Here is a 67,705-nt window from a genome sequence, read left to right as displayed (position 1 = left end):
ATGGGTTAGGGTTAGTGTTAGTGTTAGTTTTAGGGTTAGGGTTAGGGTTTGGTTAGAGTTAGGGTTCCGGTTATGGTTAGAGGTTAGCATTAGGTTTAGGGTTAGGGTTAGGGTTTGGGATAGAGTTAAAGATTATGGTTAGGTTTAGTGTTACGGTTAGAGTTTAGGGTTAGTGTTAGGGTAAAGGTTAGGTTTAGGGTTTGGGTTAGGTTTAGGCTTAAAGTTTAGGGTTATAGTTCGGCTTAGAGTTAGGGTTAGTGTTAGCGTTAGGGTTATTGTTACACTTAGTGTTAGGGTTATGATTAAGGTTAGTGTTAGGAGTTAGGTGTTAAGGAGAGGGTTAGGGTTAGGCTTTGTGTTTCGGTTAAGGTTAAGGTTACATTAGGTTTAGGTTTAGATTTAGGGTTAGGGTTAGGATTAGGGTTAGGTTAGGTTAGTTTTAGAGTTAGGGTTAGGGGTTAGTTGTTAGCGATAGGTTTAGTGTTAGGGTTATTTTTAGGGTTCGGTTTAGGTTTAGGGTTAGTGTTAGGTATAGTGTTAGGGTTAGGGTTAGGGTTTAGGGTTAGGGTTAGGGTTAGTGTTATGTGTAGGTTTAGGGTTAGGGTGAGGGATATGGTAAGGGTTAGGATAGGGTTAGTCATCAGTTTTAGGGTTAGGGTTACTATTAGGGCTAGGGTAAGTTTTAGATTTTAGGGTTAGTGTTAGTGTGAGGATTAGGGTTAGGTTTAGAGTTAGGTTTTGTGTTAGGTTAGGCTTAGCATTATGGTTTTTGTTAGGGTTACAATTAGGTTAGCGTTAGAGTTAGGGTTTGGGTTAGGGTTAGGGTTAGCATTAGGTTTATGGGTTAGGTGTTAGCGATAGGGTTATGGGTTAGGGTTAGTGTTAGTGTTAGGGTTAGTGTTACGATTAGAGTTAGGATTCCAGTTACGGTTAGAGGTTAGCGTTAGATTTAGGGTTAGGGTTAGGATTTGGGCTAGAGTTAAAAGTTATGGTTAGCTTTAGTGTTACGGTTAGAGTTTAGGGTTAGTTTTAGGATAAAGTGTAGGTTTAGGGTTTAGGTTAGGTTTAGGCTTAAAGTTTAAGGTTATATTCCGGTTTATGGTTAGGGTTAGGGTTAGTGTTAGTGTTAGGGATATGGTTACGCTTAGTGTTAGGCTTATGATTAAAATTAGGGTTAGGAGTTAGGTGTTAGGGAGATGGTTAGGGTTAAGCTTTGTGTTTCGGTTAGGGTTAGGGTTACCATTAGCTTTAGGTTTCGAGTTATGGTTAGGGTTAGATTTAGGGTTAGTTTTAGAGTTATGTTTAGGGGTTAGGTGTTAGCGATAGGGTTAGTGTTAGTGTTAGGTTTAGAGTTAGGTTTAGGGTTAGGGTTAGGAATAGTCTAAGGGTTAGGGTTAAGTTTATGTTTAGGGATAGGGTAAGTGTTAGGTTTAGAAGATATGTTTAGTGTTAGACTTAGGGTTAGGTTTAGGGTTATGTTTAGAGGTTAGCTTTTGGTTTAGGGTTAGAGTTAGGGTTAGGTTTAGGGTTAGGTTAGGCTTACAGGTTATGGTTAGTGTTAGGGTAAGTGTTAGGGTTAAAGTTTAGGTTTAGGTTTACGTTTAGGGTTATGGTTAGGGTTACAGTTAGAGTTTAGAATTAGGTTTAAGATTATGGTTAGTGTTAGGTTTATGGTTAGAGTTTAGCTTTTGGTTTAGGGTTAGAGTTAGGGTTAGTGTTAAGTTTAGTGTTAGGCTTAGAGGTTATGGTTAGTGTTAGGTTTAGGGTTAGGGTTAGGGTTAAAGCTTAGGTTCAGAGTTAGTGTTAGATTAGGTTAGGGTTAGGGATACGGTAAGGGTAAGGATAGGGTTAGTCGTCAGTTTTAGGGTTAGTTTTATGATTAGGGTTAGTGTAAGGTTTAGATGTTAGTGTTAGTGTTAAGGTTTGTGTTGGTGTGAGGGTTACGGTTAGGTTTAGAGTTAGGGTTAGGTTTAGGGTTAGGTTTAGCGTTATGGTTTGTGTTAGGGTTACAGTTAGGTTAGCGTTATGGTTAGGGTTAGTGTTAGTGTTAGGGTTAGGGTTTGTCTTACATTTAGTGTTAGGTTTAGTGTAAGGGTTAGCATTAGGTTTAGGCCTTAGGTGTTAGGGATAGTGTTATGGCTTAGGGTTAGTGTTAGTGTTAGTGTTAGTGTTAGTGTTAGTGTTAGTGTTAGTGTTAGTGTTAGGGTTAGGGTTATGGTTAGGTTTAGTGTTAGGGTTAGAGTTTAGAGTTAGGGTTAGGGTTTATGTTGGTGTTATGGTTTGGGTTAGGGTTAGGTTGAGGTTTAGGGTGTGGGTTATGGTTAGAAGTTAGGCTGAGTGTTAGGTTTATGGTTAGGGTTAGGGATAGGTTTAGGGTTTGGGTTAGTGTTAGGGGTTAGGGTTAGGGTTAGGTTTAGGGTTAGGTTTAGGGTTAGGATTTGGGTTATGGTTAGATGTATGGGTTAGGGTTAGTGTTAGGATTAGGGTTAGAGTTAGTTTTATGGTTATCCTAGGGTTAGGGTTAGTTTTATGGTTAGGTATTAGAGTCAGGCATAGGGTTAGTTTGAGGGTTAGGGTTAGGGTTAGGGTTAGGGTTAGGGATTAATATTAGTTCTGGGTAGGGTTATGGTTATGGTTAGGGTTAGGATTAGATGTTACGGTTAGTTGTAGGGTTAGAGAAAGTGTTAGGTTTACGATTAGGGTTAGTGTTAGGGTTAGGGTTAGGCGTTAGGTGTTAGGGCGAGTGTTAAGGTTAGGCTTCGGTTTACGGTTAAGGTTAGTTTTATGATTAGGTTTAGGCTTAGGGTTATTTATAGGGTTAGGGTTAGGTTTAGTGTTAGTTTTGGGTTTCGGTTCAGTGTTAGGGTTAGGGGTTAGTTATTATGGATAGGTTTAGGGTTAGGGTTAGCGTTCGGTTTATGGTTATGGTTGGGGTTAGGTATAGTGTTAGGTTCAGGGTTAGGGTTTAGGGTTAGTGTTAGTTTTAGTGTTAGGGTTAGGGTTATGGTTAGGCTTCGGGTTATGGTTAGGGTTAGAGTTAGGTTTAGCTTTGTGTTAGACTTAGGTTTATGGTTAGGTTTAGGTTTAGGGTTACATGTTAGTGATAGGTTTAGGTTCAGGGTTAGTGTTACGGTTAGAGTTTTAGGTTAGCATTAGGGTTAGCAGTTAGCGTTAGGTTTGGGTTAGGGTTAGGGTTAAATGTTAGGGTTAGTGTTAGGGTTAGGGCAAGTGTTAGGCTTATGGTTAGAGGTTAGCGTTAGGTTTAGTGATAGATTTTGGGGTTAGGGTGAGGGTTAGGGTGATGCTTAGAAGTTATCATTAGGTTTAGGGTTAGGCTTAGGGTTAAAGCTCAGGTTTAGGGTTAGGTTTAGCGTTTAGATAAGGGTTAGGATTAGGTTTAGTCATTAGGTGTAGGGTTAGGTTTACGGTTAGGGTTAGGTTTAGGTTTAGAGGTTATTGTTAGTGTTAGGGCTAGGGTTAGGGTTAGTGTTAGGGTTAGGTTTAGGTTTAGAGTTAGGTTTAGGTTTAGGGTTAGGGTTAGCTATAGGGTTATGGCTAGGCTTGGGGTTACTGTAAGGCTTAGGGTTACAATTAGGTTTAGCGTTAAGTTTAGGCTGGGTTTAGGGTTAGTGTTAGGTTTAGTGTTAGTTTTAGGGTTAGGTTTAGCGTTAGGGTTAGGGGTTATGTGTTAGGGATAGGGTTAGGGTTAGGGTAGGGTTAGGGTTAGGTTTACAGTTAGGGTTAGGGTTAGGATTAGTGTTAGGGCTTAATGTGAGGTGTTAGGATTATGGTTAGGGATATGGTTACGGTTGCGGTTAGAGTTAGTGTTAGGTTTATGGTTAGAGGTTAGCGTTAGTGTTATTGATAGATTTTGTGGTTAGGGTTGCGTTAGGGTGAGGCTTAGATGTTATTTTTAGGGTTATGGTTAGGGTTAGGGTTAAAGCTTAGGTTTAGGGATTAGGGTTAGCTTTAGGGTTAGTGACAGGTTTAGTCTTATGGGTAGAGCTAGTCTAGGGTTATGGTTAGGGTTAGGATTACATTTAGGTTAGTGTTAGAGTTAGGATTACAATTTAGGGTTAGTGTTACGTTTATGGTTCGGTTTAGGGTTAGGGTTAGGGTTAGGACTAGAATTTCTTTCTTAGGGTTAGGTTTAGGGTTAGGTTTAGCTGTTAGGTGTTAGGGATAGGGTAAGTGTTATGGTTAGGTTTAGGGTTATGTTAGGGTTAGGGTTAGTGTTAGGTTTAGAGTTATGGTTAGTGTTATGGTTAGGGTTAGAATTAGAATTTAGGGTTAGGGTTAGTTTTATGGGTTAGGGTTAGGGATACTTTTACTGTTTGAGATTAGCATTAACCTTATGGTTAGGGTTAGGGTTAGGGTTAAGGTTTGGGCTAGAGTTAAAGTTTAGGGTTAGGGTTACGGTTAGAGTTTAGGGTTAGTGTTAAGGTTAATGTTAGGTAAGTGTTAGGTTTAGGGATAGGGTTAGGATTAGATTTAGAGTTTAGGGTTATTGTTCAGTTTAGGTTTAGGGCTATTGTTAGGGTTAGGTTTACGCTTAGTGTTAGGGTTATGATTAAGTTTAGGTTTAGGAGTTAGGTGTTAGGGAGGGGGTAAAGGTTAGGCTTTGTGTTATGGTTAGGGTTTGTGTTACGATTAGGTTTAGGGTTATGATTAAGGTTAGGTTTAGGTTTAGGGTTAGTTTTAGAGTTATGGTTAGTGTTAGGTTTAGGTGTTAGGTGTTAGTTATAAGGTTATGGTTAGGGTTACGTTTAGGGTTCGGTTTAGGGTTAGGGTTAGAGTTAGGGTTAGGGATATTGTTAGGATTAGGATTAGCATTTAGGGTTAGGGTTATGGTTTGGGTTAGGATTAGGTTTAGGGTTAGGCTTAGTGTTAGGGTTAAAAGTGAGGTTTAGTGTTACGGTTACAGCTAGGGTTAGGGTTAAGGTTAGAGGTTAGCGTTTGGTTTAGGGTTAGGGTTAGGGTTAGGCTTAGAGGTTATGGTTATGCTTAGCGTTAAAGCTTAGGTTCAGGGTTAGGTTTATGGGTAGGTTTCGGTTAGGGATATGACAAGTGTTAGGATTAGGGTTAATGGTTAATTTTAGGGTTAGGGTTACCCTTAGGGTTAGGGTTAGGTTTACAGGTAAGTGTGAGCATTAGGGTTAGGTTTAGGGCTAGTGTGAGCATTAGGGTTAGGGTTAGAGTTAGGGTTATGGTTAGTGTTAGGCTTAGGGTTACGGTTAGGTTTAGGGTTACAATTAGGTTAGCATTAGGGTTAGGGTTAGTCTTTAGGTTAGACTTAGTGTTAGTGTTAGGCTTAGGGTTAGGTCTCGGCGTTAGGAGTCAGGGATAGGGATATGGGTTAGGGTTAGTGTTAGAGTTAGGGTTAGGGTTACAGTTAGAGTTAGGGTTACTGTTATGGTTAGAGGTTAGCGTTAGCTTTAGGATTAGGGTTAGTTTTAGTGTTTGGTTTAGAGTTAAAGGTTAGGGTTTTGTTTAGCTTTACGGTTAGAGTTTAGGGTTAGTGTTAGGGTAAAGGTTAGGTATAGGGTTAGGTTTAGGTTTAGGGTTATAGTTTAGGGTTATGGCTCGGTTTAGGGTTAGGGTTAGTGTTAGGGTTAGGGTTAGGGTTAGGGTTACGCTTAGTGTTAGGGCTATGTTTAAGGTTTGGGTTAGGAGTTCGGTGTTCGAAAATTGGTTAGGGTTAGGCTTTGAGTTAGGGATAGGGTAGGGTTTAGGATTAAGGTTAGTCATTATGTTTATGGTTAAGGTTATGGTTAGAGTTACTATTAGATGTTAGTGTTAGGTTAGGGTTAGGTTTAAAGTTAGGTTTACATTTAGGGATAGGGTTACAGTTAGGCTTTGGGTTATGGTTAGGGTTATAGTTATGATTAGGTTATGGTTAGGGTTAGGGTTAGCATTAGGGTTTGGTTTGCTTTTAGGGTTAGGGATTGGATTAGGATTAGGGTTAGGATTATGGTTTGGTTTAGGGATTAGGTGTCAGGCATAGGATTAGGGTTAGGCTTTGAGTTACGGTTAGGGTTAGGGTTACGATTACTTTAGGGTTAGAGTTAGGGTTACGGTTAGTGTTAGTGATTGCGATTGCATTATATTTAGGGTTAGTTTTAGGGTTAGGCTTGGCATTAAGTTTAGTGGTTATGTGTTAGGGATAGGGTTATGGTTATGGTTAGGGTTAGGGTTAGGTTTAGCATTAGGGTTTGGATTATGGTTGGGATTAGCATTTAGGGTTACAGTTAGGGTTTGTGTTTGGTATTACAGTCCGGTTTAGGGTTAGTTTAAGGGGTAGGGGTAGTGTTAGTATTAGGGATTATTGTTAGGTTTAGGGTTATGGTTAGTTTTAGGGTTATGGTAGGTTTGGTGTTAAGGATTAGGTTAGAGTTTCGGTTTAGAGTTAGGGTTAGCCTTAGGGTTTTGGTTAGGGTTAGAGTTGGGGGTCAGGGTTAGGGTTAGTGTTAGGGTTAGGATTTAAGCTCCGATTCATGTTAGGGTTGTGGTTAGGTTTAGGGTTAGGCTTAGTGTTAGGGATAGTGTTCAGTTTAGAGGTTAGCATTGGGGTTAGGTTTAGCTTTACGGTTAAGGTTAGAGTTTAGGGTTAGGATTAGGTTAGGAACTTATGGTTAGAGTTAGGGGTTAGGGTTATTGTTAGGCTTAGGTTTAGTGTTAGGTTCAAGGTAAAGGTTAGTGTTTGGGTTAGGGTTAAGTTTAGCGTTAGGTTTAGGGTTAGTGTTAGGATTAGGGTTCAGTGTTAAGGGTTAGGGTTATGGTTATTGTTAGCCTTAGGGTTAGTGTTACGGTTAGGTTTAGGGTTATGGTGAGGGTTACGGTTAGGGTTAGCGTTAGAGTTTAGGGCAGCAATTTCGGTTACGGTTAGGGTTAGGTTTAGGGTTATGGTTATGTTTACAATTACAGTTAGGGGTTAGGGATCAGGTTAGGATTAAGGTTACTGTTAGTGTTAGGGTTGGGGTTAGAGTTAGGGTTAAGGTTAGCTTTAGGGTTAGAATTACAGTTAGGGTTAGTCTTAGAGGGTTAGGGTTATGGTTAGGGTTAGGGTTACCGTTAGGGTTAGTGTTAGGGTTACCGTTAGGGTTAGGGTTACCATTAGGGTTAGGGTTAGGTTTAGGGTTAACGTTAGGTTGAGGGTTAGAGTTAGGGTTAGAGATTTGGTTTAGTGTTAAGTTTAGGGTTAGGGATAGGGTTATGCAAGTGTTAGTGTTTGGGTTAGTGATATTGTTAGGGTTAGGTTTATGGGTAGGGTTAGAGTTCCGGATTAGGTTTAGGGTTAGGTTTAGAGTTAGGGATAGAGTTAGTGTAAGGTTTAGGTTTAAGGATTAGGTTTAGGGTGAAGGTTATTGTTAGGGTTAGGGTTAGGCTTAAGGTTAGCGTTAGGGATAGGGTTAGGTATAGTTTTAGGGTTAGAGTTTGCGGTTGGGTTAGAGTAGGGTTAGGCTTAGTGGTTAGGTTTAGGGTTAGGGTTAGGGTTAAGGTTAAGGTAAAAGCTTAGGTTTAGGGTTAGGGTTAGGGTTACTGTTAGGGTTAGAAGTTGGTTTAGGGTTAGGGCTAGTTTTAGGTTCAGATTTATGGTTAGGGTTAAGGTTTAAGTGATAGGGATAGTGTTAGGCTTAGGGTTAGGGTTAGTGATATATGTTAGTGTTAGGTTTAGGGTTATTTTAGGGTTAGTGTTAGGGTTAGTATTAGGGTTATGGTTAGAGTTTAGCCTTAGGTTTAGTGATAGAGTTTGGGGTTATGGTTAGGGATAGTGTTGGGCTTAGAAGTTATGGTTAGATTTAAGGATAGGGTTAGGTCTAAAGCTTAGGTTTATGGTTAAGGTTAGGGTTAGCACTAGGTATAGGTTAAAGGTTAGGATTAGGGTTAGTCATCAGGCTTAAGGTTAGGTTTAGGGTTAGGGTTAGAGGTTAGTGTTAATGTTAGATTTAGGGTTAATATTACGTTTAGAATTAGGATTTGTGTTAGGTTAGGGTTAGGGTTAGGGTTTGGTTAGTGTTATGTTTAGGGTTAGCGTTTAGTGTTAGGGTTAGTGTTATGGTTAGGGGTAGGTTTAGGTTGAGGTTTAGTGTTAGGGGTTGGGTTAGGTTTAGAAGTTAGGTTTAGTGTTAGGTTTGGGTTAGTGTTAGTGATAGGTTTAGGGTTAGGGTTAGTGTTAGATTTTTATGGTTAGTGTTAGGGTTAGGGTTAGTATTATGGTTAGAGGTATGGTTTAGGTTTAGTGTTAGGAATAGGGTTAGGTATAGGGTTATGCAAGGGTTAGGGTTAGTGTTAGGGTTAGGTATTACAGTCAATGTTAGGGTTTGTTTAAGGGATAGGGTTATGGTTGGTGTTAGGGAGTAATGTTAGGTTTGGGGTTATGGTTATGGTTAGGGTTAGGGTTAGGATTCGGGTTAGGTTTGGGATTAGAAATTATGGTTAGGGTTAGGTTTAGTGTTAGTTTTAGGGTTAGGTTTGGGTTTAGGTGTTAGGGATAGGCTTAGTGTTAGTGTTAGGGTTAGGTTTTTGGTTAGCTTTATGGTTAGGTATAGTTTTAGGTTTAGGGTTAGGTTTAGGGTTAGTGTTAATGTTAGGGTTAGGGTTTGGTTTAGATTTAGGGCTAGGGTTAGTGTTAGGATTAGAAGTAGTTTTAGTGTTAGGGTTAGTGTTAGGGTTAGAGTTAGAGTTAGAATTAGAGTTAGAGTTAGAGTTAGGGTTAGGGTTAGGTTTAAGGTTAGAGTTAGGGTTAAGGTTAGTGTTAGGGTTAGGGTTAAAACTTAGGTTTAGGGTTAGGGTTAGTGTTAGGGTTAGGTTTAGGGTTAGGGTTAGTGTTAGTGTTAGTGTTAGTGTTAGTGTTAGTGCTAGGGTTAGGTGTTAGGTGTTACGGAGAGGATTAGGGTTAGGCTTTGGGTTATGGTTGGGTTTAGGGTTACAATTAGGTTTAGGCTTAAGGTTACGGTTAAGTTTAGGGTTAGGTTTAGGTTTAGAGTTAGGGTTATGTTTAGCATTAGTGTTACGGGTACTGTTTAGGGTAAGGGTTAGGTTTAGGGTTAGGTTTATGGTTAGTTTTAGGGTTAGGATTAGGATTGGTTTAGGGTTAGGTTAAGAGTCAGTGTTAGGTCGAGGCTTAGGTTTAGGTTTAGGGTTAGGGTTAGAAGTTAGGTTTAGGGTTAGTGTTAGGATTAGGGTTAGGGTTAGGATTAGGGTTAGGGTTAGATGTTAGTGTTAGTTTTAGTGTTAGGGTTAGGTTTTGTGTTGTGGTTAGGGGTTAGTTGTTAGGGAGATGGTTATAGTTAGGCTTCGGCTTATGGTTAGTTTTAGGGTTACGATTATCTTTAGGGTTAGGTTTATGGTTATGGTTAGGGTTTGTTTTACGGTAAGGGTTACGACTATTTTTAGGTGTTAGTTGTTAGGGATAGAGTTAGCATTAGGCTTAGGGTTAAGATTAGTGTTAGGGTTAGGTTTAGGGTTAGGGATAGTGATACGTTTAAGGTTAGCATCAGGGTTAAGAATAGGTTTCGGGTTAGTCTTAGTGTTAGGGTTTAGGGTTACGGTAAGCGTTATTATTAGGGTTAGGTTTAGTTTGAGGTTTAGGTTTGGGTTTAGGGTTAGGGTTAGGGTTAGGGTAAGGTTTCAACTCAGGTTTAGGGTTAGGGTTAGAGTTTAGCATTACTTTTAGGGTTAGGGTTAGTGTTAGGTTTAGGGTTAGATATTAGGGTTAGTGTTGTTTTAGGGTTAGAGTTAGTCTTAGTTTTAGTGTTAGTGTTAGTGTTGGGGTTAGGGATTAAGTTAGGTTTGTGTTAGAGTTATGATGAGGGTTAGGGTTAGGTTTTATGTTAAGGTTAGGGTTAGGACTAGAGTTTAGGATTAGGGTTAGAGTTTAGTGTTAGGGTTAGGGTTAGGATTAGGGTTAGAGTTAGGGTTAGATTTAGGGTTAGTGTTAGGATTAGGATTAGAAGTTAAGGTTAAGGGTAGAGTTAGGGTTATGATTACTGGTTGGTTTAGGGTTAGTGTTAGGGTTAGGGTTAGGTGTTATGTGTTAGGGAGAGGGTTATTCTTAGGCTTCGGGTTACGGTTGGTGTTATCGTTACAATTATGTTTGTGGTTATGGTTCGGGTTATGGTTAGGCTTAGGTTTTCGGTTAGTTTCAGAGTTAGGTTTAGGGGTTAGGTGTTAGGGATAGGGTTAGGGTTAGATTTAGGGTTAGTGTTAGGGTTAGGTTTAGAGATACGGATAGTGTTAGGGTTATGCTTAGGGTTAGTGTTAGGGTTAGGGTTAGGGTTAGGGTTAGGGTTAGGATTAGTGTTAGGTTTACGGTTAGAGGTTAGCGTTAATTTTATTGATAGAGTTTGGGGTTAGTGTTGGGGTTACTGTTAGGCATACAGGTTATGGTTAGGTTTAGTGTTAGGGTTAGCCTTAAAGCTTAGGTTTAGGGTTAGTGTTACAGTTAAGTTAGATTTAGAGGGTACTGTTAGGGTTAGGTTAGTGTTAGGATTATGGTTAGAGTTAGGTTTAGCTTTAGTGTTAGTGTTAGGGTTAGGGTTAGGGTTAGGGTTACAGTTAAGTTTAGCATTAGGGTTAGAAGTTAGGGTTTGGCTTATGGTTAACATTGGGGTTAGGTTTTAGGGGTTAGGGTTATGTTTATAGTTCGTGTTCGTGTTAGGGGTACAGTTAGGGTTAGCATTACGGTTGGGTTTACAGCTAGGTTTAGGGTTAGTGTTAGGGTTAGATGGTTTTGGGATAGGGTTATGCTTAGGTTTAGGGTTTGTTTTACTTTTAGGTTTATGATAGGTTTAGGGTTAAGGTTAAGGTTAGAGGTTCGGTTTAGAGTTAGGTTTAGCCTTAGGGTTTTGGTTAGGGTTAGTGTTGGGGGTCAGGCTTTGGGTTAGTGTTAGGGTTAGGATTAAGGTTAAAGTTATTGTTAGGGTTGTGGATAGGTGTAGGTTTAAGGTTAGGGTTAGGGATATTGTTCAGTTTAGAGGTTAGTGTTAGAGTTAGCATTAGCTTTATGGTTAGGGTTAGAGTTTAGGGTTAGGGTTAGGGTTAAGATTAGGGTAGGAGCTTATGGTTAGTTGTTAACGTTAAGGTTAGGGGTTAGGGTTAGGGGTTAGGGTTATTATTTGGCTTAGGTTAAGTGTTAGGTTTAAGGTAACGGTTTGTGTTTGGGTTAGTATTAAGTTTAGTGTAAGGATTAGGGGTGAGGGTTAAGGTTTAAGGGTTAGGGTTATGTTAGGGTTAGCCTTAGGTTTAGTGTTAAGATTACGTTTAAGGTTTAGGGTTATTGTGAGGGTTACGGTAAGGGTTATCATTACAGTTAGGTTTAGGAATTTCGGTTAGGGTTAGGGTTAGTTTTAGGGTTATGGTTAGGTTTATGGTTACAGTTAGGGGTTAGGGTTCAGGTTAGGATTAGGGTTAGTGTTAGTGTTAGGATTAGGGGTTAGTGTTAGGGTTAAGTTTAGGTTTAGTGTTAGAGTTAGTGTAAGGGTTATTGTTAGAGGGTTAGGGTTATTGTTAGGGTTAGGGTTAACGTTAAGGTTAGGGTTACCGTTAGGGTTAAGGTTAGGGTTAGAGTTAGGGTTTGGGATTTGGTTTACAGTTAAGTTTAGGGTTATGGATAGGTTTAGGGGTTTGGGTTAGTCATATTGTTAGTGTTAGGTTTATGGATAGGGTTAGGGTTAGGGTGAGGGTTAGTGTTAGGTTAAGGTTTATGGTTAGGTTTAGTTTTACTGATAGTATTAGTGTTATGCTTAGCGTTTGGGTTAGGGTTAGGGTTAAGTTTAGGGTTAGGGTTAGGACTAATGTTAGGGTTAAGGTTAGAGGTTAGCGTTAATTTTAGTGTTAGAGTTTGGGGTTATTGTTAGGTTTAGAGGTTAGTCTTAGAGTTAAGTTAGGGTTAGTATTAGGGTTAGAGTTAGGTTGAAGTTTGGGGTTAGTTTTAGGGTTAGGCTTAGCTGTAGGGTTAGGGTTAAGGTTAGGGATAGTGTTATGGTTAGGCTTTGGGTTATGGTTAGAGTTAGGGTTAGGGTTATGGTTAGTGTTAGGGTTAGGTTGAGGTTTATTGTTAGGTTAGGTTTAGGGTTAGGGTTTGAAGTTAAGTTTAGTGTTAGGTTTTGGGTTATGTTTATGGATAGGTTAGTGTTAGGGTTAGGGTTAGAGTTTAGTGTTAAGTTTAGGGTTAGTGTTAGCGTTAGGGTTATGGTTAGGGTTAGAGTTAAAGGTTAGTGTTAGTGTTAGGTTTAGGTTCAGGTTTAGAGTTTAGGGTTAGGTTTAGAGTTAGAGTTAGTGTTAGGATATGAAGTTACTGTTAGTGGTAGGGTTATGGTTATGGTTACGGTTAGGGTTAGGGTTAGTGTAAGGGTTAGGTTTAGGGGTTAGGTGTTAGGGAGAGGGTTAGGGTTAGGCTGCGGTTACGTTTAGTGTTAGGGTTTACGGTTAGTTTTATGGTTAGGGTTAGGGTTAGGGTGAGAAGTTAGGTTTAATTTTAGGTTTAGGGTTAGGGTTAGGGATAGGTTTAGGGTTAGGCTTAGTGTTAGAGGTTAGGGTTAGTGATAGGGATAGGGTTAGGGTTAGGGTTAGGGTTAGTTTAAGAGGCATGGATAGGTTTTGCTTTAGGGTTAGTGTTAGTCTTAGGTTTATGTTTAGAGGTTAGCTTTAGGTTTAGGGTTAGAGTTTGGGGTTGTGTTAATGTTAGGGTTAGGCTTAGAGGTTAGGGTTAGGGTTAGGGTTATAGTTAACGCTTAGTTTTAGTGTTAGGGTTAGGGTTAGTGTTAGGGTTAGAAGTTGGTTTAGTGTTAGGCTTAGTTTTAGGGTTAATTTTAGGGTTAAGTTTATTGTTAGGGTTAGGGTTTAGGTGTTAGAGATAGTGTTAGGCTTTGGGTTAAGGTTAGGGTTAGGTTTATGGTTAGGGTTATGGATAGTGTTAGCGTTAGGGTTAGGGTTATGTTAGGGTTAGCTTTAGCATTAGTTTTAGGGTTAGTGTCAGGGTTATCGTTACAGTTTAGCGTTAGGTTTAGTGATAGAGTTTGGGATTAGGGTTAGTGTTAGTGTTAGGCTTAGAGGTTATGGTTAGACTTAAGGTTATGGTTAGGTTGAAAGCTTAGGTTTAGGAATAGGGTTAAGGTTAGTGTTAGGGTAGGTTAAGGGTTAGGATTAGGTTTAGTCATTATGTTTATTTTTAGGGTTAGTGTTAGGTTTAGAGGTTAGTGTTAGTTTTAGAGTTACGATAAGTATTAGGGTTAGGGTTAGGTTTAGAATTAGGTTTAGTGTTATGTTAGGCTTAGGGTTAGTGTTAGGGTTAGGGTAGTGTTATGTTTAGGGTTGGCCTTTAGTGTTAGTGTTAGTGTTATGGTTAGGTTAGGGTTAGGGTTAGGGTTAGGGTTAGGGTTAGGGTTAGGGTTAGACAGGGTTAGGGTTAGGGTTAGGGTTAGGGTTAGGGTTAGGGATACGTTTAGGGTTAGGGTTAGTGTTAGATTTTATGGTTAGTGTTAGGGTTAGGGTTAGTATTATGGTTAGAGGTATGGGGTAAGGTTAGGATTTGGATTAGGGTTAGGGTAATGGTTATTCTAGGGTTAGGGTTAGCGTTAGGGTTCGGTATTACAGTCAGTGTTAGGGTTAGTTTAAGGGTTAGGGTTAGGGTTAGGTTTAGGGTTAGGGTTGGGGAGTAATGTTAGATTTAGGGTTATGGTTAGGGTTAGGGTTAGGATTCGAGTTAGGGTTAGGATTAGAGGTTATGGTTAGGGTTAGGGTTAGGTTTAGTGTTAGTTTTAGGGTTAGGTTTATTGTTAGGATTTTGGTTAGGTGTTAGGGATAGGGTTAGGGTTAGTGTTAGTGTTAGTGTTAGGTTTTCGGTTAGGTTTATGGTTAGGAATAGTGTTAGGTTTAGGGTTAGGTTTTAGTGTTAAGGTTAGGATTAGTTTTAGGGTTAGGGTTAGTGTTAGGGTTAGTGTTAGGGTTAGGGTTAGGGTTAGGTTTAGGTTTAGGGTTAGAGTTAGGGTTAGTGTTAGGGTTAGAATTTTGTTTAGTCTTAGGGTAAGGGTTAGGTTTAGAGTTTAGGGTTAGGGTTAGGGTTAGTGTTAGTTTTAGGGTTAGGGTTAGATTTATCGTTACAATTTAGGGTTAGGATTATGTTTAAGGTTAGGATTGGGCTTAGGCTTATGGTAGGGTTAGGGTTAGGTATTACGATCAATGTTAAAGTTAGTTTTAATGTTAGGGTTAGGTCTAGACTTTAGGGTTAGAATTAGTTTTAGGTTCAGGGTTAGGGTTAGGGTTAGTGTTAGGATTAGGATTAGGATTAGAAGTTCGGGTTAGGGGTAGAGTTAGGGTTATGATTACTGGTAGGGTTAAGTTTAGTGTTAGGTTTAGGGATAGGTGTTAGTTGTTGGGGAGAGTGTTATGTTTAGGCTTCAGGTTATGGTTAGTGTTAGTGTTACGATTAGGTTTAAGTTTAGGTTTAGTGTTATTGTTAGGTTTAGGTTTAGGGTTAGGTTTAGTGTTAGGGTTAGAAGTTGGTTTATTCTTAGGGTTAGTGTTAGGGTTAGAGTTAGAATTATAGTTAGGTTTAGGGTTAGATATTAGGGTTAGGGTTAGTGTTACAGTTAGAGTTTAAGGTCAGTGTTATAGTTAGTGTTAGGGTTAAGGTTACTCTTAGGGTTAGGGTTAGGCTTAAAACTTAGGTTTAGGGTTAGGGTTAGGGTTAGGCTTAAAACTTAGGTTTAGGTTTAGGGTTAGGGTTAGCCTTAAAACTTAGGTTTAGGATTAGTGTTAGGGTTAGGGTGAGTGTTAGTGTTAGTGTTCGGGTTAGGGTTAGGTGTTAAGTGTTAGGGAGAGGGTTAGGTTTAGGCTTTGTGTTACTTTTAGGTTTAGGGTTATGATTAGGTTTAGGCTTAAGGTTACCATTAGGTTCAGCATTAGGTTGAGTTTTAGGGTTATGGTTATGGTTATGGTTAGTGTTAGGTTTAGGGGTACTGATTAGGGTAAGTGTTAGGTTTAGGGTTAGGTTTACTGTTAGTTTTAGGGTTAGGGTTAGGTTTGGGTTTGGGTTAGGTTAAGAGTTAGGGTTAGGTCGAGGTTTAGGGTTAGGGTTAGGGTTAGAAGTTAGGTTTTGGTTAGTATTAGGGTTAGGGTTAGAGGTTAGTGTTAGTTTTAGGGTTTGGGTTATGTTTAGTGTTTGAGTTGGGGGTTACTTGTTAGGGATATGGTTATAGTTAGGCTTCAGGTTACGGTTAGTTTTAGGGTTGCGATTATGTTTAGAGTTATGGTTTGGGTTTGTTTTACCGTTAGGGTTAGTGTTAAGGTTAGGGCTAGGGTTAGGTGTTAGGTGTTAGGTGTTAGGGATAGAGTTAGTATTAGGGTTAGGGTTAGGATTAGTGTTAGGGTTAGGTTTAGTGTTAGGGATAGTGTTAAGTTTAGACTTAGTGTTAGGGTTAGGGATAGGGTTTGGGTTAGGCTTAGGGTTAGGCTTAGGTTTAGGGTTAGGGTTAAGGTTAGGGTTATTATTAGTGTTAGGGTTAGGTTGTGGTTTAGGTTTAGGTTTAGGGTTAGGGTTAAGGTTTCGGGTCAGAGTTAGGGTTAGGGTTAGAGTTTAGGGTTAGGTTTAGGGTTAGGGTTAGTGTTAGAGTTAGTGTTAGGCTTAGCGTTACATATTAGGGTTAGGTTTAGGGTTAGTGTTATTGTTAGGGTTAGTTTTCAGATTAGAATTTAGGGTTAGGGTTCAGGTTAGTGTTAGGTATTACGGTCAGGGTTAGGATTAGCTTTAGGCTTAGGGTTAGGGTTAGGTTTAGGGATTAATTTTAGATTTGGGTTAGGGTTATGGTGAGGGTTAGGGTTAGGTTTTGGGTTAGGGTTAGGGTTAAGGTTAGAGTTTAAGGTTAGTGTAAGTGTTAGTGTTAGTGTTAGGATTAGGGTTACGTTTAGCATTAGAATTTAGGGTTAGAATTACGTTCAGTTTTAGGATGAGCGTTAGCCTTATGGTAGGGTTAGGATTAGGGTTAGGTATTACGGTCAGGGTTAAAGTTAGTTTTAGGGATAGGATTAGGGTTAGAGTTTACGGTTAGAATTAGGTTTAGGGTTAGGGTTAAGGTTAGTGTTAGGATTAGGATTAGAAGTTAGGGTTAGGGGTAAGGTTATGGTTATGATTACTGGTAGGCTTAGGGTTAGTGTTAGGGTTAGCATTAGGTGTTAGGTGTTAGGGAGAGGGTTATGTTTAGGCTTTGGGTTATGCTTAGTGTTAGTGTTACGATTAGGTTTAGGGTTAGGCTTATATTTAGGTTTAGGGTTATGCTTAGGATTACGCTTACGGTTAGTTTCAGGCTTAGGTTTAGGGTTAGGGTTAGGAGTTGGTGGTTAGGGATAGGGTTAGGGTTAGGGTTAGTGTTAGGGTTAGTGTTAGTTTTAGGTTTATGGTTAGGTTTAGGGTTATGGATAGTGTTGGGGTTATACTTAGGGTTAGGGTTAGGGTTACAGTTAGGTTTACGGTTAGGTTTAGGGTATGGATAGTGTCAGGTTTATGCTTATGGTTAGGGTTAATGTTAGGGTTAGGTTAGGGTTAGGTTTAGAGTTATGTTTAGGTTTAGGGTTAGTGTTAGGGTTAAGGATAGAATTAGGGTTAGGGACAGGTTTAGGGTTAGGGTTAGTGTTAGATGTTAGGGTTAGGGTTAGCGTTAGGGTTAACGTAAGGGTTAGGTGTAGAGGTATGGGTTATGGGTAGGTTTAGTGGTAGGGTTAGTTTTAGGGTTAGGTTTAGGGTTAGGGTTATGGGTTATGTTTTAGGGAGCATGTTAGGATTAGTCTTCGTGTTACGGTTAGGGTTAAGGTTAAGATTAGGTTTAGGGTTAATGTTAGGGTTAAGGGTAGAGTGTAGAATTAGGGTTAGGGGTAGCATTAGTGTTTTGGTTACGGTTAGAGTTTAGGTTTAGTGTTTGGTTTAGTGTTAGGGTTAGTGTTAGGGTTAGGGTTATGGTTAGAGATTAGTGTTAGGTTTAGGGGTAGGGGTAGGTTTAGTGTTAGGGTTAAGGTTAGGTTTATGCTTGCCATTATGGAAGTGTTAGTGTTAGGGTTAGGTATTACTGTCAGGTTTAGGGTTTGTTTAAGGGGTAGGGTTAGGGTTAGGGTTAGGGATTAATGTTAGGTTTAGGGTTAGTGTTATGTATAGGGTTAGGGTTATGTTTAGTGTTACGGTTAGGGTTAGGTTTTGGGTTAGATTTTAGTTTTAGGGTTAGGTTTAGGGTTAGGGTTAGGATTAGGATTAGAATTTAGGGTTAGGGTTATCTTTAGGATTAGAGTGTCTGTTAGTGTTAGGGTTAGGATTTGGCTTACAGTTTATGCTTAGAGTTAGGGTTAGGTTTAGGGTTAGTGTTAGGGTTAGTCTTTGGTTTAGGGTTAGAGGTATGTGTTAAGGTTATGGTTAGGGTTAGGGTTGGGATTAGGGTTAGGTTTAGGGTTATGCTATGATTACGATTAGGGTTAGGTTTAGTTATTACTGTCAGGTTTAGTGTTAGTTTAAGGGTTGGGTTAGTGTTAGGTTTTGGGATTAATGTTAAGTTTAGGGTTATGGTTATGGTTAGTCTTAGGGTTAGGGTTAGTGTTAGGGTTAGAATTTGATGTTAGGGTTAGTGGTACGGTTAGGGTTATGGTTACCTTTAGGTTTAGGGTTAGGGTTAGGTTTAGGATTAGGGGTTAGTTGTTAAGGAGAGGGTTAAGATTCGTCTTCGGGTTACGGTTAGCGTTAGGGTTATGATTAAGTTTAGGGTTAGGCTTAGGATTAGGGTTGGGTTTAGGTTTAGTGTTAGTTTTAGGGTTTGGATTGGGGTTAGGTTTTAGGAATAGGGATAGGGTTAGGGTTAGGATTAGGGTTAGGTTTAGGCTAAGGGTTAGGTTTATGGTTAGGTTTAGTTTTAGGAATAGAGTTAGGTTTACGGTTAGGGTTAGGGTTAAGTTTAGGGTGAGGGTTAGGTTTAGGTTTAGGGTTAGGGTTATTATTAGGTTTCGAAGTTGGTTTAGTGTTAGTGTTAGGGTTAGGGTTTGAGTTATGATAGGGTTAGATGTTAGGGCTAATGTTAAAGTTAGGATTAGGTTTAGTGTTACAGTTAGAGTTTATGGTTAGGGTTAGTGTTAGAGTTGTGTTAAGGTTAGGGTTAGGGTTAGGGATCACGGTTGGTGTTAGTTTTAGGGTTAGAGTTTGTGTTTAGTGTTAGGTTTAGGGTTAGTCTTAGAGGTTATGGTTAAGGTTAGGGTTAGGGTTACTGTTAAAACTTAGGTTTAGGGTTAGAGTTAGGGTTATGATTAGAATTTAGGTTTAGGGTTTCGTTTAGGGTTAAGGTTACGGTTTCATTTTGGGTTATTTTTAAGGTTAGGGTTAAGCTTTAGGTGTTAGGAAGGGGATTTTGGATAGGCTTCAGATTACGGTTATGTTTTGGGTTACGATTAGGTTTAGGGTTAGGTTTAGGATTAGGGTTAGTGTTAAGGTTAGGGTTAGTTTTAGGGTTAGGGTTAGGGCTTAGTTGTTAGGGATAGGGTTAGGTTTAAGTTTATCGTTAGTAGTAGGTTTAGGGTTAGGTTTAGGGTTAGGGATAGTGTTAGGTTTAGGGTTAGCGTTTAGGGTTAGGGTAAGGGTTAGGTTTATTGTTAGCATTAGGGTTAGGTTGAGGTTTAGTGTTTGGGTTAGGGTTAGTTTTAGGGTTAGGTTTCGGATTAGGATTAGGGTTCGGGTTAGAGTTTAGTGTTAGGGTTAGGGTTTGTGTTAGGGTTAGGCTCAGGGTTAGATATTATGCTTAGTGTTAGGTATAGGTTAAGGGTTAGGGTTATGTTTATGATTAGAATTTAGGGTTATGGTTAGGGTTATGGTTACGGTCAAGGTTAGGGTTAGTGTTAGGGCTAGGTTTAGGTTTAGCGTTAGGGATTAGGTGTTAGGGAAATGGTTAAGTTTTGGCTTCAGGTTATGGTTAGGTTTAGGGTTATGATTAGGTTTAGGCTTAGGGTTTGCTTAGGGTTTTGGTTAGGGTTAGCATTAGGTTTACGGTTATTTTCATGCTTAGGTTTAGGATTCGGGTTAGGGGTTAGTTGTTAGGTATAGGGTTAGGGTTAGGGTTAGGGTTAGTGTTAGTGTTAGCATTATGGTTAGGTTTAGGGTTATGGACAGTGTTAGGGGTAGGCTTAGAGTTAGGGATAGGGCTAGGGTTATGGTTAGCGTTAGGGTTTGGCTTAGAGTTAGGGTTATGTTTAGGCTTAGAGTTTATGGTTAGGGTTAAAGCTTAGGGTTATGGTTAGGGTTACGCTTAGGGTTATGTTTAGGTTGAGGTTAGTGTTTGGTGTTAGTGTTAGGGTTAGGATTAGGCTTAGAGGTTATGGTTATGGTTATGGTTAAAGCTTAGCTTTATTGTTAGGGTTAGGTTTAGGTTTAGGGTTAGGATTAAGGTTAATGATAGGGTTAGGGACAGGGTTATGGTTAGGCTTTGGGTTATGGTTAGTGTTAGGGTTAGGGTTATGTTTAGGGTTTGGGTTAAGTTGCGGTTTAGTGATAGGGTTAGGGTTAGGTTTAGGGTTAGGTTTCGAAGTTAGGATTAGTGTTAGGTTTAGGGTTAGGGTTAGGGATAGTTTAGTGTTAGGATTAGGGTTAGGGATAGAGGTTAAGGTTAGGGTTAGGGATAGGGTTAGAGTTAGGGTTACAGTTCGCGTTAGGGTTAGTTGTAGTGTTAGAGTTATGGTTATGGGTTAGGTGTTAGGGTGAGGGTTATGTTTAAGCTTCAGGTTACTGTTCGTTTTAGGATTACGATTATATTTAGTGTTAGGGCTTAGGGTTATGGTTAGTGTTAGGGTGAGAGTTAGGTTTATGGTTATATTTAGGGTTATGTTTAGTGTTAGGGTTATGGGTTAGGTCTTAGGGATAGGGTCAGGGTTAGGTTTACGGTTAGATTTAGTGTTAGATTTGGGTTTAGGGTTAGGGGTTAGGTGTTAGGCATAGGGTTATGTTTAGGGGTAGAGTTAGGGTTAGGGTTAGGTTTACAGTTAGTTTTAGAGTTACAGATAGATTTTGTGTTAGGGTTAGAGTTTAGGGTAAGGGTTAGGGTTAGGGTTTGGTTTAGGATTATGTATAGGCTTATGGTTAGAGGGTAGCATTAGGTTTAGTGTTAGAGTTTGGATTTAGGTTTAGTGTTAGGTTTAGGCATAGACGTTATTGTTAGAGTTAGTGTTAAGATTAGGGTTAAAGCTTAGGTTTTGGGTTTGGGTTATGGTTATGGTTAGGGTTAGGTTTAGAGTTTAGTTTTACGGTTAGTTTTAGTGTTAGTGTTAATGTTACAGTTAGGGTTAGGTTTAGAGTTAGGTTTAGTTTTAGGGTTAGGGTTAGTGTTAGGTTTATGGCTAGGGTTATGTTTTGGGTTAAGGATAGGGTTTCGGTTAGGATTTTCTTACGGTTAGGGTTATGGTTAGGGTTGTTTATAGGTATTATTGGTTATGGTTAGTGTTAGCGTTAGGGTTAGGTTTAGGGTTATGCTACAGTTAGGTTTAGGGTTAGGGTTAGGAATTAAAGTCATGCCTAGGTTTAGTTTCAGGAGTAGGGTTACGGTTAGGGCTACGGTCAGGGTTACAATTAGGGTTAGAGATTATGGTTACGGTTAGGGTTACGGTTAGGGTTATTGTTACAGTTAGCATTAGATTTTAGGGTTAGGGTTAGGGTTAGGCTTAAGGTAGTGTTAAGTTTAGGTTTAGGGTTAGGGTTTGGGTTAGATGTTAGAAGTTAGTGTTAGGGTTACGGTTAGGGTTAGTGTTAGGTGTAGGATTAGGATTTAGTGTTAGTGTTAGGGATAGGGTTAGGGTTAGATTTACGGTTAGGCTTGGGATTATGGTTAGGGGTAGGGTTATGATTAAGTTTATGGTTAGGCTTAGGTTTAGGTTTAGGGTTATGGTTAGGGTTAGTGTTATGGTAGGTTTAGGGTTAGGGTTAGGGTTACGTATCGTTGAGTGTTAGTGTTAGTTTAAGGGGTAGGGTTAGGGTTAGGGTTAGGGAATAATGTTAGGTTTATGTTTAGGGTTATGTTAAGGTTCTTGTTAGGGTTATGGTTAGATTTTAGGATTAGGTTAGGTTTAGTGTTAGTCTTAGGGTTAGGGTTAGGTTTAAGGTTAGAGTTTAGTGTTCGGGTTAGGTTTAGGGTTATAGTTATGGTTAAGGTTAGGTTTAGGATTAGAATTTAGAGTTAGGGTTAATGTTAGGGTTAGGGTTAGGGTTATGGTTCGGGTTAGGGTTATGGCTAGGTTTAGGTTTAGTGTTTGTGTTATGTTTAGGGTTAGGGCTTAGGGTCAGGTTTAGTTTTAGGCTTAGGGTTAGGTTTAGGATTAGGTTTAGGGTTAGGGTTAAGGATAATATTATGGAGAGTCTTTGGGTTAATGTTAGGGTTAGGGCTAGGCTTAGGTTTATGGTTAGTGTTAGATTGAGTTTTGGATTAGGATTAGTTTTAGGATTAGGGTTAGAATTTATGTTTAGTTTTAGGTTTATTGTTAGGGATAGGTCTAGTATTAGGGTTAGTTTTATAGGTTAGGGTTAAGTTTTAGGGTTGTGGTTAGGGTCAGGGTTAGAGTAGGGTTAGAAGTAAGCTTTAATCTTAGGTATCGGGGTAGGGTTAATGTTAGGGATAATGTTATCATAGGTTTAGCATTAGGGTTCGGGTTAGGTATTAAGGTCAGTGTTAGGGTTTGTTTAAGGGTAGGGTTGGGGTTAGCGTTAGTATTAGCGTTAGGGTCGGAGTTTAGGGTTATTGTTAGGTTTGTATTAGGGTTAAGGTTAGGTTTAGAGTTAGGTTTAGTTTTAGAATTAGGGTTAGGGCTAGGTTTAGGGTTAAAATTTAGGTTTAGTGTCCGTTTTAGTGTTAGGGTTAGGGATAGACTAGTGTTAGGGTTAGTGTTAGCATTAGAGGTCAAGGTTAGAATTAGGGTTAGGATTAGGGATAGGGTTAGAGGGATGGGTTAGTGTTAGGTTTAGGGTTATGTTTAGGATTAGGGTTAGTGTTAGGTTTAGGGATAAGGTTACGGTTAGGCTTTGGGTTATGTTTAGGGATAGGGTTAAGTTTATGGTTAGGTTTAGGGTTATGTTGAGGTTTAGAGTTAGTGTTAGGGTTAGGGTTACAAGTTAGGTTTAGTGTTAGGTTTAGGGTTAGGTTAGGGAAAGGTTAGTGTTAGGGTTAGGGTTAAAGGTTAAGTTTAGGATTAGATGTATGTGTCACGGTTACCTTTAAGAATAGGTTTAGAGATAGGGTTAGGGTTATGGTAGGTTCAGGGTTAGGGCTAGGTATTACTATCAGGTTTTGGGTTAGGGTTAGGTTTAGGCTTAGGGTTATGTTTAGAGGTAAGCTTTAGGTTTAGGGTTAGGGTTAAAGTTAAAGTTTAGGGTTAGGGTTAGGGTTAACATTAGGGTTAGGATTAGAAGTTAGGGTTAGGGGTAGGGTTAGGGTTATGATTGCGGTTAGGGTTAGGTTTAGGGTTAGTGTTACGGTTAGTGTTAGGGGTTACGTGTTCGGTAGAGGGTTAGAGTTAGGGTTAGTGTTAGCGTTACCCTTAGGGTTGGTTTAGGGTTAGGGTTAAAGCTTATGTGTTAGGGAGTGGTTTAGGGTTAGGCTTCAGGTTACTGTTAGCGTTAGTGTTATGATTAGTTTTAGGTTTAGGGTTAGATTTAGAGTTAATATTAAGGTCAGATTTAGGTTTACAGTTAGGTTTAGCGTAGGGTTTAGTCTTAGGGTTAGGGTTTAGGTGTTAGGGATATGGTTAGGGTTACGGTTAGTGTTAGGGATAGGTTTACGGTTAAGTTTATGTTTACGAATAGTGTTAGGGTTAGGGTAAAGGTTTAGGGTTAGGGTTAGGGTTAGGTTTAGATTTAGGATTAGGGTTAGGCTTATGGGTAGATATTAGCATTAGGTTTAGTGTTCGAGTTTGGGGTTAAGATTATGGTTAGGGTTAGGCTTAGTGTTTATGGTTATGGTTAATGTTAGGCTTGGGGTAAAGCTTAGATTTAGGGTTAGAGCTACGGTTAGGGTTAGGGTTATGTTTAGAGGTTAGTGTTAGGGTTAGGTTTAGGTTTAGAGTTAGGTTTAGATTTAGGGTTAGGGTTAGGGTTAGGTTTAGGATTAGGGTTAGGTTTAGGTTTTGGAATAGGGTTACAGTTAGGCTTTGGGTTACGGTTAGGATTATAGTTAGGGTTTTGTTTAGGGTTAGGTTTAGGCTTAGGGTTATGTTTAGAGGTAAGCTTTAGGTTTAGGGTTAGGGTTAAGGTTAAAGTTTAGGGTTAGGGTTAGGGTTAACGTTAGGGTTTGGATTAGAAGTTAGGGTTATGGGTAGGGTTAGGGTTATGATTGTGGTTAGGGTTAGGGTTAGGGTTAGGGTTAGGGTTAGGGTTAGTGTTACGGTTAGTGTTAGGGGTTACGTGTTCGGTAGAGGGTTAGAGTTAGGGTTAGGGTTAGCGTTACACTTAGGGTTAGTTTAGGGTTAGGGTTAAAGCTTATGTGCTAGGGAATGGGTTAGGGTTAGGTTTCAGGTTACTGTTAGCGTTAGTGTTATGATTAGTTTTAGGTTTAGGGTTAGATTTAGAGTTAATATTAAGGTCAGATTTAGGTTTACAGTTAGGTTTAGTGTAGGGTTTAGGCTTAGGGTTAGGGTTTAGGTGTTAGGGATATGGTTAGGGTTAGGCTTAGGGTTAGGGATAGGTTAGGTTTATGGTTAAGTTTAGGTTTACGGATAGTGTTAGGGTTAGGGTAAGGGTTTAGGGTTATGGTTAGGTTTAGGTTTAGGATTAGGTTTAGGCTTATGGGTAGATGTTAGCATTAGTTTTAGTGTTCGAGTTTGTGGTTAAGGTTATGGTTAGGGTTAGGCTTAGTGTTTATGGTTAGGGTTAATGTTAGGGTTATGGTTAAAGCTTAGGTTTAGGGTTAGAGTTACGGTTAGGGTTAGGGTTATGTTTAGATGTTAGTGTTAGGTTTAGGTTTAGGTTTAGAGTTAGGTTTAGATTTATGGTTAGGGTTAGGGTTAGGTTTAGGATTAAGGTTAGGTTTAGGTTTAGGAATATGGTTACACTTAGGCTTTGGGTTACGGTTAGGATTATAGTTAGGGTTTTGGTAAGGGTTAGGTTGAGGTTTAGCATTATGGTTAGAATTAGTGTTAGAAGTTAGGTTTAGTATTAGGTTTAGGATTAGAGATTAAGGTTAGGGTTAGGTTAAGTTTTAGGGTTAGGGTTAGGATTTGAATTTAGGCTTAGGTTTAAGTTTAGGGTTAGGGTTACAATTAAGGTTACAGTTAAGTTTAAGATTAGTTTTAGGGTTATGGGATAGGTGTTAGGGAGATGGTTATGGTTAGGTGTAGTGTTATGGTTTAGGTTTAGCATTACGATTAGGTTTAGGGTTATGGTTAGGGTTTGTTTTAGGGTTAGGGTTAGGGTTATGGGTTAGATGTTAGGGATAGAGTTAGTGTTAAGGGTTTGGCTTAGGTTTAGGGTTATGTTTAGGGTGAGGGATAGTGTTAGGTTTAGTGTGAGGGTTCTGGGTAGGGATAATGTTAGGGTTAGGGTTAGGTTTATGGTAAGTTTTAGGTTTAGGGTTAGGTTTAAGTTTAGGGTTGGGGTTAATTTTATGATTAGGGTTAGGGTTAGGTTGAGGTTTAGGGTTAGGTTTAGGGTTAGTGTTTTGGTTAGGGTTAGGGTTAGAAAATTAGCGCTATGGTTAGTTTTAGGGTTAGGTTTATGTTTAGCATAAGGATTAGGGTTAGGTTTATGGTTAAGGTTAGTTTTAGGGTTAGAATTTAGTTTTAATTTTAGGGTGAGGGTTAGGGTTAAGGTTAGGGTTAATGTTAGGTTTAGGGTTAGATATATAGGTTACGATTAGGGTTAAGGTTAATGTTATGGTTAGGATTAAGGTTATGTTTAGGGTTAGGGTTAGGGTTAGGGTTAGGGTTAGGATTAGGGTTAGGGTTATGGTTAGAGTTTAGCTTTAGGTTTAGTGTTAGAGTTTAATGTTAGGGTTTGAGTTAGGGTTAGGTTTGGAGTTTATGGCTAGGCTTAGTATTAGGGTTATCGTGAAAGCTTAGGTTTTGGGTTAGGGTGAGTGTTAGGATTAGGATTAGTGTTAGGGTTAGTGTTAGTGTAAGGGCTAGAGGTATTGGTTAGGGTTATTATGCTTAGGGTTAGGGTTAGGGTTATGCTAGGTTTAGGGTTAGGGTTAGTATTAGGTATTGCAGTCAGGTTTTGGGTTAGCTTAAGTGGTAGGATTGGGGTTAGGGATTAATGTTAGGTTTAGTATTATGATTATGGTTATGTTTAGGGTTAGGTTTTGGGTTAGGGTTAGAATTAGAGGTAGGGTTAGGGTTAGGGTTATGGGTTAGGTGTTAGCGACAGTTTTAGGGTTATGGTTAGGGTTAGGTATTACAGTCAGGCTTCGTGTTACTTTAAGTGGTAGAGTTAGGGTTAGGGTAAGTGATTAATGTTAGGTTTAGGGTTAGGGTTATTGTTAGGTTTAGGGTTAGTGTTTCAATTAGAAGTAAGGGTTAATGGTATCGTTAGGATTATGGTTCAAATAGGGCTATGGTCAGTGTTAGGTTTAGGCTTAGGGGTTAGCGTTTAGGAACAGGGTAAAGGTTAGGCTTTGGATTATGGTTAGGGTTAGGGTTATGATTAGCTTTAGGGTAAGGCTTAGGGTTGCGGTTAGTGTTAGGATTAGATTTAGTGTTAGTTTTTGGGTTAGGTTTAGATTTAGGGTTAGGGGTTAGGTGTTAGGAATAGGGTTAGGGTTAGGGTTAGGTTTACGGTTAGGGTAAGGGATAGTGTTAGCTTTAGAGTTAGGGTTTAGGGTTAGTATTAGGATTAAGGTTAGGGTTAGAGTTAGGTTTAGGTTTATTGTTTAGGGTTATGGTTAGGTTAGGGTTAGGGTTAGTGTTAGGGTTAGGATTAGGGTTAAGGATAGGTTTAGGTTTAGGGTTAGGGTTAAGGTTATGGTTATGGTTATGGTTATGGTTATGGTTATGGTTAGGATTAGGTTTATGGTTGCTTTTAGGGGTTAGGGTCAGGTTAAGTGTTGGTGTTAGGTTAGGGTTAGGGTTAGGATTAGGGTTATGGTTAGGTTTAGCGATAGCATTAGGGATAGGCTTTGCGCTACAGTTAGGTTTAGGTTTAGGTTTATGGTTAGGGTTAGTGTTAGATTGAGGTTTAGGGTTAGGTTTGGGTTAGTATTTAGGTTTAGTTTTAGATTTAGGGTTAGTTTTAGGGATAGTTTTAGGGTTAGGGTTAGTGTTAGAGGTTAGGGTTAAAGTTAGGGTTGTGGTTAGGGTCTGGGTTAGGGTAGGGTTAGAAGTAAGTTTTAGGGTTAGGTTTAGGTTTAGGGATAGTGTTATGTTAGGTTTAGGGTTAGGGTTCAGGTTAGGTATTACGTTCAGTTTTAGGGTTTGTTTAAGTTGTAGGGTTACAGTTAGGGTTAGGGCTTAATGTTAGGTTTAGTGTTAGGTTTATGGTTAGGGTTAGGGTTAGGGCTAGTGTTAGGATTAGGGTTAGAGTTTAGGATTAGGGTTAGGTTTAGTGTTAGTGTTAGGGTTAGGGTTAGGTTTATGGTTCAATTTTAGAGTTAGGTTACGTTTAGGGTTAGGGTTATTTTTAGGCTTAGGATTAGAATTTAGGGTTAGAACTAGGTTTAGGTTTAGGGTTACGGTTAGGGTTAGGGTTAGGGTTAGGTTTAGGTTTAGGTTTAGTTTTAGGTGTTAAGTGTTAGGAAGAGGGTTATGGTTAGGCTTCGGGTTAGGGTTAGTTTTAGGGTTAGGGATTAAGTATTACGGATAGAGTTAGTGTTAGGTTTGGCGTTAGGGTTATGATTAGGGTTAGGTTTAGGGTAAGGTTAGGGTTAGGGATAGTGTTAGGTTTAGGCTTAGAGTTAGGGTTAGAGTTAGGTTTAGGGTTAGAGTTTTGGTTTAAGGTAAGGTTTAGGGGTAAGGTTAGGATTAGGATTAGGTTTAGGATTACAATTTATGGTTAGGGTAGGGTTAGGGTTAGGGTTATGTTTAAGGTTATGGTTAGGGAAAGGTTTAGGATTAGAGTTAGAGGTTAGGTGTTAGCGAGAGGGTTAGGGTTTGGCTCACAGTTACGGTTTTTTTTGCCGTTACGATTACGTTTAGGCTTAGGGTTAGGGTTAAGGTTAGGATTAGGTTTATGATTTGGGTTAGATTTAGAGGTAGGTTTAGGTTTAGGGTTAGGGTTAGGTGTTAGGTGTTATTGACAGGGTTATTGTTAGGGTTAGGATCACAGTCAGGCTTCGGGTTAGTTTAAGGTGTAACGTTAGGTTTAGGATAATGGATTAATGTTAGGTTTAGGGTTAGGGTTATGGTTAGGTTTAGTGTTAGGGCTAGGATTAAAAGTTCGGGTTAGTGGCACCGTTAGGATTATGGTTACAGTTAGGGTTAGGGTTAGTGTTAGTGTTAAGGTTAGGGGTTAGGGGTTAGGGAGAGGTTTAAGGTTAGGCTTCAGATTACTGTTAGAGTTAGGCTTACGATTATCTTTACAGTAAGGCTTAGCGTTATGGTTAGTGTTAGGGTTAGTTTTAGTGTTAGGTTTAGTGTTAGGGTTAGGGGTTAGGTGTTAGGGATAGGGTTTGGGTTAGGGTTAGGTTTACGGTTAGGGTTAGGGTTAGGGCTAGTGTTAGGTTTAGAGTTAGTGTTTAGGGTTAAAGTTAGGTTTAGTGTTATGTTTAGGGTTAGAGTTTAGGGTTATGGTTAGTTTACTGTTACGATTATTTTTAGGGTTAGGGTTAGTGTTAGTGTTAGGGTTAGGGTTATGTTTAGGGTGAGGATTAGAGGTTAGGTGTTAGGAAGAGCGTTAGGGTTAGGATTTGGGTTAGGGTTAGGGTTAGGTCTATGATTAGCTTTACAGTTAGGGTTAGGGTTAGAGTTAGGGTTTGTTTTAGAGTTAGGGTTAGTGTTAGAATTAGGGGTTAGGTGTTAGGGATAGTGTTAGTGTTAGGTTTAGGTTTAGGGTTAGGGTTAGGGATAGTGTTATTGTTAGGATTAGGGTTAGTGCTTAAGTTTCGGGGTAGGATTAGAGTTAGTGTTAGGGTCAAGTTTAGAGTTTAGTGTTCTTGTTAGTGTTAGGGTTAGGGTTAGAGTTAGGTTTAGGTTTAGGGTTAGGTTTAGTGTTAGGTTTAGGGGTAGTGTTAGGATAAGGATTTAGGGTTAGGGTTAGGCTTAGAATTAGGTTTAGGGTTAGGGTTAGGTTTAGGTGTTAGTGTTAATGTTAGTGTTAGGTTTAGGGTTAGGTTTATGGTTAGACTTAGGTTTAGGGTTAGGGTTAGTGTTAGGGTTATGGTTAGGGTTAGAGTTAAAGGTTAGGATTAATTTTAGGGTTAGAAGTTTGGTTTAGTGTGAGTGTTAGGGTTAGGGTTAGGGTTAGTGTTAGGGTTAGAGGTTAGTGTTAATTTTAGTGTTAGGTTCAGGATTAAGGTTAGGGTTAGGGTTAGGTTTATTGTTAGACATATGGGTTAGGTTTAAGTTTAGGTTTAGGGTTAGGTTTAGGGTTAGGGTTATGATTAGGTTTAAGTTTAGGGTTAGGTTTGGGGATAGGGTTGGGGTTAGTGTTAGAGGTATGGCTTAGTGTTAGGGTTAGCGTTAGGTTTAGGGTTATGGTAGCTTTAGGGTTAGGGTTAGTGTTAGAGGTTATTTTTAAGGTTAGATTTGTGGTTAGGGTCAAGGTTAGGATAGGGTTAGAGGTAAGGTTTAGGGTTTGGTTTAGGGTAGTGTTAGGTTTAGGGATATTGTTATGGTAGGTTTAGGGTTAGGGTTCGGGTTAGCTATTATGGTCTGTGTTAGGGTTAGTTTAAGGGGTAGGGTTAGGGGTAGGTTTAGGGATTAATGTTATGTTTAGGGTTAGGTTTATGTTTAGGGTTACAGTTAGTGTTAGGGTTAGTTTAGAGATTAGGATTAGCTTTAGGTTTACGGTTAGTATTAGGGTTAGGGTTAGGTTTAGGGTTAAATTTTATGGTTAGGGTTACGTTTAGGGGTAGGGTTATTTTTCGGGTTAGAATTAGAATTTAGGGTTAGAAATAGGTTTAGGGTTAGTGTTACGATTACGATTAGGGTTAGAGTTAGGTTTAGGTTTAGGTTAAGGTGTTAAGTGTTTGGAAGAGGCTTATGGTTAGGCTTTGGTGTAGGGTTAGTGTTAGGGTTCGGGCTTAGGTATTAAGGATAGAGTTAGCGTTAGGGTTATGGTTATGGTTGGGGTTAGGGTTAGGTTTAGGGTAAAGTTTAGGGTTAGGGATAGTGTTAGGTTTAGGGTTACGTATAGTGTTAGCGTTAGGGTTAGGATTAGGGTTAGGTTTAGGGTAGGAGTTTAGTTTTAGGGTTAGGTTTAGTGTTAAGGTTAGGGTTAGGGTTAGGTTTAGGATTACAATTTATGGTTGGGGTAGGGTGAGTCTTAGGGTTATATTTAATGGTAGGGTTAGGGCTAGGTTTAAGGTTAGTGTTCGGGGTTAGGTGTTAGTTAGAGGGTTAGAGTTAGGCTTCTGTTTACAGTTAGTTTCTGGGTTACAATTATAATTAGGCTTAGGGTTATGGTTAGCATTAGGGTTAGGTTTTGGGTTAGGGTTAGATTTAGAGGTAGGTTTAGGGTTATGGTGAGTGTTAGTTATTACTTTCAGGTTTCAAGTTAGTTAAGGGGTAGAGATAGGGTTAGGGTAAGGGATTAATTTTACGTTTAAGGTTAGGGTTATGATTAGATTTAGGGTTAGGGTTAGGATTAGAAGTTAGTGTTAGTGGTAGGGTTAGGATTATGGTTATGGTTAGGGTCAGGGTTAGGTTTAGGTTTAGGGTTAGGGGCTAGGGATAAGGGAGTGGTTTAAGGTTAGGCTTTGGATTACGGTTAGCGTTAGGGTTACGATTAGCTTTGGGATAAGGCTTAGGGTTAGGGTTAGTGTTAGGGTTAGTTTTAGTGTTAGATTTAGGGTTTGGTTTAGTATTAGGGTTAGAGTTTAGGTGTTAGTGATAGGGTTACGTTTTTCATTAGGGTTAGGGCTAGGGCTAGTGTTAAGTTTAGAGTTAGGGTTTAGGGTTAGTGTTCGAGTTAAGGTTAGGGTTAGGGTTAGGTTTAGGTTTAGAGTTAAGGGTTATAGTTAGGTTAGGGTTAGGGTTAGTGTTAGTGTTAGGGTAAGGGTTTGGGTTAGGGTTATGATTAGAGTGAGGATTAGAGGTTAGGTGTTAGGAAGAGGGTTCGAGTTAGGCTTTGGGTTAGGTTATGGTTAGCGTTAGGATTAGGTTTAGTGTTACGGTTAGGGTTAAATTTAGGGTTAGTTTTAAAGTTAGGGTAAGGGTTATGGTTTGGGATTAGGTGTTAGGGATAATGTTAGGGTTAGTATTAGGTTTAGGGTTAGGGTTAGTGTTAGGGATAGTGTTAGGGTTAGGGTTAGGGTTTGTGTTTAAGTTTAGGATTATGATTACTTGTTAGGGTTAGGGTTAGGGTTAGGGTTAGGGTTAGTGTTAGATTGAGGTGTAGGTTTAGGGTTTTGTTTAGGATTAAAATTTAGGTTTAGTGTTAGGTTTATGGTTAGTATTAGGGATAGTTTTAGGGTTAGGGTTAGTGTTAGAGGTTAGGATTAATGATAGTGTTGTGGTTAGGGTCAGGGTTATGGTAGGGTTAATAATAATATTTAGCGTTAGGTTTAGGGGTCGAGATAGTTTTAAGGATAGTGTTATGGTAGGTTTAGGGTTAGGGTTCTGGTTAGGTATTATGATCAGTGTTAGGGTTAGTTTAATGGGTAGGGTTTGGGTTAGGTTTAGGGATTAATGTTAGGTTTAGTGTTAGGTTTACGGTTATGGTTAGGGTTAGGGTTAGTGTTAGCGTTAGGGTTAGTGTTTAGTGTTAGGGTTAGGTTTAGGGTAAGTGTTATTTTTAGGGTTAGGTTTAGGGTTAAATTTTAGGGTTAGGTTACGTTTAGTGTTAGAGTTATTTTTAGGCTTAGGATTAGAATTTAGGGTTAGAGCTAGGTTTAGGGTTAATGTTACAGTTACAGTTAGGGTTAGGGTTAGGGTTAGGTTTAGGTTTAGGTGTTAAGTGTTAGGAAGAGTGTTATGGTTAGGCTTCGGGGTAGGGTTAGGGTTCAGGGTTAAGTATTAGAGATAGAGTTAACATTAGGGTTAGGGTTAGGTTTAGGATTAGGGTGAGGTTGAGGGTTAGCGTTAGGTTTAGGTTTAGAGTGAGGTTTAGGGTTAGAGATAGTGTTAGTTTTAGGGTTAATTAGTGTTAGGGCTAGGGTTAGGGTTAGGGTTAGGGTTAGGGTTAGGATTACAATTAATGGTTATAGTAGGGTTAGTTTTAGGGTTATGTTTAAGGTTACGGTTAGGGCTAGGTTTAAGGTTAGTGTTAGGGGTTAGTTGTTAGGGAGACAGAGTTAGGCTTCTGGTTACAGTTAGGTTTTGCATTACAATTAGGATTAGGCTTAGGGTTATGGTTAGGGTTAGGGTTAGGTTTAGGGTTAGGGTTTGATTTAGAGGTAGGGTTAGGGTTAGGTTTAGGTATTACTGTCAGGTTTTAGGTTAGTTAAGGGGTAGAGGTAGTGTTAGGGTAAGGGATTAATGTTAGGTTTAGGGTTAGGGTTAGGGTTAGGTTTAGGATTAGGGTTAGGAGTAGAAGTTAGTGTTAGTGGTAGGGTTAGGATTAGGATTAGGGTTACGGTTAGGATTAGGGTTAGTTTTAGTTTTAGGGTTAGGGCTTAGGGGTTAGGGAGAGGTTTAAGGTTAGGCTTCGGATTACGGTTAGGGTTAGTGCTATGATTAGCTTTGGGGTAAGGCTTAGGGTTAGGGTTAGTGTTAGGGTTAGTTTTAGTGTTAGATTTAGGGTTAGGTTTAGCGTTAGGGTTAGAGATTATGTGTTAGGAATAGGGTTAGTGTTAGGGTTAGGTTTATGGTTAGTGTTAGGGTTAGGGATAGGGTTAGGTTTAGAGTTAGGGTTCAGGGTTAGTGTTAGTGTTAAGGTTAGAGTTAGGGTTAGGTTTAGGGTCAGAGTTTAGCTTTATGGTTAGGTTAGGGTTAGGGTTAGGGTTAGGGTTATGATTAGGGTGAGCATTAGAGTTTAGGTGTTAGGAAGAGGGCTATGGTTAGGCTTTCGGTTAGGTTAGGGTTAGCATTAGGATTAGGTTTAGTGTTAGGTTTAGGGTTAGATTTAGGGTTAGTTTTAGAGTTAGGTTTAGGGCTAGGGTTTCGGGTTAGGTGTTAGGGATAGTGTTAGGATTAGTGTTAGGTTTAGGGTTAGGGTTAAGGGTAGGGATAGTGTTAGGGTTAGAGTTTGTGGTTAAGTTTAGGATTAGGATTATGGTTAGGGTTACGGTTATGGTTAGGTTTAGGTTTAGGGGTAGGGTTAGGGGTTAGGTGTTAGAGAGAGTGTTAGGGTAGGTGTTAGTGTTAGGGATTAGGTGATATGGAGAATGTTAGTGTTAGGCTATGTGTTACCATTAGGGTTAGGTTTACAGTTAGATTTATGGTTAGTGTTAGGGTTAGGGTTAGAGTTTAGAATTAAGTTTAGGGTTAGCGTTAGTGTTTTGATAAGGCTGCAGTTAGGGTTAGTTTTAGCGTTGGGTTAGAGTTTAGGTTTAGGGTTACTGTTAGGGTTAATGTTATGATAAGAATTTAAGTTTAGGGTTAGGTTTAGGTTAAGGTTATGGTTACAGTTAGAGTTAGAGTTAAGTTTAGGGCTAGGGTTAAGTTTAGGTGTTAGGGAGAGGGTTTTGGTTAGGCTTCGGGTTATCGTTAGATTTTGGGTTACGATTAGCTTTAGGGTTAGGGTTAGGTTTAGGGTTAGGGTTAGGGTTAGGGTTGGGGTTATCAGTTACAGATAGAGTTAGCATTAAGGTTAGGGTTAGGTATAGTGTTAGTGTTAGGTTTAGGGTTAGTGATAGTGTTAGGTTTAGAGTTAAGGTTAGGATTAGGGTTAGGGTTAGGGTTAAGGTTAAGTTTAGGGTTAGGGTTAGGTTTAGGGTTAGTGTTAGAGGTATGGGTTAGGGTTAGGGTTAGGTTTAGGGTTTTTTGTTGCTTTCGGGTTAGGGTTATGGTTATGTATTATGGTCAGTGTTAGTGTTAGTTTAACAGGTAGGGTTAGGGGTAGGGGTAGGGATTAATGTTAGGTTTAGTCTTTGGTTTATGTCTAGGACTATGTTTAGTGTTAGTATTAGTGTTAGGGTTACCTTTTAGGGTTAGTGTTAGGTTTAGGGTTATTTTTAGTGTTAGGGTTAGGTTTAGGTGTAGAGTTTACGGTTAGGGTTAGTGTTCGTATTAGGGTTAGAGTTTATGGTTAGGGTTAGTGTTAGGGTTAGGGTTAAAGCTTAGGTTTAGGTTTAGCATCACGGTTAGGGTTAGGGTTAGGTTTAGAGGTTAGTGTTAGGGTTATGTTTACGGTTAGTGTTAGTGTTAGCATTTGGGTTAGGTTTAGAGTTCTGTTTAGGTTTCTGGTTAGTGTTAGGTTTAAGGGTAGAATTAGGGTTAGGCTTAGAGTTACGGTTAGGTTTAGGGCCACGTTAGGCTTTGGGTTATGGTTATGGTTAGTGTTAGGATTATGATTAGGTTTAGGGTTAGGTTGAGGTTTAAGGTTAGGTTCAGGATTAGGGTTAGAATTTAGGTTTAATGTTAGTTTTACAGTTCGGTTTAGGGATAGGTTAAGGTTAGGGTTCGTGTTAGATGTTAGGGTTAGGGTTAGGTTTAGCATTAGGGTTAGTGTTAGGGTTAGGGTTAGAGGTATGGGTTAGGTTAGGTTTAGGGGTAGGATTAGGTTTAGGGTTAGAGTTAGTGTTACGGTTAGTTTTTAGAATTAGGGATAGGGGTAGCATGAGTATTTTGGTTACAGTTAGAGTTTAGTGAAGGGTTAGGTTTAGGGTTAGTGTTAGGTTCAGGGTTAGGGTTAAGGTTAGCTTTAGGGTTGGGGTTATGGTAATGTTATGGTTAGGGTTAGGTATTACTGTCAGGTTTAGGGTTTGTTTAAGGGGTAGTGTAAGGGTTTAGGTTAGGGATTAATGTTAGGTTTAGGGTTAGTGTTATGTTTAGGTTTAAGGTTAGGTTTAGTGTTACGGTTAGCTTTAGGTTTTGGGTTAGTGTTTAGGGTTAGAGTTAGGGTTAGGGTTAGTGTTAGGTTGAGGGTTAGTGATAGGGTTAGGATAAGGATTAGAATTTAGGGTTAGGGTTATGTTTAGGATTAGGGTTACGATTAGGGTTAGGGTTAGGATTAGGGTTGAGTGTTAGGTGTTAGTGAAAGTGCTAGTGTTAGTGTTAGGTTTAGGGGTTAGATGTTAGGGAGAGTGTAAAGGTTAGGCTTCGTGTTACTGTTAGGGTTAGGCTTACGATTAGTTTTAGGGTTAGTGTTAGGGTTAGTGTTAGAGTTTAGAATTAGGGTTAGGGGTAGCGTTAGGGTTTTGTTTACCGTTAGAGTTTAGGGTTAGGGGTAGGGTTAGGGGTCGTGTTAGCATTAGTGTTATTGTTAGAAGTTAGCATTAGGTTTACGGTTAGGGTTAGGTTTAGGGTTAGAGTTAATGGTTAGTGTTAGGGTTAAGTTTTGTGTTAGCGTTAGAGTTTATAGTTAGTGCTAGCTTGAGGGTTAGGGTGAGTGTTAGGGTTAGGTTTAGCGTTAGGGTTGATGTTAGGATTAGAAGTTAGTGTTAGGGTTAGGGTTATTATTATGGTTATGGTTAGGGTTAGGGTTAGTTTTATGGTTAGTGCTATGGGTTAGGTGTTAGGGAGTGGTTAGGGTTAGGCTTCAGCTTACGGTTAGTGTTACGGTTATGATTAGGTTTAGGGTTAGTGTTAGAGTTAGGTTTAGGTTTACGGTTAGTTTTATGTTTATGTTTAGGGTTGGGGTTAGGGGTTAAGAGTTAGGGATAGGATTAGGGTTAGGGATAGAGTTAGGGTTAGGGGTAGCTTTAAGGTTAGTTTTAGGGTTAGATGTAGGGGTAGGGTAAGGGGATAAGTGTTAGGGGTAAGATTAGTTTTATGGTTAGGTTAGGTTTTGGATTATGGTTAGGGTTAGGGTTATGTTTACGGTGAAGTTTAGGGTTATGAATAGTGTTAGAGTTAGGGTTATGCTTTAGGGTTAGTGTTAGGAATAGGGTTAGGGTTATGGTTAGAGGTTAGCATAGGTTCAATGTTAGAGTTTGGGGTTAGGGATAGGGTTATGGGTAGGATTAGTGTTTATGGTTAGGGTTAAGGTTATGGTTAGTGTTAGGGTTAGTCTTAGGCTAGGGTTAGAAGTATGGGTTAGGGTTATGGTTAGGGTTAGGGTTAGTGTTAGGATTATGCTTATGCTAGGTTAGTGTTAGTGTTAGGGTTAGGTATTACAGTCAGGTTTATGGTTAGTTTAAGGGGTAGGGTTATGGTTAGGGTTGGGGATTAATGTTAGGTTTAGGCTTATGATTATGGTTAGGGTTAGTTTTAGGGTTATTGTTAGGGTTAGGTTTAGATATTAGGGTTAGTGGTAGGATTAGGGTTATGGTTATGTTTTGGTTTAGGTTTAGTGTTAGGTTTAGCGATAGGGGTTAGTTGTTAGGGAGAGGGTTAAGATTAGGCTTTGGGTTACGGTTAGCGTTAGGGTTACGATTAGGTTTAGGGTTAGGCTTAGGGTTAGGGTTAGTGTTAGGGTTAGGTTTTGGGTTTGTGTTAGTTTTAGGGTTAGGTTTATGGTTAGGGTTAGGGTTAGGTTTAGTGTTAGTTTTAGCTTTAGCTTTAGGGTTTGCTTTGGGGTTAGGTGTTAGGGATAGGGATAGGGTTAGGGTTAGTGTTAGGGTTAGATGTAGGGTAAGGTTTAGGTTTATGGTGAGGTTCAGGTTTAGGAATAGTGTTAGGTTTACGGTTAGGGTTTAGGGTTAGGGTCAGGGTTAGGGTTAGTTTTAGGGTTAGGTTTTGCGTTAGGTTTAGGTTTAGTGTTAGGGTTAGTGTTATGGTTAGAACTTGGTTCAGTGTTAGGATTAGGTTTAGGGTTATGGTAGGTTTCAGGTTAGGATTAGGGTTATGTATTACAGTCAGTGTTAGTGTTAGTTTAATGTGTAGGGTTACGGTTAGTGGTAGGGATTAGAATTTATGGTTAGGGTTATGTTTAGAATTAAGGTTAGGGCTAGGTTTAGGGTTAGCATTAGGTGTTAGTTGTTAGGAAAAGGGTTAGCGTTAGGCTTCGGGTTAGGGTTAGGTTTAGGATTACGATTAGTTTTAGTCTTAGGGTTAGGGTTAGGGTTAGGTTTATGGTTAGTTTCAGGGTTAGATTTAGGGTTCAATTTAGGCGTTCGGTGTTAGGGATAGGGTTAGTGTTAGGGTTAGGGCTAGTGTTAGAGTTAGGTTTACGGTTAGATTTAGGGTTACAGATAGTATTAGGGTTAGGCTTAGTGTTAGGGATAGGGTTAGGCTTGGGTTTATGTTTAGGATTAGAGTTAGGGTTAGGGTTAGGGTTAGGCTTAGAGGTTATGGTTATGGATAGGGTTAGGGATAGGGTTAAAGCTTAGGGTTACGGTTAGGGTTAGGTTTAGAGGATAGAGTTTGCGGTTAGCGTTAGGGTTAGGGTTAGGCTTAGAGGTTATGGTTAAGGTTAAAGCTTAGGTTTATGGTTAGGGTTACGGTTAGGGTTAGCGTTAGGTTTAGAGGTTAGTATTAGTGTTAGGTTTAGCATTAGTGTTTGTGTTAGGATTAGGGTTAGGTTTAGAGATAGGGTTAGGTTTAGGGTTAGGGTTAGGCTTAGGGTTAGGATTAGGGTTAGTGTTAGTGTTAGGGATAGGGTTATGTTTAGGCTTTGGGTTATCATTAGGTTTAGGATTATGGTTAGGGTTAAGGTTAGGTTGAGATTTAGGATTAGGTTTAGGGTTAGGGTTAAGATTAGAAATTAGGATTAGTATTAGGTTTAGGGTTAGGGTTAGGTATAATTTAGTGTTAGGTTTAGGGTTAGGTTTAGGGTTAGAGGTTAACGTTAGGGTTAGGGTTATGGTTAATGTTAGAGGTATAAGTTACTGTTAGGTGTAGGGGTAGGTTTAGAGTTAGGCTTAGGCTTATGGTAGGTTTGGTGTTAGGGTTAGGACTAGGTTTTATGGTCAGGGTTATGGTTAGTTTAAGTGGTAGGGTTAGGGTTAGGTTGAGGCTTAGGTTTATGTTTTCAGGTTAGCATTATTTGTACGGTTACAGTTAGTGTTAGAGGTAAGGGTTAGTGTTAGGGATTGTGTTAGGGTTAAGGTTAGTGTTAGGATTAGAAGTTAGGGTTAGAGGTAGGATTAGGTTTATGGTTACGGTTCAGGTTAGGGTTAGGGTTAGTGTTAGGTTTAGGGTTAGGGGTTAGGTGTTAGGGAGAGGGTTATGGTTAGGCTTCGGGTTAAGATTAGTGTTAGTGTTATGATTAGATTTTGGGTTAGGGTTGGGGTTAGTGTTAGGGTCAGAGTTAGGTTTACGGTTGGGTTTAGGGTTAGGTTTAGGGGTTAGGTGTTAGGGATTGGGTTAGGTTTAGGGTTAGGGTTAGGGTTAGGTTTACTTTTAGGTTTAGCGTTACGGATAGTGTTAGTGTTAGTGTTAGGGTTTAGGGTAAGGGTTAGGTTTAGGGTTAGGTTTAGTATTAGGTTTAGGCTAATTGTTAGAGGGTAGCATTAGGTTTAGTGTTAGAGTTTAGGATTAGTGTTAGGGTTAGGGTTAAGGTTAGGCTTAGAGAATATGGTTAGGTTAGTGTTAGGATTAGGGTTAAAGCTTAGGTTTAGGGTTTGTGTTAGGGTTAGGGTTTTCTTTAGACCTTAGTGTTAGAAGTTAGGTTTAGTGTTAGTGTTAGTGTTAGTGTTAGTGTTATTGTTAGTGTTAGTGTTAGTGTTAGTGTTAGGTTTAGAGTTAGGTTTAGGTTTAGTCTTAGGGTTAGGTTTAGGGTTAGGAATAGGGTTACGAATAAGGTTAGGGTTAGAGTTATGGATAGGGTTATGGTTAGGCTTTGGTTTACGGTTAGTGTTATGGTTACGGTTATGGTTAGAGATATTGGTTAGGGTTAGCATTAGGGTTAGTGTTAGTGTTAGTTTTTGGGTTATGCTAGGTTTAGGGTTAGGGTTAGGGTTAGGTATTACAGTCAGGCTTAGGTTTAGTTTAAGGGGTATGGTTACAGTTAGGGTTATAGTCCAGTTTATATTTAGGGTTGGAGATTATTGTTACTGTTAGTGTTATGGTTAGGGTTAGTGTTACGGTTAGGGTTAGATGTTAGTGTTAGGGTTAGGTTTAGGTTTAGGTTTAGGTTTAGGGCTAGGGTTAGGGTTAAGGTTAGAAGTTAGTTTTAGGGTTAGGCTTAGAGGTTATGGTTAGTGTTAAAGCTTATGTTCATGGTTAGAGTTAGCATCAGAGTTAGGAATAGGGTAAGGGTTAAGATTAGGGTTACTGGTTAATTTTAGGGTTAGTGTTACTGTTAGGTTTAGGGTTAGGTCTAGAAGTTAGTGTTGTGTTAAGGTTAGAGTTAGGGTTAAGGTTAGGGTTAGGGTTAGGGTTAGAGTTAGGTTTAGGGATAGGTTTAGGCTTAGTGTTATAGTTAGGGTAAGGGTTACAATTAGTTTAGGGTTAGGGTAAGGGTTAGGGTTAGGGTTAGGGTTAGGGTTAGGCTTAGGGTTAGGTTTAGGCTTAGTTTTAGGTTTAGGGTTAAAAGTACGGGTTTGGGTGAGGTTTAAGTTTAGTGCTAGGTTTAGGGTCATGGTTAATGTTAGGCCTGGGTTATGCTAGGTTTAGGATTAGGGTTAGGGTTAGGTATTACAGATTGGGTTAGTGTTAGTTTAATGTGTAGGGTTAGTTTATGGTAAGTGAATAATGTTAGGCTTAGGGTTAGGGTTAGTGTTAGGGTTAGGGTTAGGGTTAGGGTTAGTGTTAGAGGTTAGTGTTAGTGTTAGGGTTAGGCTTAGGGTTAGTGTTATGGTTAGAGTTTAGTGTTATGTTTAGGGTTAGGGTTAGGATTATGGTTAGTCTTACGGTTAGGTTTCAGGTTAAGGTTAGAATTTAGCATTCTGTTAGGATAAGAGTTAGGGTTACGTTTAGGGTTAGGGTTAGGCTTAGAGGTAATGGTTAGCGTTAGGCTTAAGCTTAGGGTTAAATATTAGGTTCAGGGTTTGGTTTAGGTTTAGGTTAGGGTTAGGGATAGGGTAAGGTTTATTATTAGGATTAGTGTTTAGGTTTAGGATTAGGATTACAGTTAGTGCTAGGGTTAGGTTTAGAGGTTAGTTTTAGTGTTAGGATTAGGTTTAGGATTAGTGTTAAGGTTAGTGTTAAAGTTAGAGTTAGAGTTATTGTTAGGTTTACGCCTAGGGTTATGGTCAGTGTTAGGGTTACAATTAGGTTCAGGTTATGGTTAGGGTTAGGGTTAGGTTTAGGTTTGCGTTAGATTTTGCTTTAGGGTTAGGGTTAGTGTTAGGTTTAGGTTTACTGTTAGTGTTAGGAAAGTGTTAGGTTTATGGGTTACATGTTACGGACAAGGACAGTGTTATGCATTGCATTATGGTTAGGGTTCAGGTTACAATTAGGTTTAGGTTTAGAGTTAGGTTTAGGGTTTAGGGTTAGGTTTAGGGTTACAGTTAAGGTTACGGTTAGGCTTTGGTTTAGGGGTTAGGTGTTAAGGATATGGTTAGGGTTATGTTTAGGGTTACGGTTAGGGTTAGTGTTACAATTAGGTTTAGGGTTAGCGTTTGGGTTCTGGTTAGGGTTATGGTTAGGGTTAAGGGTTAGAGTTAGACCTTAGAGTTCGGGTTAAGTTTAAGCTTAGGGTTAGGTGTTAGACTTAGAGTTTAGGGTTCGACTTAGGGATAGGGATAAATTTAGGTTTAGGGTTGGAATTTAGGGTTAGTGTTAATGTTAGTGTTAGGGTTATGGTTAGGGTTAGGTTAGGGTTAGTTTCAGGGTTAGGGAATAGGTGTTAGGGATAGGGTTGGTGTTAGGGTTAAGGTCAGGGTTACATTTAGTTTTAGGGTTAGATTATTTTTAGGGTTAGCCTTAAGTCTTAGGGTTAGTGTTAGGGTTAGGGTTAGGGTTATGGGTTTGGGTTAGGGTTAGGGTTATGGTTAGGTTTATGTTTATGGTTAGGGTTACTGTTAGGGTTAGATTAAGGGTTAGGGTTACGGTTAGGGTTTGTTTTAGTGTTAGGGTTAGTGTTATTAATTAGGGCTAGGCTTAGAGTTATATTAGGTTAGGCTTGGAGTTAGGGTTATGGTTAGAGTTATTATAAGGGTTAGGGTTAGGGTTAGGCTTAGGGATAGAGTCAGGGTTACAGTTATGGTTATGGGTTAGGTGTTAGGGATAGGGTTAATGTTAGGCTTTGGTTTTTGGTTAGGTTTATGGTTATGATGCGGTTTAGTGTTAGGTTTAGGGTTAGCGTTAGGTTCACTTTTATTATTAGGGTTTGTGTTAGAATTAGGGTTAGGGTTAGGCTAATTGCTCAGTTAGGTTTACGGTTAGGGTTAGGCTTAAGTTTAGGGGTAGGGTTATGGTTAGGCTTAGTTTTAGGGTTAGGGTTAGGGTTGGATTTTACGGTCACTAACCCTAACCCTATTCCCTAACCCTAACGATAAATCTAACTATAACCATAAACTTAACGCTTACACCAAACCTAACCCTCAACCTAACCCTAACCATAAACCTAACCCTAATCCCTACACTAACCCTAACACTAACCATAACACGAATACTAACTATAACCCTAACCATAACCTTAAACGTAACCATAACCCTAACCATAAACCTAACACTCACCCTAACCCTAATCCTAACATTTCGCCCCTAACCCTAAGCCCTCATGCTAACGCTAACCCTATCCCTAGCCTCTAACATTAACCCCTTCCATAAAACTAAGCCTAATCCTAACCAAATCCCTAACTCTCTAAAACTAACCCATATTCTAACACTAACCCTAACCCTAACCCTAGACTCTACACCTAAACCTAACCCTTTCACTAACAATAACCCTAAATATAACACTAACCCTAACCCTAACCCTAAACTCTACACCTAAACCTAACCCTTTCACTAACAATAACCCTAAATATAACACTAACCCTAAACTCTAACCCTAACACTAACACTAACCCTAAACCTAACGATAGCCATTAACCTAACACTAAGCCTAACATTAATCCCTGATTAGGGTTGGTGTTAGCGTTAGGGTTCGGATTCGGGTTAGGGTTAGGTTTATGGTTAGACAAGTTTAGGCTTGGGGTTAGGGTTAGGGTTATTTAAGGGTTAAGGTTAGGGTTAGGCTTAGGGATAGAGTCAGGTTTAGGATTATGGTTATGCATTAGGTGTTAGGGATAGGGTTAGTTTTAGGCAATGGGTTACGGTTAGGTTTATGGTTATGATGTGGTTTCGTGTTAGGTTTAGGGTTAGCGTTATGTTCAGGATTAGAGTTACGGATAGGGTTAGGGTTAGGGTTAGTGTTCAGTTTAGGGTTAGGGTTAGAGTTTAGGTGTTAGGGATAGGGTTAGGGTTAGTGTTAGTTTTAGTGTTTTGGTTAGGGTTAGGTTTAGGTTTTAGTATTTTGGGTTAGTGTTTGATTTAGGTTTATCATTACGGTTTGGGTTAGGGCTAGAGGCTTGGGTTAGGATTAGGGTTAGGCTTAGTTTTAGGGTTAGGTTTACTCTTAAGGTTAGGTATTTCGGTCAGGGTTAGAGTTATGTTTAGGGTTAGGGTTAGGGTTAGGTTTAGAGTTAGGCTTAGGCTTAGTTTTAGGGTTAGCTTTAGGGTTTGTGTTAGGTTTCAGGGTTAGAGTTAAAGGGTTTGTGTTAGGTTTCAGGGTTAGGGTTAGGCTTAGAGGTTGCCTTTATAGTTAAGGTTAGGATTAGGGTTACTATTAGGTTTACGGTTAGGTTTAGGGTTAGGGTTAGGGTTTGGGTTAAGGTTAGGGGTTAGGTGTTAAGGATATGGTTAGGGTTATGTTTAGATTTACGGTTAGTGTTAGGGTTATATTTAATGCTATGGTTAGGGTTATTATTAGTGTTAGGATTAGGGTTAGGTTTTAGAGATAGGGTTATCCTTATGGTTAGGGTTAGGGTTAGGGTTAGGGTTAGGGTTAGGTGTTAGTGTTAGAAGGTTAGGGTTAGATTTAGGGTTATGGTTAGGTTTAGGGTTGGGTTTGACTTAGATTAAGGGTTAAGGATTCAGGGTTAGTTTTTGGATTAGGGTTAGGGGGCATGTTAGGGTTACGTTTCGGGTTAGGGTTAGTGTTAGGCTTAGAGTTAGGATTAGGGGTTATGTGTTAGGGACAAGGTTAGGGTTAGCATTAGGTTTAGGGTTATGGTTAAGGTTAAGGTTAAGGGTTAGTGGTTAGTTTTAGGATTAGGGTTTGGGTTAGGTTTAGGGTTGGGCTTAGGGTTAGTGTTAGAGGTTAACTTTATAGTTAGGGTTAGGTTTAGGGTTAAGGTTATCGTTAGGAATAGGGTAACTGTTAGGATTAGTGTTTGATGTTAGGGTTAGGTTTAGGGTTATTGTTAGTGTTAGTGTTAGGTTTAATTTTAGGGTATGGGTTAGGTTTAGAGGGTTAGGGTTAGGGTTAGGATTAGGCTTAGGGTTAGGGATAGGGTTAGTGTTAGAGGTTAGGGTTAGCATTAGCATTAGTGTTAAGGTTAGGGTTAGGGTTTAGTGTTAGAGTTAGGTTTAGGTTTAGGTTTAGGTTTACCATTAAAGTTACATTTAGGGTTACGGTTAGTGTTTGGTTTAGGGTTAGGATTTGGGTAGTGATTAGGGTTAGGTTTAGGGTTAGGGTTACGGTGATGGTTAGGGTTAGGGGTAAGGGTTAGGATTAGGGTTAGGGTTAGTGTTAAGGTTAGGTTTAGGGTTAGGGTTAGGTTTAGGGATTAGGGTTAGGGTTAGGGTTAGTGTTAGATTTAGGTTAGGGTTAGGCTCAGTTTTAGGTTTAGGGATAGGATTAGGGTTAGGCTTAAATTTAGGGTTAGGTTTTGGGTTAGTGTTAGGGTTAGGGTTAAGTTACGATTTAGGTTTATGTTTTGGGTTAGGGTTAGGGTTAATGTTAGGTTTAAGGTTAGTGTTAGGGTTAGTGTTAGGGTTAGATTTAGGTTTAGGTTTTGGGCTAGGGTTAGGGTTATGGTTAGGGCTAGGGTTTAGATTTACAGATTAGGATTAGGGTTGGGTTAGGTTTAGCGTTAGAGTTTAGGGTTAGGGTTAGAGTTAGTGTTAGTGTTATGGTTATGGTTTAAGTTAGGGTTAGAACTTAGGGTTAGGGTTACAGTTATGGTTAGGGTTAGGGATAGGGTAGCAGTTAGGATTAGGGTTTGAAGTTAGGGTTAGAATTAGGGTTAGTGTTAGAGTTAGGGTTAAGGTTAGGGGTCAGGGTAAGGGTTACGGTTAGGGTTAGGGTTACACTTAAGGTTATGGTTAGGGGTCAGGGTAAGGGTTATGGTTAGGGTTAGGGTTATGCTTAAGGTTATGGTTAGGGTTGCGGTTAGTGTTTGGGTTAGGGTTAGTGTAGGGAATAGGGTTAGGTTTAGGGTTAGGGTGAGGGTTACGGTTAGGGGTAAGGTTTAGGGTTAGACTTATCCTTAGTGTTAGTGATTAGGGTTAGTGTTAGGGTTAGGGTCAGGTTTAGGGATTAGGTTTAGCGTTAGTGTTAGGTTTAGGTTTAGCCTTTGGATTAGGGTTAGGCTTAGTTTTAGGTTTAGGGATAGTGTTAGGGTTAAGATTAAATTTAGGGTTAGGTTTAGTGTTAGTGTTAGGGTTAGGGTTAGGGTTAGGTTACGGGTTAGTTTAGGTTTTGGGTTAGGTTTAGTGTTAGTGTTAGTGTTAGGATTAGCGTTAGGGTTAGTGTTAGGGTTAGGTTTAGGATTAGAGTTCGAGTTAGGTTTAGTGTTAGGGTTAAGGCTAGGGTTTAGAATTACAGTTTAGGTCTAGGTTTTGGTTAGGTTTAGGGTTAGAGTTTAGGGTTAAGTTTAGTGTTAGGTTTATGGTTATGGTTAGAAGTTAGGGTTAGGTTTAGTGTTAGGGTTAGGGTTAGGGTTAGTGTTAGGGTTAGGGTTAGAGCTTATTTTTAGGGTTAGTGTTAGTGTTAGGGTTAGGGTTAGGGTTAGGGTTAGGGTTAGGGTTAGGGTTAGGGTTAGAAGTTATTGTTTGGTTTATGTTTAGGATTAGTGTTAGTGTTAGGGTTTCGTTTAGGTTTAGATTTATGTTAGGATTAGGGTTAGGGTGAGTGTTAGGTTTATGGTTAGGGTTATGGTTACGTTTAAGGTTAGGGTTAGGGTTATAGTTAGGATTAGGTTTATGGTTAGTGTTAGGGTTAGTGTAGGGATTAGGGTTAGGTTTATGGTTAGGGTTAGGTTGAGGGTTAGGATTAGGTGTAAGTCTTAAATTTATGGTTATAGTTAGGTTTATCGTTAGGGTTAGGGCATAGGGTTAGGGTTAGGGTTAGGGTTAGGTTTAGGGTTGGGTTTAGGGATGAGGTTTAGGTTTAGATTTAGGGGTAGAGTTAGTGTTAGCTTTAGGGTTAAGGTTAGAGTTATGGTTAGTCTTAGTTTTAGGTTTAGGGATAACATTAGGGTTATGGTTAGAGATAGGGTTAGACTTAGGGTTAGTCGTTACGTTTAGTGTTAGGCTTAGGGTTAGGCTTAGGTTTAGGATTAGGGTTATTGTTAAGGTTAGAAGGTTAGTGTTAGAGTTAGGTTTAGGGTTAGGGTTTTGTTTAGGTTTAGGGTTAGGGTTTCAGGGTTAGGGTTTGGGTTAGGGTTATGTTTAGGGTTAGGGTTAGATATTAGGGTTGTGTTAGGGTGAGTGTTAGGGTTAGTATTGAGGGTTAGAGTTTAGCTTTAGGGTTATTTTTAGGGTTAGGGTTAGGGTTAGGTTTATGGTTAGCGTTAGGGTAAGGTTTAGGATTAGGGTTAGAGGTTAGGGTTAGTGTTAGTGTTTTTGTTAGGGTTAGTGTTAGGGTTAGGGTTAGTGTTAAGGTATAGATTAGATTTAGAAGTTTAGGGTTAGTGTTTTGATTAGGCTTTGGATTAGGGTTAGGGTTAGTGTTAGAGGTTAGGTTTAGGGTTAGCGTTAGGGTTAGGGTTAAGGGTTAAGTGTTAATGTTAGGGTTAGGGTTATTGTTAGGGTTAGGGTTAGAGTTAGGTTTACGGTTAAGGTTACTGTTAGGGTTATGATTATTGTTCGGGTTAGGGTTAGTGTTAGGGATTATGGTTAGGGTAGCGATTAGGGTTAGGTTTAGAGTTAGTTTTAGGGTGAGGGTTAGGGTTAATTGGTTAGTGTTAGGGTTAGGGTTAGGCTTATCGTTAGGGTTAGGGATTAGGGTTAGGGTTAGTGTTAGGTTTAGGGTTAGGGTTAGGGTCAGGTTTAGGCTTAGGGTTAGTGTTACGGTTAAGCTTAGGGTTAGGTCTTAGCGTTAGGGTTTGGGGTAGGTTTATTTTAAGTTTTTGGTTTAGGGTTAGTGTTAGGTTTAGGGTTAGGGTTCGGGTTAGGGTTGGGTACGGTTAGGGTTAGGGTTAGGGTTAGGGTTTGGGTTAGGGTTGGTTTAGGGTTAGGGTTAATTGCTATAGTTACATGTTAGGGTTATGGTTAGGTTTTGAGTTAGGTTTAGGGTTAGGGTTAGAGTTTAGGGTTAGGGTTAGTTTTAGGATTATAGTTATGCTTAGTGTTAGTGTTCAAAGTTAGGGTTAGGGTTAATATTAGTATTAGGGTTATGGTTAGGGTTAGTGTTAAGTTATGGTTAGGGTTAGGGGCTAGGTGTTAGGGACAGGGTTAGGGTTAGGGTTAAGTTTAGGTTTACTGTTAGTTTTAGGATTAGTGTTAGTGTTAGGGTTAGCATTAGGTTTTAGGGTTAGGATTAGGGGTAGAGTTAGGTTCAGGTTTAGGGTTAGGGTTATGTTTAAGGTTAGTTTTAGGTTTAGGGTTATGGTTAGGTTTAGGTTTAGGTTTAGGGTTGTGGTTATGGTTAGGTTTGGAATTTATGGTTTAAATTTAAGTTTAGGGTTAGGCTTTGGGTCAGGGTTAGTGTTAGGTTTAGGGTTAGGGTTAGGCTTGGGTGAGGGTTAGGGTTAGGGTTAGTGTTCGTGTTAGGGTTAGTGTTAGTGTTATGATTAGTGTTAGGATTAGGATTAGAAGCTAGTGTTATGGTTAGTTTGAGTGTTATGGTTATGATTAGGGTTAAGGGTCGTTTGGGGTAGGTTAGGGTTAGGGTTAATGTTAGGGTTAGGCTCAGTATTGGTATTTGAGTTTGGAATATCTTTAGGTTTAGGGTTTAATTTGCTGTTTGTGTTAGGGTCAGCATTAGGTTTAGGGTTAGGAATAGGTTTAGGGTTAGGTTTAAGGGTTAGGGTTAGGGTTAGACTTAGGGTCAGTCATTAGTTTTAGTGTTAGGGTTAGTGTTAAGGTTAGAAGGTTAGGGTTAGAGTTAGGGTTAGGGTTTGGGTTAAGTTTAGGGTTAGGGTTTCAAGGTTAGGGTTTGGGTTAGTGTTTCATGTTTAGGGTTTGGGTTAGGGTTACGGTTATGGTTAGGGTTAGGTATTAGGGATAGTGATAGTGTGAGTGTTAGGATTATTGTTAGTATTTAGGATTAGGGTAGGGTTAGGGTTAGGTGTTAAGGGTTAGAGTTAGGTTTAGGATTAGGTTAGGGTTTGGTTTAGTGGTAGTGTTATGGTTAGGGTTAGGGTTAGGTTTAGGGTTAGAGTTTAGCTTTAGTGTTAGAGTTAGGTTTATGGTTAGGGTTAGGTTTATGGTTAGGGTTACGGTATGGGTTAGGATTAGGGTTAGAGGTTAGGGTTAGTGTTAGGGTTATTGTTAGTGTTAGGGTTAGGATTAGTGTTAGGTTATGGATTAGATTTAGAGGTTTAGGGTTATTGTTAGGATTAGGATTTGAATTTGGATTAGGGTTAGGGTTAGTGTTAGAGGTTAGGGTTAGGGTTAGTGTAAGCATTATGGTTAGGGTTAAGGGTTAAGTGTTAAGGTTAGGGTTAGGGTTATTGTTAGGGTTAGGGTTAGAGTTAGGATTACGGTTAGGGTTACAATTAGTGTTCGGGTTAGGGTTAGGTTTCGGATTATGTTTAGGGTAGCGATAAGGGTTAGGTTTAGAGTTAGTGAGGGTTAGGGTGAGGGTTACGGTTAGGGGTTAGGGTTAGGGTTAGGGTTAGTGTTAGGGTTAGGCTAATCGTTAGGGTTAGGGATTAGGGTTAGGGTTAGTGTTAGGTTTTGGGTTAGGGTTAGGGTTAGGTTTAGGGTTAGTTTTAGGGTTAGGGTTAAGCTAAGGGTTAGGTGTTAGGGTTAGGGTTAGGGATAGAGTTAGGTTCATGTTTAGGGTTATGGTTATGGTTATGGTTATGGTTATGGTTACGGTTATGGTTATGGTTATGGTTTGGGTTATGGTTAGGTTTAGTTTTAGGTGTATGATTAGGTTTAGGGTTAGAGGTTAGGGTTAGGGCTGAGTTAGATTTAGGTTTAGGGTTACAGTTAGGCTTAGGTTTAGGGTTAGTGTTAGGGTTACGATTAGTGTTAGGTTTAGGGTTAAGATTATGGTTAGGGTTAGGGTTATGTTTCGGGTTCGGATTAGGTTTAGGGTTAATGTTAGAGAGAGCTGGCTTGCGGTCAGGGCTAGGGTTAGGGTTATGTTAAGGATTAGGGTTAGGTTGAGTATATGTGGTTAGGGGTTCGGGTTAAGTTTAGGGTTATTGTTAGAAGTAGGTCTAGGTATAGGGTAAGTTTTAGGGTTAGGGTTAGGGTTAGGGTTAGGCTTTGTTTTATGTTTAGGGATAGGGTTAAGGTTAGGGTCAATGTAAGGGTTAAGATTAGGGTTAGGGTTAGTGTTAGGTTTAGGGTTAGAGTTATGGTTAGGTTTAGGGTTAGGGTTAGCGTTAGGTTTAGGTTTAGAGTTTAGGGTTAGGCTTAGTGTTAAGGTTATGTTTAGGGTTCTGGTTAGGGTTAGAAGCTAGTGTTAGGGTTAGTCTGAGTGTTAGGGTTATGCTTAGGGTTACGGGTTGGTTAGGTTTATGGTTACAGTTAGGGTTAGGTTTAGGCTGAGTATTATGATTAGGGTAAGGAACAGCTTTAGGGTTAGTTTTACGTTTGTTGTTAGTGTTAGATTTATTCATAGGGTCAGCATTAGTTTTAGGGTTTGGGATAGTGTTAGGGTTTGGGCTAGGTGTTATTGTAAAATTTAGGTTTAAGGATAAGTTTAGGGTTATGGTTAGGCTTGGTTTTAGGATTAGGTTTAGGGTTAGGGTTAGGTATTACTGTCGGGTTAGGGTTAGGGTTAGGTATTACAGTCGGATTAGGGTTATGTTTAGGGTTAGGGTTAGGTTTATGGTTAGGTTTAGGCTAAGTGTTAGGCTTAGTTTTAGGGTTAGAGTTAGAGTTAGTGTTAGGGTTAGGTTTATGGTTCGGGTTAGGGTTAGAGTTTGGGTTAGTGTTAGTGTTAGAGTTAGAGTTTAGGGTTACAGTTAGTGTAAGTGTTAGGGTTACAGTTTAGGGTTAGGGTTATTGTTAGTGTTATGTTTAGGGTTATGTTTATGGTTGCAAGTTAGGGTAGGGTTAGTGTTAAGTTATGTTTAACTTTAGTGTTAGGGTTAGGTCATGGTTAGGTTTATGGGTTAGGTGATAGTGATAGTGTCAGCATTAGGCTTCAGATTACGGATAGGTTTAGTGTTACTATTATGTTTAAGGTTGGGTTTAAGGTTAGGGTTAGGGTTTGGGCCAGGGTTAGGGGATAAGTGTTAAGGATATGGTTAGGGTTTTGGTTACAGTTATGGTTCGGTTTATGGTTATGTTTAGTGTTATGGTTAGGGTTAGTATTAGAGTTAGTGTTAGGGTTAGGTATTAGATAAGTTTAGGGTTAGCATTAGGGTTAGCGTTAGGGTTGCAGGTTAGGGTTAGAAGGTTACTGTTAGAGTCAGGGTTAGGGTTAGGTTTAGGGTTTGGGTTTCAGTTAGGTTTAGGGTTAAGGTTTGGGGGTTAGGGTTTGGCGCAGGGTTAGGGTTAGGGATTAGGCTTAGGGTTAGCGTTATTTTTAGCATTAGGGTTAGTTTTAGGTTTAGGGTAAGGTTTAGGCTTTGTTTTAGGGTTAGCGTTAGGGTTAGGGTTAGTGCTTGTATTAGGGTTAGGGTTTGGGTTAGTGTTAGGGGTTAGACTTAGAGTTTAGGGTTACAGTTAGTGTAAGTGTTAGGGTTAGAGTTTAGGGTTACGGTTGTTGTTAGTGTTATGTTTAGGTTTAGGGTTAGGGTTGCAAGTTAGGGTTAGGGTTAGTGTTAAGTTTAGGGTTAAGGTTAGGGTTAGAATTAGGTTAAGGTTAGGTTTATGGGTTAGGTGTTAGCGATAGAGTCAGCATTAGGCTTTGGATTACAATTAGGTTTAGTGTTACTATTAGGTTAAAGGTTAGGTTTAGGGTTAGGGTTAGGGTTTGTGTCATGGTTAGGTGATATTTTTTAAGGATATAGTTAGGGTTTTGGTTACAGTTATGGTTAAGGTTATGCTTCTGTTTATTGTTACGGTTAGGGTTAGTATTAGGGTTAGTATTAGTGTTAGCGTTAGGGTTAGGGTTTCGGTTAGGTTTAGGGTTAAGGTTTGGGGATTAGGGTTTGGCTTAGGGTTAGGGTTAGGGATTAGGGTCAGGGTTAGTGTTAGGTTTAGGATTAGGGTTAGGGGTTAGAGTTTAGGGACAAGGTTAAGGTTAGGGTTAGGGTTAGGGCTAGAAGTTATGTTTAGTGTTAGGGTTAGGGTTAGTGTTACAGTTAGGGTTAGTGTTAAGTTAGGTTTAGGTTTAGTGTTAGAGATAGGGGATAGGTTTTAGGGATTGGGTTAGGGCTAGGGTTAGGGTTAACTTTATGGTAATGGTTAGATTTAGGGTTTGGGATATTGTTAGGTTTTAGGGTTACCTTTAGTGTTAGGGTTATGTTTACCTTTAGGCTTAGCACTATGGGTAGGGTTAGTGTTAGGGTTAGGGTTACGGTTAGGTGTAAGTTTAGGGTTATGCTTAGGGTTAGGGTTAGAGGTTGGCGTTAGGGTTATGGTTAGGTTTAGGTTTAGAGTTAGGGTTAGGGTTAGGGTTTGGGTTAGGTTTGTGTTAGGGTTAGGGTTTGTGTTATTTGTTAGAGTTAGATGTTAGGGTTAGGGTTAGGTTAGGGTTAGGTTCAGGGTTAGGGTTAGAGTTTAGGGTTAGGGTTAGTGTTAGGGTTATGGTTATAGTGGGGGTTAGGGTTAGAAGTTAGGTTTAGGTTTAGTGTTAAGATTAGGGTTATGGTTAGGGTTGGTGTTAAATTAGGGTTAGGTTTAGGGTTAGGTTTAGGGGCTTGGTGTTAGGGATAGGTTTAGGGTTGGGTTTAGGGGCTTGGTGTTATGGATAGGTTTAGGGTTAGGTTTAGGGGCTTGGTGTTAGGGATAGGTTTAGGGTTAGGGTTAGGGTTATGGTTAGGGTTACGGTTAGTTTTAGGGTTAGGTTTAGTGTTAGGTTTCGGGTTAGTGTTAGGGTTAGGTTTAGGTTTTCGGGATCAAGTTAGGGATAGGGTTAGTTTCAGGTTTAGAGTTAGGGTTATGGTTAGGGTTAGCGTTAGGGTTAGGGTTATGGTTAGGTTTAGGTTTAGGTTTATGGTTATGGTTAGATTTTGAAGTTAGGGTTAGGTTTATGTTTAGATTTAAGTTTAGGTTTAGGCTTAGCGTTAGGGTTAGGGTTATGGTTAGTGTCATGTTTAGGGTTAGGATTAGGCTTAGTTTTACGGTTAGGTATAGGGTTAGGGTTTGGCTTAATGTAAGGGTTAGGGTGATGGTTAGGGTTAGGATTAGGGTTAGAGTTAGGTTTAGGTTTAGGGTTAGCGCTATGATTAGAGTTAGAGTTTAGTGTTAGGGTTATGTTTAGAGTTAATGTTAGGGTTAGAAGCTACGGTTAGGGTTAGTGTGAGTGGTAGGGTTATGATTAGGTTTACGGTAGGTTAGGGTTAGGGTTAGGCGTAGGGCTACGGTTAGGCTTAGGGTTAGGCTCAGTATTAGTATTTCAGTTAGAGATAGCTTTAGGTTTAAGGTTAAGTTTGTTGTTAGTGTTAGGTTTAGGTATAGGCTCAGTATTAGGTTTAGAGTTAGGAATAGGATTAGCATTAGGTTTAAGAGTTAGGATTAGGTTTAGGTTTAGGATTAGTTGTTAGGTTTAGTGTTAGTTTTAGGGTTAGGTTTAGGATTAGGGTTAGTGTTGAGGTTAGAAGGTTAGTGTTAGAGTTATGGTTAGGGTTAAGTTAGGGTTAGGGTTTAGGTTAGGTTTAGGGTTAGGGTTTCGGGTTAGGGTTTGTGTTAAGGTTACGTTTAATGTTATGGTTAGGTATTAGGGATAGTGTTATAGTGAGTGTTAGTGTTATGGTTAGGTTAGGTTAAGTTTAGGGTTAGGGTTAGGGTTAAGGTTAGGTTTAGTGTTAGGGTTATGGTTAGGGTTAAGGTTAGAGTTTACCTTTAGGGTTAGGGCTAGTGTTAGGGTTATGTTTAGGGATAGGTTTATGGTTAGGGTTAGAGTAAGGGTTAGGATTAGGGTTAGAGGTTAGGTTTAGTGTTCAGGGAATGGATTAGATTTAGAGGTTTAGGCTTAGTGTTAGGATTGCGCTTTGGATTAGGGATAGGGTTAGTGTTAGAGGTTAGGGTTAGCATTAGTGTTGGGGTTAGGTTTAGGGTTAAGTGTTAGGGTTAGGTTTATGGTTATTGTTAGTGTTAGGGTTAGAGTTAGGATTACGGTTAAGGTTACATTTAGGGTTATGGTTTGTGTTTGGGTTAGGGTTAGCTTTTGGATTATGGTTAGGGTAACGAATAAGGTTAGGTTTAGAATTAGGGTTAGGGTTAGGTCAAGGTGTTAGGGTTAGGGTTAGGGTTAGGCTTATCATTAGGGTTAGGGCTGAGTGTTAGGTTTGTGTTAGTTTTAGGGTTAGGGTTAGTGTTAGGTTTAGGTTTAGGGTTAGGGTTAGGTTTTGAGGTTAGGTTTAGGTTTAGGGATTAGGGTTAGTGTTAGAGTTGGGGTTCGGGTTCGGGTTAGGCTTAGGTTTAAGCTTAGACAAGGCTGGCTTAGGGTCAGGTTTAGGGTTAGGGTTAGGGTTATGCTAAGGATTAGGGTTAGATTGAGGATTTGGGGTTAGGGGTTAGGGTTATGGTTAGGGTTAGTGTTAGAAGTAGGGTTAGGAATAGGGTTACAGTTAGGTTAGTGTTAGTTTTAGGGTTAGGGTTAGGCTTTGTTTTACAGTTAGGGATAAGTTTAAGGTTAGGATCAATGTAGGTTTAGGTTTAGGGTTAGGGTTAGAGTTTAAGGTTACGGTTAGTGTTAGGGTTATGTTTAGGTTTAGGGTTAGTGTTAGAAGCTAATGTTAGGTTTAGTGTGAGTGTTAGCATTATGGTTAGTGTTAGGGGTAGGTTAGGTTTAGGGTTACGGTTAGGTTTAGGGTTAGGTTTAGGCTCAGTATTAGGATTTGGGTTAGGGATAGCTTTAGGGTTAGGTTAAAGTTTGTTGTTATTGTTAGGTTTAGGTATAAGGTCAGCATAAGCTTTAGGGTTAAGGATAGAGTTAGGCTTAGGGATAGGTGTTATTGTAAAACTTAGGGTTAGGGGTAGTTTTTTGGGTTAGGTTTAGGCTTGGTTTTAGGGTTAGGGTTAGGGTTAGGTATTACGGTCGGGTTAGGGTTATGTTTAAGTTTAGGGTTAGGGTTAGGTTTAGGTTTAGGGTTAGGCTTAGTTTTAGGTTTAGCATTAGGGTTAGGTTTAGGGTTCGGGTTCGGGTTCAGGTTAGGGTTTGGTTTAGTGTTAGGGGTTAGAGTTAGAGTTTAGGGTTATGGTTAGGGTAAGTTTTATGGTTAGAGTTTAGGGTTAGGGTTATTGTTTGTGTTATGTTTAGGGTTAGTCTTAGGGTTAGAAGTTCGAGTTAGGGTTAGTTTTAAGTTTAGGGTTAAGGCTAGGGTTAGCGTTAGGTTAGAGTTAGGTTTACGGGTTTGGTGTTAGTGATAGGGTCAGAGTTAGCCTTCGGATTATGGATAGGTTTAGTGTTACTATTAGGTTTAGGGTTAGGGTCAGGGTTAGGGCATAGGTGTTAAGTATATGGTTAGGGTTTTGGTTAGAGTTATGGTTATGTTTATGGTTATGTTTAGTGTAACGGTTAGGGTTAGTATTAGTGTTAGTGTTAGGGTTAGTGTTAGTTATTAGGGATAGGTTTAGGGTTAGCGTTAGTGTTAGCATTAGGTTTGCGGGTTAGTGTTAGAAGGTTAGTGTTAGAGTGATGGTTAGGGTTAGGGTTAGGGTTTTGGTTAGGTTTAGGGTTAAGGTTTGTGGGTTAGGGTTTGGCTTAGGGTTAGCGTTTGGGATTAGGGTTAGGGTTAGCGTTAGGTTTATCATTAGGGTTAGGGGTTAGGGGTTAGGGACAAGGTTAAGGTTAGGGTTAGGGTTAGGGTTAGGGTTAGAAGTTAAGTTTAGTGTTAGGGTTAGGATTAGTGTTACGGTTAGGGTTAGTGTTAAGTTAGGGTTAGGGTTAGGGTTAGGGATAGGGGATAGGTGTTAGGGATAAGGTTAGGGCTAGGGTTAGGGTTAAGTTTTCGGTAATGTTTAGTTTTAGGATTTGGGTTAGTGTTAGGGTTAGGGTTAGGTTTTAGGGTTAGCATTAGTGTTAGGGTTATGGTTACCTTTAGGCTTAGAGTTATGGGTATTGTTAGTTTTAGGGTTAGGGTTATGGTTAGGTTTATGTTTAGGTCTCTGTTTAGGGTAAGGGTTAGAGGTTAGCATTAGGGTTATGGTTAGGTTTAGGTTTAGGGTTAGGCTTAGGGTTAGTGTTGGGTTAGGTTTACCGTTAGTGTTACTTGTTAGATTTAGATGTTAGGGTTAGGGTTATGTTTAGGTTTAGGTTCAGGGTTAGGGTTAGAGTTTAGTGTTAGGGTTAGTGTTAGGGTTGAAGGTTAGAGTTAGGGTTTTGGGCTAGGGTTAGGGTTAGGGATAGAGTGTAGGGTTAGGGTTTGTATTAGGGTTTTGGTAAAGTTTAGGGTTCGAGTTAGTGTTAGGGTTAGTGTTATTGTTAGGGTTAGGGTTAGGTTAGTTTTAGGGTTAGGTTTAGAAGTTAGTGTTAGTGTTGGCATTTGTGTTACGGTTAGGGTTAGTGTTAAGGTTAGGTTTATGGTTAGGAATAAGGGATAGGTGTTAGGGATAGGGTTAGGGCTAGGCTCAGGGTTAAGTTTACGGTTATGGTTAGTTTTAGGGTTTGGGTTAGTGTTAGGGATAGGGTTGGGTTTTAGGATTACAGTTAGTGTTAGGCTTATGTTTACATTTAGGCTTAGGGTTATGGGTAGGGTTAGTGTTAGGGTTCGGGTCATGGTTAGGTTTATTTTTAGGATTATGGGTAGGGTTTGTGTTAGGGTTAGGTTTATGATTAGGTTTAGGTTTAGGGTTATGGTTAGGGTTAGAGGTTAGCGTTAGGTTTAGGGTTAGGTTTAGGTTTATGGTAAGGGTTAGGTTTAGGGTTAAGGTTCGTGTTAGAGTAAGGGATTGGTTTAATTTTAGGGATTAGGATTAGTGTTAGGTTTTGGATCGGGTTCAGGTAAAGTTTAGGTTTAGGGTTAGACAAGGTTAGGCTTGGGGTCATTTATGGTAAGGATTAGCGTTAGGGTGAGGGTTTGGGGTTAGGGGTTATGTTTAGGATTAGGGTTAGGTTTTGGGTTAGGTTTAGGGGTTAGGTGTTAAGGATATGTTTAGGGTTATGTTTAGGGTTATGGTTATGGTTAGGGTTAGTTTTAGCATTCGGTTTAGGGTTAGTGTTAGGTTTAGGGTTAGGGTTCGGGTTAGGGTTGGCTTAGGGTTAGTGTTAGGGTTAGGATTTGGGTTAGGTTTGGGTTAGGGTTATGGTTAGGGTTAGGTGTTAGAATTAGATGTTAGGTTTAGGGTTAGGGTTAGGGTTAGATTTAGGGTTAGTGTTAGAAATTATTGTTAGGATTAGTGTCAGGGTTATGGTTACGAATAGGGTTAATGTTAAGTTAGGATTAGGTTTAGGGTTAGGGTTAGGGGCTAGGTGTTAGGGATAGGGTTAGGGTTAGAGGTAGGTTTAAGGAAAGGGTTACGATTTGTTTTAGTGTTAGGGTTAGTGTTAGGTTTTAGGGTTAGTGTTAGGGGTATGGGTAGGGTTAGGTTCAGGTTTAGGGTTAGGGTTATAGTAGGGTTAGTTTTAGGGTTAGGGTTATTGTTATGTTTATTTTTATGGTTATATTTAGTGTTAGGTTTAGAGGTCAGGGTTAGGGTTAGGGTTAGATTTAGGTTTTGGGTTAGTGTTAGGCTTAGGTTTAGGGTTAGTGTTAGGGTTGGGTTAGTTTTTAGGGTTAGTGTTAGGGTTAGGGTTAGGGAATAGGTATAGGCTTAAGGTGAGTGTTAGGGTTAGGGTTAGGGATTAGGGTTAGGGTAGTGTTAGGGTTAGGGTTTGGGTTAAGTATAGGGTTATGGTTAGGGTTAGGGTTAGGGTTAAGGATAGGGCTATGGTTACAGTTAGGTTTAGGTTAAGATTTTCGATAAGGGTTAGGATTAGTGTTAGATGTTAGGGTAAGCATTAGGGTTATTGTTAGGGTTAGGGTTAGGGTTAGGGTTAGTGTTAGGGTATGGGTTAAATTTAGATGTTTAGGGTTAGGGTTAGGATTAGTTTTAGGATTAGGGATAGGGTTAGTTTTAGAGTTTAGGGTTAGTGTTAGCGTTAGGGTTAGGGTTAGGGTTTAATTGTTAGGGTTTGGGTTAGGGTTCTTTTTAGGGTTATTGTTAGCGTTACGGTTAAGGTTACAGTTAGAGTTACCATTAGTGTTCGTGTTAGGGTTAGGGTTTGATTAGGGTTAGGGTACAAATTAGCGTTAGGTTTAGGGTTAGGTTTAGGGTGAGGGTTCATTTAGGGTTTAGGGTTAGCGTTAGTGTTAGGCTTATCATTAGGGTTAGAGATTAGGGTTAGGGTTAATGTTAGGTTTAGGGTGAGTGTTAGGGTTAGGGTTAGGCTTAGTTTTACAGTTATGGATAGGGTTATTGTTAGGCTTAAGGTTAAGCTTATGGTGAGAGTTAGGGTTCGGGTGAGGGTTAGGTTAGTTTTAGTGTTAGGTTTAGGATTTGGGTTAAGGCTGGAGTTAGTGTTAGGTTTAGGGTTAGCGTTAGGGTTAGGGTTAGCTTATGGTTAGGGTTAGGTTTAGGGTTAGGGTTAGGGTTAGGTTTTAGTGTTAGGGTTAGGGGTAAGGTTAGGTTCAAGTTTGGGGTTAGGGTTATACTTATGTTTAGATTTACCTTTAGGGTTAGGTTTAGGCTTAGGTTTAGGGTTAGGGTTAGGGTTCGGGTTCTGTTTGCGGTTAGGTTTAGGGTTAGACAAGGTTAGGCTTGGGATCAGGGTTAGTGTTAGGGGTATGGTAAGGATTAGGGTTAGGTTGAGGTTTTGGGGTTAGGGGTTAGGATTAGGGTTAGATTGAGTGTTAGGGTTAGGGTTACATTTAGGGTTAGGTTTATGGTTAGGGTTAGGGTTATGGTTAGGCTTAGTTTTAGGTTTAGGTATAGGGTTAGGGTTAAGTTTAGGGCTAGGGTTAGGATTAGTGTTAGGGTTAGGGTTATGTTTTGGATTAGGCTTAGGTTTTGAGTTAGGGTTAGATTTAGTGTTAGGGTTAGGGTGAGGTTAGGGTTAGCTTTTGGTTTAGGATTAGAGTTAGGGTTCGGATTAGTGTTAGGGTTAGTTTTAGGGTTAGGGTTTAGAGTTAGAGTTTTGGGTTAGCGTTACGATTAGGGTGAGGGTTAGGGTTATGGGTTACAGTTAGGGGTTAGGGTTAGGGTTAGTGTTAGGCTTATCGTTAGGGTTAGTGCTTAGGGTTAGGATTAGTGTTAGGTTTAGGGTGAGTGTTAGTGTTAGGGTTAGGCTTAGTTTTACAGTTAGTGATAGGGTTAGTGTTAAGCTTAAGGTTAGGCTTAGTTTTAGGTTTATGGTAGGGTTAGGGTTAAGTTTAGGGTTGGCTTAGGGTTAGGGTTAGGTTTAGGTTTAGGGTTAGGGTTAGGTTTTAGGGTTAGGGTTAGGGGTAGGGTTAGGTTCAAGTTTAGGGTTACGGTTATAGTTATGGTTAGGGTTAGGGTTAGATTTAGGTTTAGGGTTAGGGTTAGGCTTAGGGCTAGGATTAGTGTTAGGGTTCCAGTTAGGTTTAGTGTTAAGGATTATGATTAGTATTAGGTTTAGGGTTCAGGTTCGGTTTGGGGTTAGGGTTAGGGTTCGACAAGGGTAGGCTTGGGGTCAGGGTTAGTGTTAGGGGTATGGTAAGGATTAGGGTTAAGTTGAGGTTTTGGCGTTAGGCATTAGGGTTAGGGTTAGAGTGAGGGTTAGGGTTAGGGTTACGTTTAGGGTTAGGTTTATGGTTATGTTAGGGTTATGGTTAGGCTTAGTTTTATGTTTAAGTACAGGGTTAGGATTATTAAGTTTAGGATTAGGGTTAGGGTTAGTGTTAGGGTTAGGTTTATGTTTAGGGTTAGGTTTAGTTTTTTGTTTAGGGTTATGGTTATTGTTAGTGTTAGGGTGAGTGTTAGAGTTAGCTTTTGGGTTATGTTTATAGTTAGGTTTCGGATTATGGTTAGGGTTAGTTTTAGGTTAGGGGTTAGTGTTAGAGTTTTCTGTTAGTGTTAGTTTTAAGGAAAGATTTAAGGGTTAGTGTTAGTGTTGGGGTTTTGGTTAGGTTTAGGTTTAGAATTAGTGTTAGGATTAGAATTAATGTTATGGTTAGGGTTAGGGTTAGGTTAGGGTTAGATTTAGGGTTAGGGTAGAAGTTAGGTTTAGGGTTAGTGTTAGGGTTAGTGTTATGGTTAGGGTGAGTGTTAAGTTAGGGTTATGTTTAGGGTTAGCGATAGGGGATAGGTGTTAGGGATAGGGTTTGGGTTGGAGTTAGGGTTAATTTTATGATTACTGTTAGTTTTAGAGTTTGTGTTAGTGTTTGGGTTAGGGTTAGGTTGTAGCTTTAGTGTTAGTGTTAGGGTTATGTTTAAGTTTAGGCTTTGGGTTATGGTTAGGGTTAGTGTTCGGGTTAGGTTTATGGTTAGGTTTAGGTTTAGGGTTATGTTTAGGTTTAAGGTTAGAGGTTAGCATTAGGGTTAGTGTGAGGTTTAGATTTAGTTTTAGGGTTAGTGTTAAGGTTCATGTTGAGGTTAGGGTTAGGGTTAAGTTTAGGTTTAAGTTTTGAGATTAGTGTTAGTGTTAGGGTTAGGGTTTGGGTTCGGATTAGGTTCGGGTTAGGGTTATACAAGGTTAGGCTTGGGGTCAGGGTTAGGTTTAGGGTTATGGTAAGGAGTAGGATTAGGTTGAGGGTTTGGTGTTAGGGGTTAGGGTTAGGGTTTGGTTTAGGGTAACGGTTAGGGTTAGGGAAAGTGTTAGTGTTAGGGTTAGGTTTAGGGTTAGAGTTAGTTTTAGGGTTAATGTTAGGCTTAGTTTTATGGTTAGGGATAGGGTTAGGGTTTGCCTTAATGTAAGGTTTAGGGTTAGGTTTAGGGTTAGGGTTAGGGTTAGGGTTAGCATTATGGTAAGTGTTACAATTTAGGTTTAGTGTTAGGGTTAGGGTTAGAAGCTAGTGTTAGGATTAGTGTGAGTGTTAGGGTTACGGCTAAGGTTACGGGTAAGTTAGGGTTAGGATTAGGGTTAGGTTTAGGGTTATGGTTAGGCTCAGTATTTGATTTAGGGTTAGGGATAACTTTAGGGTTAGGTTTAAGTTTGTTGTTAGTGTTAGGTTTAGATATAGTGTCAGCCTTAGTTTTAGGGTTAGGGATAGGTTTAGGGTTAGGGTTAGTGGTTATTGTTAGGCTTAGGGTTACGGGTTAAGTTTAGGGTGAGGTTTAGGTTTAGGCTTAGGTTTCGAATTAGTTTTAGTGTTAGGGCTATGGTTAGTGCTAGGGTTAAGTTTAGGTTTAGTGTTAGGGTATGGGTTAGATTTAGAGGTTTAGGGTTAGGGTTAGGATTAGGCTTAGGATTACGTATAGGGTCAGAGTTAGAGGTTTGTCTTAGGGTTAGCATTAGGATTAGGGTTAGGGGTTAAGTGTTAGGGTTAGTGTAGTGTTACTCTTAGGTTTACAGTTAGGGTTAGAGTTACGGTTAAGATTATGGTTATGGTTATGGTTAGTGTTCGGGTTAGGGTTAGGGTTTGCATTAGGGTTAGGGTAGCGATTAGGGTTAGGTTTAGGTTTAGGGTTAGGGTGAGGATTAGGGTTATTGGTTAGGGTTAGGCTTATCATTAGGGTTAGGGATTAGGGTTAGGGCTAGTGTTTGGTTTAGGGTTAGTGTTAGGGTCAAGTTAGGCTTGGTTTTAAATTTAGGGATAGGGTTAGTGTTTCGCTTAAGTTTAGGATTAGTGTTAGCGTTAGGGTTAGAGTTAGGGTTACATTAGGTTTAGTGTTAGGTTTAGTATTTAGGTTAGAGCTGGGGTTAGTGTTAGGTTTAGGGTTAGTGTTACAGTTAGGGTTAGGGTTAGTGTTAGGTTTAATGTTAGGGTTAGGGTTGAGTGTTAGAAGATAGGGTTACGGTTACGGTTAGAGTTTAGGGTTATGGGTTGATTTAGGGGTAGAAATTATTCTTAGTGTTAGTGTTTGGCTTAGGGTTACTGTTACGGTTAGGGTTAGGTTAGGGTTAGGTTTAGAGGTTAGGTGTTAGCGATCGGGATATGGTTAGGCTTTGGATTATGGTTAGGCTTTGGATTTCGGTTAGGGTTCGTGTTACAATAAGGTTTATGGTTAGGGTTAGGGTTATGGTTAGGGTTATGGTTAGGTATAGGGTTAGGGTTTGCGTTAGAGTGAGGTGTTAGGTCTTAAGGATATGGTTAGGGTTATGTTTAGGGTTATGGTTAGGGTTAGGGTTACGTTTAGGGTTACATCTAGGGTTAGTGTTAGTGTTAGGTTTAGGGTTATGGATTAGGGATAGTGTTAGCGTTAGGGTTAGTTTTAGGGTTAGGGTTAGTGTTAGGGTTAGTGATTAGGCTTAGGGTTAGAGTTCGCTTTAAGGTTAATGTTAGAGTTAGTGTTAGGCTGAGTTTTATGATTCGGTATAGGGTTAGGTTTAGGCTTAAGTTTAGGGATAGGGTGAGGTTTAGGTTTTGGGTCGGGTTTAGGGTTAGGTTTAGGATTTGGTTTAGGGTTAGGGTTAGGGTTAGGATTTGTGTTAGCATTAGGGTTAGGGTTAGGGTTAGGTTTAGTGTTAGATTTAGGATTAGGGTTTGGGTTAGGTTTATGGGTTAGATTTAGAAGTTAGTGTTAGTGTTAGTGTAAGGGATTAGTTTTAGGTTTAGGGTTAGGGTTAATGTTAGGCTCAGTATTAGCATTAGGGTTAGGGATAGGTTTAGCGTTAGGGTTAGGTTTATTTTTCGGGTTAGGGTTAGGGATAAGATTAGCGTTGGGTTTAGGTTTAGGGATAGTTTTAGTGTTAGGGTTAGGTTTAGGGTTAGATTTAGGTGTTTGGGTTAGGGTTAACTTTAGGGTTGGTTTTAAATTTAGGATTATGCTTAGGTTTAGCATTAGATGGTTAGGGTTAGAGTTAGTATAGCATTAGGTTTAGGTTTAGGGTTAGGGTTTGGGTTAGGTAGGGTTTCGGGTTTAGGTCGTAGGGATAAGTTTAGGGTTATGGTTACATTTAGGGTTTGGTTTAGGGTTAGGGGTTAGGTGTTAGGGTTAGGGTGAGCATTAGGTTAATGTTAGGGTTAGGCTTAGGGTTATCGTTGGGGTTAGGTGTTAGTGTTAGTGTTAGTGTTATTTTTAGTGTTAGGGTTAAGGGTTAGGGTTTGAGTTAGGGTTGGAGCTAGGGTTAAAGTTAGTGTTAGGGTTAGGGTTAGGTTTAGGGTTAGGGTTAGGGATAGTTATCGGGTTAGAATTAAGTTTAGTGTTAGGGTTAGGCTTAGAGTTTAAGGTTAGTATTAGTGTTAGGTTTAGGGTTAGTGTTATGGGGTAGGGTTACTGTTAGGGTAAGTGTGAGTGTTTGGGTTAGGGTTAAGGGTTAGAGTTAGAGGTTAGTGTTAGGGTTAGTGTTAGGGTTAGAGTTTAGGGTTAGGGTTATTGTTAAATTTCTGGTTAGGGTTAGGGTCAGTGTTAGAAGTTAGGGTTAGAGTTAGTGTTAGGGTTAGAGTTACAGACAGTGTTAGAGTTAGGGTTAGGTTTAGGTTAGGGTTAGGTTTAGGGGTTAGGTGTTAGGGAATGTGTCAGGGCTAGCTTCTGATTACGGACAGGTTTAGGGTGACTATTACATTTAGGGTTAGGTTTAGGGTTAAGATTAGGGTTTGGGTTTGGGATAGGGTTAGGGCATCAGTGTTAATGATAGGGTTAGGGTTATTGTTAGTGTTAGGGTTATGGTTAGGGTTACTTTTAGGGTTACGGTTAGGGTCAGTGTTAGGGTTAATTTTGGGGTTAGGGATTAGGGACAGGGTTACGGTTATTGTAAGGTTTAGGCTTAGGGCTAGGGTTAGGATTAGGGTTAGGTTCAGGATTAGGGTTAGAGTTAGGTATAGAGTGTTAGGGTTAGAGTTAGGGTTAGGATTACTGTTTCTTTTAGGGTTTGGGTTAGGTTTAGGGTTAGGGTTAGGAGTTGGCTTTAGTGTTAGGGTTTGGGTTAGTGTTATGAATTAGGCATAGGGTTAGTGTTAGTGTTAGTGTTAGGGTTAGGTTTATGGTTATGTTTAGGGTTAGGGTTAGGGTTAGGTTTAGGTTTAGTGTTAGGTTTAGGGCTAGAGATAGGCTTAGGGATAGTGTTAGGGTTAGGATTATGGTTAGGGTTAGTATTACAATTAGGTTTAGGGTTACATTTAGGGTTATGTAGAGAGCTAGGTTTAGGGTTAGGGTGACAGTTAGGGTCAGTGTTAGGGCAAGGTCCAAGTTTAGCATTAAGTTTAGTGTTAGGAATAGAGTTAGGGTTAGGGGTTTGGTGTTAGGGTTAGGGATAGGGTTAGGGTTAGGTTTAAGTTTAGCGTTAGGATTAGGGTTAGGGTTAGGTTTAGGGTTATGTTTAAAAGTTATTGTTAGGGTTAGTGTTAGTGTAAGGGTTACCTTTACTCTTACGGTTAGGGTCAGTGTTAGGGTTAGGTTTAGGTTTAGGGATTAATGATAAGTTTAGGGTTAGGGTAAATTTAGGCTTAGGTTTAGGTTTAGGGTTAGGGTTAGGATTAGGGTTAGTGTTAGGGATAGAGGGTTAAGGTTAGAGTTAGGGTTAGGGTTAGGGTTTGGGGAAGATTTTGGGTTAGGTTTAGGGGTTATGGTTTAGTGTTAGTGTTAGGGGTATGGTTAGGGATTAGGGATAGCATTAGTGTTAGTGTTAGGGTTAGATTTATGTTTAGGATTAGGGATTAGGGTTAGGGTTAGGGTTAGTGTTAGTGTTAGGGCTAGGGATAGGGTTTCGGATAGTGTTTTCGTTAGTGTTAGGGTTAGGGTTATGAGTAGGTTTAGGGTTACGTTTAGGGTTATGGATAGGGTTATTGTTAGGTTTAGGGTTAGTGTTAGGGTTAGGGTTAGGGTTAGGGATAGGGTTTCGGATAGTGTTTTCGTTAGTGTTAGGGTTAGGGTTATGAGTAGGTTTAGGGTTACGTTTAGGGTTATGGATAGGGTTAGTGTTAGGTTTAGGGTTAGGGTTAGTGTTAGGGTTAGGATTAGGGTTAGTGATAGGTTTTAGTGTTGGGGTTAGGTGTTTGGTTTTACTCATAGTGTTAGGGTTAGAGTTAGGATTAATTTTAGTGTTAGGTTTCTGATTTGTGTTAGGGCTGGGGTTAGTGTTAGGTTTAGGCTTAGTGTTAGTGGTAGGGTTAGGTTTATGGTTAGGGTTAGGTTAGGTTTAGTGTTAGGTTTAGGTTTTGTGTTAGGGCTGGGGTTAGTGTTAGGTTTAGGGTTAGTGTTACGGTTAGGTTTAGGGTTAGGGTTCGTGTTAGGTTTAGGGTTAGTGTTAGGTTTAATGTTAGGGTTAAGGTTGAGTGTTAGAGGAAAGGGTTCCAGTTACGGCTAGAGTTTAGGGTTAGGGTTAGTGTTAGGGTTATGGGTAGGGTTAGGGTTAGAAGTTAGGCTTAGTATTAGTGTTTGGCTTAGTGTTACCCTTAGGCTTAGGGTTAGGATTATGTTGGTGTTAGGTTTAGCGGTTAGGTGTTAGGGAAAGAAATAGGGTGAGTCTTCGGATTACGTTGAGATTTCGGGTTACAATAAGGTTTAGGGTTAGGATTAGGGTTATGGTTAGTGTTACGGTTAGGTTTAGGGTTAGTGTTTGGGTTAGGGTTAAGAGTTTGGTGTTAAGGATATGGTTAGGGTTATGTTTAGGGTTATGGTTAATGTTAGGGTTACGGTTAGTGTTAGTGTTATGATGAGATTTAGGGTTATGGATTAGGGATAGTGTTAGGGTTAGGTTTAAGGTTAGGTTTAGGTGTTAGGGATATGGTTAGCGTTAGGATTATCATTAGCGTTATGTGTTAGTTTTAGGGTAAGTGTTAGTGTTAGGGTTAGGGATTAGGCTTAGGGTTAGGGTTCGCTTTAAGGTTAAGGTTTTGGCTAGGGTTAGGCTGAGTTTTACTGTTAGGTATAAGGTTAGGTTTAGGCTTAAGTTTAGGGGTAGGGTTAAGGTTAGGTTTAGGGTTAGGTTTTGGATTTGGTTTAGGGCTAGTTTTAGAGTTAGGTTTTGTGTTAGTGTTAGGTTTAGGGTTAGGGTTAGGTTTAAGGTTATGGTTAGTATTAGGGTTAGGGTTCGGATTAGGGGTAGGGGTTAGATTTAGAGGTTAGGGTTAGGGTTAGGGTTAGGGTTAGGGTTAGGGTTAGGGATTAAGGTTAGGGTGAGGGTTCATGTTAGGCTCAGTATTAGGATTAGGGTTAGGGATAGAGATAGGTTAAGGGTTAGGGTTAAGTTTATGTTTAGGTTTAGGATTAGGGTTAGGGTTAAGGATTAGGGTTAGGGTTAGTGTTTACAGTTATGTTTAGTGTTAGGCTTAAGGTTAGGGTTAGGGTTAGGTTTAGGTTTAGGGATTAGGGTTAGGGTTAGTGTCAGGTTTAGTGTTTGGTTTAGGATTAGGGTTATGTTTAGGTTAGGGTTAGGGTTATGGTTAGAGTTAGGGTTAGGGTTAGGTTTTAGGGTTAGGGGTAGGTGTGGATTAGGTTCAGGTTTAGGTTTATGGTTATGGTTAGGGTTAGTTTTAGGGTTAGGGTTATGGTTAGATTTAGGTTTAGGGTTATGGTTAGGGTTAGGGTTAGAGGTTAGGTTTAGGGTTAGGGTGAGTGTTAGATTTAAGTTTAGGGTTAGGGTTGCCTTAGGGTTAGGTTTAGTGTTAGGGTTAAGATTAGGGTTAGGTTTATTGATTAGGGTTTATATTATGGTTATGGTTCGGGTTCGAGTTATGTTTATGGTTAGGGTTAGATAAGGTTAGGCTTGGGGTCAGGGTTAAGGTTAGTGTTATGGTAAGGATTAGGGTTAGGTTGAGGGTTTGGGGTTAGGGATTGGATTTACGGTCATGTTAGAGTTATGGTTAGGGTTAGGGTTATGGTTAGGGTTAGGGAGATTGGTAGGGTTAGGGTTAGCATTAGGGTTAGGAATAGGGTTAGGTTTTGGATTAATGTAAGGGTTAGTGTTAGTGTTAATGTTAGGATTAGGGTTAGCATTAAGTTTAGAGTTATGTTTAGTGTTAGCGTTAGCGTTAAGGTTAGGGTTAGAATTTAGGTTTAGGGTTAGATTTAGTGTTGTGTTTAGTGTTTCGGCTGGGTTAGAAGCTATTGTTAGGGTTAGTGTCAGTGTTAGGTTATGGTTAGGGTTACGTGTAGGTTAGGGTTAGGGTTAGTATTAGGGTTAGGGCTAGGCTCAGTATTAGAATTAGGGTTAAGGATAACTTTAGGGTTAGGGTTAAGTTTGTTGTTAGTGTTAGGTTTACGTATAGGGTCAGCATTTGTTTTAGGGTTAGGGATAGGTTTAGGGTTAGGGTTGTTGTACTCTAAGAAAATAGCTTCGTTATATGTGTATTATAGCAAACCTGTAAAGTGCCTTACTAAATGTGTTTGTTTTATCCTTTTTCCCTAACTGATATGTTAAGTGACCTAATTGATATGTTGAGCAACACTCTCCTCTGTAAAGAATTGCAAGAATCTCACCTAATTGATATGTTAGCCATTGTTGCCCTCTACAAACTACAGAAGCTGTGCTAAAACAAGCTAACAAGGGTTGTTAATCACTGCTAGGCACCTCTATTCTCCGCTAAAGAGCTAAAGAAAACTAAAATGGCCATTAATTTACATTTGTTTAAAGTAACCTGGTTGTGTGCAGAGAGATTTGCCTATGAGTTTAACCCTTTACCCTGACCTTGACACATAATTGCCGTTTTCTGTTCTGTATGGTGCCTTATTGCCTCCCTCTCCCCTCACCTATCTATCTAGGCCATACAGAATTTGGGTTTCTGGTGACCTCCTCCTGACCCAGTGATGATCTGTCATAAAATGAGCCTGCCCCAAAGTTTAAGAACTGTTTAGCTTCAAAGAAATTACTGGGTAATACTATGGCCCAAACCCCGATCGGTACTTTCCTTTTGTTCTGTATGTATCAGATGAGTTAGATTTCAGATCTTTGTAAAACTTAAGTTCCAGCATCTCATAACTCGTGACCCCTTCTCACTCACTAGCGAAGACAAGCTGTCCTGGGATAATTAACTTCCCCACTTTCTTCTCCAAATATTGCTGCAGATGTGCCACTCTGAGATAATGTCAGTCTGTAGGATGGGAGTAATTTGAGAAACACCAGGAACTCCCGAGATTGTCAGAGCTAAGTGGACAGCAATACAGTTTCCAGACTCGGGTCAACAAGTTTGATGGCTCTGCAGGTTTCTTTGTTTCCCCCCCACCCCCGTTTTCCTCCAGCCTCTTTTTAAAGTCCTCCCTTCAGTCTCTGGGACACAGTCTCCAAATTGGCTCTCAGAGACTGGTCACCAGGCCTGGAAATAAAGCCTTTGCCACCTAAATTTTTGGTCTCTTGTCTCCTTGGATTTTATACTGGTAGCCAAGTTATAACAAGGGTTAGGGGTTACAGTTAGGCTTAGGTTTAGGGGTTAAGGTTAGGGTTAGAGTTAGGGTTAGGGTTATGATTCGGATTAGGGTTAGGGTTAGTGTTAGAAGGTTAGTGTTAGAGTTAGGGTTATGGTTAGGTTTATGGTTAGGGTTAGGTTAAGGGTTAAGATTAGGCTTAGAGGTTAAGGTTATTGTTAGTTTTAGGGTTAGGGTTAGTTTTAGTTTTATGGTATGGGTTAGATTTAGAGTTTTAGGGTTAGGATTAGGTTTAGGATTAGGGATAGAGTTAGTGTTAGAGGTCAGTGTTAGGGTTAGCATTAGGGTTAGAGTTAGGGGTTAAATGTTAGGGGTTAGTGTTATTGTTAGGGTTACGGCTAGGGTTAGGGTTATGGTTAAGGTTACAATTAGGGTTACAGTTAGTGTTCGGGTTATGCTTAGTGTTTGGACTAGGGTTAGGGTAGCAATTAGTTTAGGTTTTGGGTTAGGGTGAGAGTTAGGGTTAGGGTTTAAGATTACACTTAGCGTTAGGCTTAACATTAGGGTTATGGATTAGGTTTAGGGCTAGTGTTAGGTTTAGTGTTAGTGTTAGGGTCACGGTTATGCTTTGTTTTAGGGTTAGGGATAAGGTTAGGGTTAGGCTTTATGTTAGGCTTAGTGTTAGGTTTAGGGTTAGGGTGAGGGTTAGGTTAGGTTTGGTGTTAGGTTTAGGATTTGGGTTAGGGCTGGGGTTAGTGTTAGTTTTAGGGTTAGCGTTATGCTTAGGGTTAGGGTTAGGGTTAGGGATAAGGTTAGGTTTTAGGGTTAGGGTTAGGGATAGGGTTAGGTTCAAGTTTAGGGTTAGGGTTATAGTTATGGTTATAGTTAGGGTTAGATTTAGCTTTAGGGTTAGGGTTAGGCTTAGGGTTAGGGTTAGTGTTAGGGTTTGGGGTTAGGTTTAGGGTTAGCGATTATGGTTAGTGTTAGGGTTAGGGTTCAGGTTCGGTTGGGGTTAGAGTTAGGGTTAGACAAGTTTAGGCTTGGGGACAGGGTTAGTGTTAGGGGTATGGGAAGGATTATGTTTAGGTTGAGGTTTTTTGGTTAGGGGTCATGGTTAGTGTTAGAGTGAGGCTTAGGTTTAGGGTTACTTTTAGGGTTAGGTTTATGGTTAGGGTTAGGGTTAGGTTTATGGTTACGTTTAGGGTTATGGTTAGGCTTAGTTTTTGGTTTGGGTATAGGGTTAGGGTTAGGGTTAAGTTTAGGGTTAGGGTTAGGGTTGGTGTTAGGGTTAGGCTTATATTTAGGGTTAGGTTTAGGTTTTGGTTTAGGGTTAGGATTAGTGTTATGGTTAGGATTAGCTTTTGGGTTAGGTTTAGATTTAGGGTTCGGATTAGGGTTAGGGTTAGGGTTAGGTGTTAGAGTTAGATTTTGGGGTTAGGGTTAGTGTTAGGGTGAGGGTTAGGGTTAGGGGTTAGGGTTAAAGTTAGTGTTAGGCTTATCGTTAAGGTTAGGGATTAGGGTTAGTGTTAGTGTTAGGTTTAGTGTGAGTTGTTAGGGTTAGGGTTAGGCTTAGTTTTACGGTTAGGCATAGGGTTAGTGTTAGGCTTAAGGTTAGGCTTAGTGTTTGGATTAGGGTTAGGGTTAGGGTGAGGGTTAGAGTTAGCTTAGTTTTAGGGTTAGGTTTAGGTTTAGGGTTAGGTTTAGGTTTTATAGTTAGTGTTAGTGGTAGGGTTAGGTTCAAGTTTAGGGATAGGGTTATAGTTATGGTTAGGGTTAAGGTTAGATTTAGCTTTAGGGTTAGGGTTAGGCTTAGGGTTAGGTTTAGTGTTAGGGTTAGGGTTAGGGT

Source organism: Cavia porcellus, unplaced genomic scaffold (assembly GCF_034190915.1).
Source record: "Cavia porcellus strain 051 isolate PalLab524CR breed Dunkin Hartley unplaced genomic scaffold, mCavPor4.1 scaffold_34, whole genome shotgun sequence".
Classification (NCBI taxonomy): Eukaryota; Metazoa; Chordata; class Mammalia; order Rodentia; family Caviidae; genus Cavia; species Cavia porcellus.
Note: the sequence above shows the minus strand (reverse complement) of the source record.